This window comes from Indicator indicator, chromosome 2, assembly GCF_027791375.1.
Source record: "Indicator indicator isolate 239-I01 chromosome 2, UM_Iind_1.1, whole genome shotgun sequence".
Lineage (NCBI taxonomy): Eukaryota > Metazoa > Chordata > Aves > Piciformes > Indicatoridae > Indicator > Indicator indicator.
The window spans coordinates 11,376,735-11,439,324 of NC_072011.1; the positions used below are offsets into that span (position 1 = coordinate 11,376,735).

General features: G+C 40.8%; 2 protein-coding genes across 2 annotated transcripts; both read right to left on the reverse strand.

The window, feature by feature from the left end:
• Nucleotides 1-37,260: 37,260 nt before the first annotated feature.
• Nucleotides 37,261-42,887, reverse strand: LOC128976179 (pantetheinase-like). The gene is made up of 7 exons (XM_054393322.1): nt 42,675-42,887; nt 42,440-42,570; nt 41,260-41,452; nt 40,386-40,677; nt 39,050-39,423; nt 38,728-38,898; nt 37,261-37,386 (listed from the first exon to the last, which is right to left on the reverse strand). The coding sequence occupies exons 1-7, from the start codon at nt 42,885-42,887 to the stop codon at nt 37,261-37,263; spliced, it is 1,500 nt and encodes a 499-aa protein (XP_054249297.1).
• A 3,852-nt stretch (nt 42,888-46,739) lies between these two features.
• Nucleotides 46,740-57,545, reverse strand: LOC128976188 (pantetheinase-like). The gene is made up of 7 exons (XM_054393334.1): nt 57,477-57,545; nt 57,242-57,372; nt 54,457-54,649; nt 51,891-52,182; nt 50,397-50,770; nt 47,116-47,286; nt 46,740-46,868 (listed from the first exon to the last, which is right to left on the reverse strand). The coding sequence occupies exons 1-7, from the start codon at nt 57,528-57,530 to the stop codon at nt 46,740-46,742; spliced, it is 1,344 nt and encodes a 447-aa protein (XP_054249309.1). The 5' UTR covers nt 57,531-57,545.
• Nucleotides 57,546-62,590: the final 5,045 nt, after the last annotated feature.

The window sequence follows — 62,590 nt, forward strand, 5'->3', positions numbered from 1 at the left end:
ATTCCTGTTTACTTCTAATTTCAGATTGTTTTCACCTTTTTTTTTCAAACAGCAGGCTACAGTTAATTAAAATAAATCTGAAAGCAGATACATTTAGTATAGGAAACGTTTGTAAATTAATACTATTTTTTTAGCAATGTTTTGAACCTCTATGCTATTAGTATTGTTGCACAAATAATTACCCTAATTCTCATATTCAGGTAATTACAAAAATAAAATGAACAGCTGTTATTACAAATGCATAATGCCAAGTCATAATATGCAGGTTAGGGGTTAACACAAGTAAATTGGACATGGTACATAAACACAAAATAAATTATTATATGGTAGTGTAATTACATTACAATCATTATGTTGATTATAATTTATATCAATCCAGTAATTAAAGAAAACACATTCTGTATTTGGTTTCCTATTCAGATTCTGCTGTGTACAAATTTATTCTGTGTCAGGTAGAGTTGCACTAGAACATAAATCTGACAGCAGTGCATGGTGACATTTTCATATGTAAAAGAAAGCTTAGACTATATGCTAGATGTGAAAGAAATGTTTTGGTAATTACACTGGGTCAAAAGTAAACTATACAGCACATAGAAAATCAACTCCTTGTCTGTCCAAAGAATTAAATTGAACATTTATTACCTTACAGACACTGACCTAAAGTGTTAATTCAGTATGTCTTCATTGCAAAATTAAATCAGAATGGGACATATTCTCTGAGGACAGTCCTAGTAAAAAAACCCAGAAAATTCATCATATGGAGATATGGCTGAAAAGAAATTTTAGAGATGTTTTATGCATTTCCTTTCAGTAAAATGCAAGCCTACTTATGTCTCCTGCATACATAAAGAGAGATTTTTTAGGAACACTTTAGATTCTGACATATATGCAGATATGTAGTCTTCACACTCAGTTAGAAGGTTGATCCTAATATGTAACCTATCTTCTTTCTTCAGATTTAGTCAGTTAACCTTTGTTCTCAATAAGAAGCATTGTCAATGTTGTCAATATAATCCCCTCTCCACTAGGATGGTAAGGAAATGAGGGACAAAGTTTGCAGGGAGACATAATCTCTAGTACAGCTGGAAAAAAAATCAAGTTTGAGGCACTGTTTCTATATCAGATCTGAGGAAAAGCAGAAATATCTAGACCTAGTAGAGAATGGACAGACATCTTGTTGCTTCCTTCAGAAATTTATATTTTATCTGGAACTTCCTTTATATGTGGTAGCAAATCTTTATGGAGTACTTCAATCCAGTCATATCAACACTGAGGAAATCTGAATAAACGGAAATATGTTCTGTATCTTTCCATTTCTTTCCAATATTTGAGCTTTCTCTCTCATGTTTTTCAACAGTAGTACAATGGCAACTTACACTTAGTTTACATTTCAACATTCCTCTCTGTACTTGTCATGTTTTAACCCTACTCAGTGGCCAACAGAGCACCAAGCAGACACCCACTCACTCTTTCCCCCTCTGCTGGGATGGGGAGAAAAAAAAATGCAAGAAAAGGTTCAAGGGTCGAGAAAAAAAGGACAAGGAGAGCACATTCATAATTCCTGTTGACAAAAATTCATTACTGAAAAAAAAAATCTAAATCATTAGCAGCTCAAATCTATGCCTTACAGAAATAAATACTGACATGGTATTTACATTTGGTGTGTAGTTTAAGAACTTTCCCAAATAATGGTTAACACCTTTGTGAGGAAGATAGTACTCGGTATGCCTCAGTCACTGATGTGTTTCTTTTCATACCTCAAAAGCTTTTCTATCAAATGAAAGCTGTAACTGAGCCGTCAATAAAGTATTGTAATCTGATTCAGTCACTAGAGACTCATAAAAGATACACACTATAAAACATCTACATAAAGTGGGTGTCTTTACATTACTCCTTTTCTGAAGTTGGTTCACTGTGTACCTGTCACTATTTACATTTTCTTTGAAAATTGTTTTCTTCTTTAGAAGCTCAAGTATCTTGATAGTCTCTGCATTTTCGTTTTCCTGAATTATTTGCATGAAAAATAAGGATAGTCATTTGCCTAGCAAATGTGTTTGTTTGCAGCACTGTTTTTCTTCTAGTAATATATCCTGGTATACTACTTGTCCTCTCCTCATAGTCCAGCAGAACTCTGGTTTTCCATACATCAGTCCTATGCCAATCCCACCTCTGACTCATATATCCTTAGGCATCTCAAATGGCAAATGTTTATCCAGCTGAATCAAGCCTGAAGCAGAGCAGCCTTTGTTTTGCTGAATCATCCCCTCTGAGACCCCGTCAGGCTGTGCAGCCATCCAAAGTGACCTGGACAGGCTGAGAGCTGGGTGCAGGCAAACCTCATGAAGTTTAACAAGGACAAGTGCAGGGTCCTACATCTGGGAAGAAATAACAACAGGCACCAGGACAGGTTAGGGGCTGCCCTGTTGGAAAGCAGCTCCACAGAGAAAGACCTTGGAGTGCTGGGGGACAGCAAGTTCTCCATGGAACAACAATGTGCTCTTGTGGCCAAGAGAGCCAATGGGATCCTGGGATGTATCAAGAAAGGTGTGTCCAGAAGGTCTAGGGAAGTTCTTCTACCTCTCTACTCTGCCCTGGTGAGACCACACCTGGAATACTGTGTCCAGTTTTGGGCTCCCCAGTTCAAGAGAGACAGAGACCTGCTGGAGAGAATCCAACAGAGAGCCATGAGGATGATTAGGGGACTTGAGCATCTCCCCTGTGAAGAGAGACTGAGAGCCCTGGGGCTGTTTAGTCTTGAGAAGAGAAGGCTGAGAGGGGATCTGATCAATGTCTATAAATATCTGAGGGGTGGGTGTCAGGAGGAGGGGGCCAGGCTCTTTTTGGTGGTTCACAGTGATAGGACAAGGAACAATGGGTTCAAATTTGAACATAGAAGATTTCACCTCACCATGAGGAGAAACTTCTTTCCAGTGAGGGTGACAAAGCCCTGGAACAGGCTCCCCAGGGGGCTTGTGGAGTGTCCTTCTCAGGAAACTTTCAAAACTCATCTGGATGCTTTCCTGTGAAGACTATCCTAGGTGATACTGCTCTGGCAGGGGAGTTGGACCTGATGATCTCTTGAGGTCCCTTCCAACCTCTGACATGCTGTGATACTGTGATTTCTCACAAAATTTTGGACAGACTGGCTCTTATGTTTAGGATCTTATGTTAAAATCTTATGTTTAAGATCCAGTGGCGAAAATGCAGTTAGTATTTCTATTGAAAGATGTCTTCTCACCAATTTCAGTTCCAATTTCAAGATATTTCCCAAGCAGAATGCAAGCTGGCCTCCAGGAAATTAAGCCTCTTCATCAATAACTTTGCCTCACAGTTCAGAGTTGTAATTCAATGAAAGCAGTTCAGTTTCTTCATTTAAGAATATACTTTTTTTTCAGTTTTCTCATCTGAATACAATTGTAGCACAATTCATTGTATTGAAAGATAATAGGTTGCTTGGTCACTCCATTGCAATCTTATGTGCTAGTACCAAAAAAATAGGACATATATCAACTAGTACCAAAAAATTAGGACATATATCAACTTTCTGGATGGCCCTTGGAAAAACATTCACTACTTTGTGGTGACATGAAGAATATTGATATTGTCTGGACTTATATCAAACCCTTTTCCACTTAAAAAATACCAAATCTGTTGAAACATTATCTTTTAACCATCTCATATTTCAATTTGTACAAAAAGGTTGTAAATAGATAAATTGCCAGCTGTCACTGTCAATAATGAAGGCATTAGAAAACTCAAACCAATGGGACCAGAGAAAAACTTGTTTCCTAGAATATGACACAGGACATAAGATGTCATTCCCAACATACTTCCGAACTACTAATATTAAAGGAAGTTCCCACTCTTGAAAATTAAACAGAAAAATGAATAATACGAGGAAAAATCATTCAGCACTTACTATAGTATCACAGAATCAGTCAGGATTGGAAGGGACCACAAGGATCATCTCGTTCCAATCCCCCCTGCCATAGGCAGGGACACCCCACACTGGATCAGGCTGGCCAGAGCCTCATCCAGCCTGGCCTTAAACACTTCCAGGGATGGGGCCTCAACCACCTCCCTGGGCAGTCCATTCCAGGGTCTCACCGCTCTCATGGTGAAGGTTTCTTTTCTGAAATGACCATTCTCTATTTCTGCACTGATATACAGTCATATTTCTATTTTATATTATTCATTTAATCATTGCTTTCTTGAGAGGAAAGACATAGGATTAAACAATGAATTGTAAGCCCTCAGGTAAACACAGAAATCTAAAAGAAATCAGGATGGTTGGGGGTGGGGATTTGTTACATTATCACTAAAGTTAGTGTCATAGAATCATAGAATCAACCAGGTTGGAAGAGACCTCCAAGATCATCCAGCCCAACCCACCACCCAGCCCTATCCAATCAACCAGACCATGGCACTAAGTGCCTCATCCAGTCTTCTCTTGAACATCTCCAGGGACGGCAACTCCACCACCTCCCTGGGCAGCCCATTCCAATGGGCAATCACTGTCTCTGTGAAGAACTTCCTCCTAATCTCCAGCCTATACCTCCCCTGGCACAACTTGAGACTGTCCAATAAGGTTCTGGTCTTACATCCTTTATCATTTATATTTTAGATGCCAGCTGAAAAATGTCTTCAAGTTGTTGTTGTTCCCTGTAGGTACCTTCTATTCAGTTAGCCAGATGGCCTTTGCTGGCCTTTGAGGTCTGACCTGGCTACGTAAGAAACACACCTATTTAAGGGGGGGCTGGCTTACTTAGACTTCATTCCAGCTTAGCTTTTTTTCCTTAGAGCAATTCAAAATACAGCAGAGAGGAAAACCTGCTCCTGATCTTTTGATTACACTGGCAAATAGCTGCATTTTCAATTTTCTCATGTGACATTCCTGTAAAGTCTCTGACAGGAAAAAGACCACAAATCTGATAGCAGATGTCCTCTGACCTTCTCTGTCCACTCCTTCCATCGTAATCACATAGATGTGTCAATTACTACCAAGTCCTTCTTAGATACCAAACAGAGAAGACACCCAAAGCACATTCTCAGAAAAACTTTTAACCAAGGTCTGGCTACTGAGCTGACACTGAGGTAAATGAGGAACTCTAAGTATGGCATCTGAAAAACTGTAATCCCTCTAAAGTAGAGCATAGGAGGCAGATGATGGAGGGCTCTCTCTGCTATAAGAACATGTCAGCAGAGATAACACTGAGCAGATGTGATTGTCCTTTCTGTGTTGTGTTTCCTATCCATATTATCAGAAAAAATAAAGTTCTTTGATGGATATCCCCTAGCAAAGGCATTATCAAAGACTGGTCAGAAGAGAGATACGAAAACAATGTTACACACATCATCTTCCCTGCTTTTGTACCTGGCTTCAGTTGTTTGCTGGAATTTAGACTAGATTCCTTTCCCAAAGCAGTGGTACAGGAAAATAGTGTTCCATACAAGCTGTGAGACTTTCCTGTGTATGTATATGATAATTTCCTCTATGAGGAAAATATCATATAAAGAAGATATTGATGAAGACAGAAATTGCTCCCAGCTAATTTTCAAAGGAAAAAAATTATAAAGCTTCAGAACTGAAAAAGGAGTTAGACACAGAATATTTTAGACATGAATTGCCTTCAAAGTAATGTTATTTTGAAAGGTTGATTTTGGTAGTCTTTTTTAGTAGTTAATCTGTATCATATCAGCGTGGTCCCATAACTAATTGCATTAGTACAACTAAAGTGCTGGAAGATTAACAGTATAGCTTGAACAGGGATGTCCCAAGCAGGTGTGTGGGAACCAAAAGGGATTAGCTAATGGGATGTTTAGCTGGCCTTCACTTCTGCGTGGGGGCCCTGGAGGTTGATAAGTGATGTTGTACCCCAAACTGTGTGAGAAAGGATGGGAGTAAAGATAACAAAATGCTGTATCTTTGAAGCAGATGGGAAAGGCAACTGGGGAGAAAACCACCTGTTAAAATAAAGATAAAACAGTGGGCTTCAGCAGGGTAGGCTGTGGGAATGCAAATTGTACCACGTACAAACTCCTCGATAAAGAGCCATCGGCTTGGCAGATCGCAGCTGTTTGGCCCAACCTGTGGCTGTGGTCACATCTTTGCAGTCTGGTCTATCAGTTTGCATTTTGGCTCTTCATGTTGAGACTGGCAGGCCCAGAATCAACATATCGCCCAATATGGCCCAGAAAACCCACACAAGTGTCAATGATGCAACCTGTGATGGACATAATTAGAGTGTGAATCAGCATATATTCTTATATAAACATTTTTGTTTGCTTGTTAATACATTTGTGTAGCAAGAGTATTTCAACATGATTTCTTGTGTTTTAGCATATAAATACCTTTCTTTGTTTTTTCCTTCAGAAGTAATTTTTAACTGCATAACAACTGTGTGTTATGGGTTCCTCACTGGATAGTATTCATTATTGGCATCCTGTGTCAGTGTGAGTTTTAAACCATCACACATCCCTAGTTCTTGTCTCAAAATAATCCTGAATTTAACTGTCACTGTAACCCCTACTATTCACTGTGGTTGTTAACATACCAGCATTTGAACTTAAGAGTTGATTAGCCATTGGTTGTTATTTTAAATCATAGAATCAGCCAGGTTGGAAGAGATTTCCAAGATCATCCAGTCCAACCTATTGCCCAGTCCTATCCAATCAACTGGATCATGGCACTAAGTGCCTCATCCAGTCTTTTCTCGAACATCTCCAGGGATGGTGACTCCACCACCTCCCTGGGCAGTCCATTCTAATTGCAAATCACTCTCTCAGTGAAGAACTTCCTCCTAATCTCCAGCCTATGCCTCCCCTGGCACAACTTGAGACTGTGTTCCCTCATTCTGTTGCTGCTTGCCTGGGAGAAGAGACCATGCATGTACATACAGTACCATTATGTGCCTGTCACTGTCAATATTGGCTGACACTCTTCCACCATGGAGCCCACCACACCACTGAAATTATTCATTAAAATAAATTTATTTTCAATTTATATTGGCATATTCAAAAACTGGAGTGAGCATCGTCTCCAAATGCTGATGTTTGCAGAGAAAACACATTTAATAATGACCATACACTGAATGTCTCAGGCAAAAACTTGCATTGTTTACACCACTATGCAGTTGTGTAAAGGTGGAACTAAAATACAGATCATCTTCCCATCTCTGGGCCAACACAAATGCCATAATGTAAGGTATGTCGGCTACGTTATTCTGCAGCAATATACTTTTATTTTTAGTACACGAAATTTCAGCATTGCAATACTCTCCCTTTGGTCCACAGTCTATATGCTATGAGAAAAACAATTCAAATCTTTATGCTGAATGCCCTGGCAATTTCTTGTTTCATCATCCAAATATTGCAGAAAGATGGGATTCCAGACTTACAGAACTTTAAAATCCCATCAAAATAATTTCAAGTCCATACTATATGAAAAAAGAATGAAAAATAACTTTTCTTGAAACAAACTTACAAAGAGGGATAGCAGTAACATGCACTAGAAGTTATTAGCCATGCACTTCTTTTGATTTGTGGTGTGCAATATTAACCAGGGTGACCCCTTTCATGTGTTACTTCATCGTTGACAGCTGAATTAATTTACCTTATTCATTTTCCTCTTTAAAGAAACACAGTGAGTGTAATTTGGGATGTTTTTCACCAGATCATTTAGAGCTTGATAAAATGGTGTTAACCCATCATAAGAAGTCGTTTATATAACATATTAAGTCTGACAGGATTAGTCAATGGATAACAGTTTCATTAGTTACTTTGGTTTAATTGTACACAAGTGAAATCTTTCCTTGCAGAAGCACAGTGACTTAAGAAACATGTTAAAAAGAAACACTTTTTAACAAAAGCAAAATCATTCCTATTGGTGGCTGGATGCACAAGAGAGAATGGGGGGGAGTAGAGGACACAGGAAGGCTGTCTGGAAATCTTAGTTTGATGTATTGGCTGTGTCCAAACTAAGAAATGGGTATGTTCATTTTTCACAGTCGTTACCCCCTCATGCCAGGCAGAATCTTTCACAGAGAACACTTAGATTCATTTCTATACACACACACACACTTCCTTTCAGAAGAAATGGAGTTCATAAGGAAAGATCAAGCATATCAAGACTGAGAGCCGGAAATCACTTTCTGATCATCCAGCTCAGATATTTCAGTGAAATTTTCTCATCAGAACGTGCTGAAAGGATGAGGATTAAACAAATTGGTTTTCCTGCTTACAGAAAAAAATAGGTTCTAGGCCTGCATGGATGAAAAAGTGAAAATTAGATCTTAGCCTGAATCACCTGCTAGAGGGCTTGTTTTGAAATTATTCAGAGCAGTGCCCTGTATCTTGGTAATCAAATCTGCTCCCTGAAGCAGTGTCTCCCTCACCAACTACAGAGGAAGCCTAGCATCCATGGTTGACTTCACTCCTTTACCTGGGGCCCATCTTTATTTTGCATCTCTTCATTGATGACTCCAGGTGTCATGGGCTCATAGGGTTATAACTAGTTCACTCCTATGTTGTCAGTCCAAATGCACTTGAGTCACTTCAATCTGAGCATCCTGATCCATCCACTGTTCTTCAGCAGGCCAACACTTAGGTACACCAGGTTCTGTACCCAGCCAACAGCATCATGCCATAATTCAGCAGCCCAGATGGATTTACCTCTGTTCTGCCAGTTGCCTTGCTTCTATTGCTGTGACCACCTCCAAAGAGCATTTGCCACCATCCATGAATCAATATAGAGACAGAGCACTAACCACCTTTCCCACTCAGCAATATCTAAAACCAATTGGATGGCTTTCACCTCTGAAAACTGACTCAGTTCACGTTTCTTCCATCAATTTCAGCAATTTGTGTAGGACTCCACACAGCAGGATTTTGCCTCCATATTAGGAGGTGATTCTTTTCCTGGTATTTCATCAGCTTCTCATTATCGGGCAGTTTGTCATGTGGTGGGGCTTCTTTAGCAAAGAAGCCTTCTCTTACCTTCTCTTCTGGTGACATCCCAAAATCTTTACCCTCTGGCCAGTTTGTGATCCTTGCTAAGATTCCTAGGCAGCCAGGGCTCCCTATTCAAGCCCATTGTGCTATGAGTGCAGCCCTCAGGTGGCATCAGCTGCATGGGGGCTGCACTGAACATCCAGCTCAGCGTTAGCAGTCGTGGTGCCAGGAGGAGCTGTGCTTCAGTACCAACCTCTTCCAAGGCAGCTCTAACTCCTCCATATGCTGCCAGTATCTCTTTTTCAGTTTGAGTATGTTTGACCTTGGATCCTTTGCATCCCCAGCACCAAAATTCTAGGGGTCAGCCTTGGGTTTCATCCTTGGGTTTCCCCAGATGCTTTCTGCCAGAGGCTCCAGGTAGGACCATTCTTCCCAGCTGTGGTGTACAGACCATTTTTAACACCTTGTCCCACCTGGACTAGCCTGAGGGTTACTGCATGCACAATCTCCTGTTTAATTTGTTCAAAGGCTTGTCGCTGCTCAGGGCTTACTTTCCAGGGTCCTACTGCCAATGAGCTGGCAGATGGTGGTGCACTTCATAAGAGCTTCCGCCATGAGTGGTGCTCACTGGACTTCATCTGGATCTGTAGGTGACTGCTCATCATTCTGATCACTGTAAACTGCCTCCAGCATAGTTAATTCCCTCAAGTACTGGATACCTGGTCCACTGCCCTAGATGACATGCAGTATCTTCCTTGAAAAGGTACTTTTCCTTCACACCTGACAGAACCTGTCTCCAGAGGCTGAAGACCCATGTTGGTTTCCCAACCACTTTGTCATTGCTCCCCTCCCCAGACAGGAATCCCAGATGCTTGGGTTTCCCTACCCTCCAGTTCCAAGCTATTGGCCCTATTATCCCAGCATCAGAGCTGCCAGGTGATAATATGCTTGCCTGGATGGCAGCCAAAATCCTTTTGCACAACTCTCAGATCACTCGGGGATGGGATGAGGTGATTAACTCTGCTTCTTCTTCCTATTCTCTTGATAACCCTGGTTCATCATCATCATCCCTCATGAGGCAAACTGGTTTTCTCATGTATTTTTTTCTGCATGGGGTGACTGATTCCAGAACAGGTTGGGTCTCTGGTGTAGCTGTAGCACCTGCTGCTGGGGTTTTAGTAGCCACAGTACCTGTTGGTCTGCCATTAGGACCAGAGACCTTCTCTTCCCTTTGAGGGCACTGAGTAGTATTGAAAAGGACTCAGTAGGCATGTGCAAGGCCCCAGCACATTTCCAAGAGACACAAATCACTGCAATTGCAGGGCTGACATCATGCTTTTTCCAAATATTTTGCTTGTTTATCAGGCTTTTGCACTTGCTCAGAGGTGGAATTTTAAAATATGGGAGGTCACTGCTGTCCTAGGCACTTGCCCACACTCTCCCACACATCCTGCCACTCACAACTACCCAGCCTCAGGGCAGATCTCTGGGTGGTATTCTTGGGGGGGGAAAAAATGTGTAACCCTGAACAAGACATAGGACATGTTCAGGAGGCACAGCAACAAAAGCTGACTTGGATGTCCTGAGGATATTCAGTGCTTTCAAAAGCTAAGAAAGTCTCCTCCCCTGTCTCATCCATAAAATGGGTATTACTAATAAGTGACCATGGCCCATACAAACTCCAGCTAAACCTCACTGCTTGTGTTATAATCATACCCTAAGTCAACAATATCCACTACAGCAATATGATAGACCTGAGCCATTTCCCTGAGATGATAAACATCACCAGAGGGAATACACAGAGTACGTCAGGATTTATATAATACCATCATGCAAACCAAATAGACCCACACTGGACTGTCCAACTAATGTAAAAAGTGCATATAACAAAATTTTAACAGACTTTGATCAAGTGTTTCATTATTTCAACCCTCTGGACCCCAAACTGATTGCCAAAAAGGACTGTCGTGGGTTATGCCCAGCTGCAGCTGAGACCCACGTGGCCTCCCACAACTGACCTCACACCATTGCCTCCCCTCATTGGAATGGGAAGAAGAAATCAGAAGCAAAATTATCTCAACCCTGAGAGCTGAGCTAAGGAGAGTTTAACAGAACAATACGAAGAATGAAGGAACAACAGGAATAATCATAATAATGAAGTAAAATATAAAAAGTGTGATATAAAATGTGAACAGCTCACCTGATGCCTGCACCAAAACTAACCACCATGCTAGAAACCCATTGGTCTGTGCAAGCCAGCCCTGCCCTTATACAGCAAACATAATGTTCTATTGTACTGAGTACTTCACTGGCTGGTTCAGCTGGCTGTAGCTGTAGAAAATCAATCCAATCCCAGCTAAACCCAGCATAAACACTTATTAATTTTTCCCTTACCTCCCCCATCACAGATATAACAACCCACCACTGGGGAGAGGAAGAGAACAGAGGATGAGAGGGAGCTTTCCTCAAGCATTACTATTATTATGCTTTTATAGGTTATCAGTATTATGAGAAATGCCATTGTAAAGCAAACCAACGTGTCATGGCAATTGTGCCATTAAGGTCTCTAGTGGAACATTAATTATTGATCTTTACCTCAAAAGCATCAGAATGTTGTGTTAGAGCTGCAATGAACTATTCACCTTACAAGCATTCAGCTGAACTATGTCATTCAAAGGTGACAAGGTTTAGCTCTGCTACTATATTCAGAGCACTCTGAGGACTGCAATGAAATTGCAAACACAGCCAAACTTGCCTAACAGAAATAGGGTATCTGACACATATAACCTTTTTGTTGAATGGGACATTTTAAAACTCATTCTCAGTTTCTTATTCCTCCTTCTCCTTCTGAGTTCCCATGCTTTCTGCAAACCATGCTTTCAGTGATAAGGCACAGAGGGTTTATCACTCTCAAGTGAGTGGCACTGCAGTCAGTTCTGTTGATATTCAGGGATGAGAGAGTCTTGCAGGTAAACTCTCAGATTTGCAAGCCAGTAGCCCTCCCTGGTAGATGTTCTACCACAAGTAAATATTGGTCTCCCTGCTGTGATATGAGCTAAGTACACATGGCAGAATGTTACTCAAAATAAGATTTCCAATCACTGGTAGAAAGCAAGACCTTTTCCTGCTGCAGTGCCACCAGCAAAGCCTCTTTTCTTGGTTTTGCAGGAATTTTGAAGTCTGCTTCATTCATTTGAGCTACTGAAGAGTTACAGCCCTAATGACAGAGAAACTCTCTTGTGTGTTGTTATCTCATGGTGTCACACAGCACAGTCATACTCCTCTAGTTTCTGATATTCATAAGAGTATGCTTTACTTTCAGCATTACTGACTGACACCTGATAGGACTAAAAAAATATTTCAGGTAGATAACTTTTAATCACTTGTGACTATACAAAATTTTGCTTGATGCCTTTTCCTCTGTCTCACTCATTTCTAACAGATTGCTGACCAACTTTTCTCTTACACAAAGCATAGACTGATCAGTTCTACCTCCTTTTAAGTTTGTGCTGACTTCAGGAGAACATCTTTCTACTTCTTAAACCTAACAGACTATAGGCTGCTCTTTTCACATTCACAGAATCATAGAGTAGAAAGGTCATTTTTCAAACACACTTTTTTACTGTAATTGCCTTTTGTCTGTCATTTTTCTCCTTGTTGATGGCCATTAAAAGAGTACTGACTGACTGATGTGGTGAAGTTGGTCAAACCTGGCCCTACAGATGACAGCTTGAGCCTGAGCAGGTGAGGTATCAGTCCATGGAGCTGGCAGATTAATTCTCTTAAAGTTAGCATCCTCAAATCATAACTGTTCTGTCCTGAGACAGTGCTATTTCTGCAGAGCCTGGTGAGTTTTCAGGCAAACCATAATAACCCACACTAGCAGACTATCTAGTTCTGACAGCGTGCCAGGATGAAAACATCTGGATTAGACTGAGGCATCCTGAGGGAAACTACATGACAGACATATTAATCTATAAAAAGATAATCCTTGTCCCTAAAAGAAATTCCCAATTCTATGTCACCTGCACAACCAAGGTTAAAGGTTTCAGATTCTGTTGTGCTGTGGGTTTTTTCCTTTCAGGGTTATCATGATTGCTGAGTAACAATTAGATAACTCTTTGTTCCAGAGGCTCTCCAAGAGAGTAAGAAATGAACACATGGAAGGAATGCAAGACCCATATATCCTGAACTATGAATAAACTGTATGAGGTGTCAGCTATAGATCACAAGCTATCTGAATCAACTGCATCATGACAGAACAGATGCACTCCTTAGGTGAGATTACAGTGTTCTGCCAACATAGCTGCACTGGGGAAAAAAAAATGTCCATGGTTACAAAAATCACACTGATACAAACTGGCAAAATCTCTGGAATGGATACTGTTATGCCAGCAAACAAAAGATTTTTCTCAGTTTAGCCAATAACCTGACAAAGGTAAGTGGCTTTATGAGGAAAGCTCTCTTTTTGCCACGTGTAAAGCATCACAGCCAGAGCACTCTGTCAACATGTGTAAAGATGATATATAGTGAGCAAATCTGAGATCTAGATATGAGTAGGTTATACAGCTTACTAACAACCACACAGAAGGCATACATGCAGAGCATGGGGAAAACAAACAAACAAAACAAAACCAAAAACAATTCATTAGACACTGGAAAGGAAACCTAACAGATTAAGAGGGACAATCCAGCTACTCTGAGGCTTGTCCTATATTTAATGGTGGTCTCTGGTATTATCCACACACCTAATACAATGGAGAAAACCAAAATAAGCTCACTAGTGCTTTCTTTCTAAATTCTGCTGTTTTAACTCTGTGAAATATCATGATAACTTGAATGCAGTTTCACCGAAGTTACTTCAAAATTAAAAGTACTCACTACCTACCACACAGAAATTATATCAGAATTCATTTGCAAGGATTTAAATCTTCCATCTCTAAACTGACAGTTAAATCCAGCTTGAGCTGAAAGCAGCCAGGAGTCATTTGATGACTGTTCAATGCACTGTATAAAATCACTTTAATTCAGTGTTGGACAATACCCAAATAAAAATATGCATCTTCCCCAAATCAGTGAATAGCATTTTTACTAATAGCAAACTATTCACTGTTATATCTTGTGTCCCCTTAGACAGCTCCTCCAGCAACCAGCCTTTTGCCTAGTGAACTGACTGGCACCAAAGTTGTACCAATTCAGCCATGTCCCCATTATTCTCTGCATTGGTGGCTGTATTGAGCCTCACTGCCTTTATTGGAGCCCTGCAAATTTAAGCCTTGCCCACATGGAACATGTTGAGTGGGCAAGCATCATTTTGTATTTTAAGTCTTGTCTAACATGTCCAGTTTCCAGCCAAATTCCAAGGGAAACAACCATTCAAATGAGGATGATGCATTTAAAAAGAAGTGTATTTAATTACTGGGCAGTCTGCCATGCATTGAACAAATTTCCACTCTTGTAATTGTTCCCCCTAGCTGTGCTTGGAAATTGGGAGTTGTACTATCAAATGACTGTAAGCAACGGAAAATAAGCAAACCGTGTGTTTTACAAGCCTAGAAAAATCCCTGAGACTTCCTTAATTTTACCAGTGTTTAGTGCTTAGAATAAATCATAGCTAATATTTTGATTTCCATGCAAGCATCAAAACCAAGGCCTAAATAACATCTCAGTGTAAACTTGAGCATGTATCTGTGCATTTAGTAGCCTAATCTTTATTAATGATGCTTTGCTCCTTTGCAAGACTTTATACTATCAGAATATAAAATAAAATAAAACACTCATTCCACTGTCTCATGTCCACTAGTGGGATCTGAACCAGTATTAACTGGAATAAGGGCCAAAACTACAGCATACAGGTAGAAACAATACTGCCAACTTCCCTGCCTTTGCAGTCAGTGCCAGGTATATTCTCCAAAATTCAAACCAGGGAGGTGTGAGATGATTTCTTTTAAAAAAAAAATTAAAGACACATCCTAATATCAAAGTCTCTTAAAGAAAATAACACTCCTCAATACTCCAAAACAAAAAGGTTTATACTAATGAACCCCTCCCTTGTGCAGTACTTAGAATCATAGAATCAGTCAGGGTTGGAAGGGACCACAAGGCTCATCCAGTTCCAACCTCCCTGCCATGGGCAGGGACACCTCACACTACATCAGGCTGGCCAGAGCCTCATCCAGCCTGGCCTTAAACACCTCCAGGGATGGGGCCTCAACCACCTCTCTGCACAACCCATTCCAGGCTCTCACCACTCTCATGGTGAAGAACTTCTTCCCCATGTCCAGCCTGAATCTCTCCACTTCCAGCTTTGTTCCATTCCCCCTAGTCCTGTCACTACCTGAGAGCCTAAAAAGTCCCTCCCCAGCTTTCTTGTAGCCCCCTTCAGATACTGGAAGGCCACAAGAAGGTCACCTCAGAGCCTTCTCTTCTCCAGACTGAACAGCCCCAACTCTTTCAGTCTGGCCTCATAGGAGAGGTGCTCCAGCCTTCTGATCATCCTGGTGGCCCTTCTCTGGACACCTTCCAGCATGTCCATATCCCTCTTGCAATAGGGGCTCCAGACCTGGACACAGTACTCCAGGTGGGGTCTCACCAGAGCTGAGTAGAGGGAGAGAATCACCTCCCTTGACCTGCTGGCCACACTTCTCTTGATGCAGCCCAGGGTCTGGTTGGCTTTCTTTCTACTTCCTAAATTTATAATCTAGTTTAAAAATAATCTTCACAGAATCACAGAATTAACCAGGTTGGAAAAGACCTTCAAGATCATCAAGTCCAACATATCACCCAACACCATCTAATCAACTAAACCATGGCACTAAGTGCCTCTCCCAGTCTTATTTTAAACACTTCCAGGGACAGTGACTCCACCACCTCCCTAGGCAGCCTACTGGATTTAATCTACTTTAAAGAAAACTATTTATTATCATCAATGCATATTTATTTAGTGTTTTAATAGATTTTTTAAAAATAAAGGTAAACCTTACCTGGAAACCCCTACTTGTTCTTTTCCAGGAATCAGTAGTTTGTAGCTTTAGGTTGTGACTTGTGGAGCCATGGTGACCTCTGCTGCTGGCGTGCTAGAATAACATGTAGCGAGAGCCTGGTAAACAAACGACCCTTAAAAATTTGCATTCTTTCAAAATACTTTATAATAGCCCTTGTAAATCAGCCCATCCCCATGGATCCAATTTACAGACAAATTTAAAGACATTCCTGTGATAATTACATCCTCATGCATCCATCTAACGTCAGATAGTCACAGACATGCTACGCCTGCTTGTCCAGTGAAATCAGATTGTGCTTTGAAAATCTACAAAGAGTGTGAGGCCCTCAAACTTTCTCAAAAGTGTTAGGATGACCAGAAATTACACAGAAACTAGAAGCAGTTGTTACTTCTTTCAATCAACTTATTGCTTCTGTAAAGAGGAATTTGGAATTGCATGCAACTTTAGCCATCAACAAACGTTGCTTAGTTCTTAAGCTTACACTTGAAGATTTTCCAGTGCTATAAAGACCTCCATTAATAGAAAAATTGATGTTTTTTCCAACTACAGTTTAACCAAATTTAAAATATACAGAGTAAATCTGCTATCCACAATCCCAGGCAGTTCCTTTAGATGATGTATCTAGTTTTTAGAATAATAAAGTTAAGCAAGATGAAGGGTACTCTAACAGATGAAATCTGAGGCTGGTTTACAGAAAACAAGCATAAAAAAATGATCACATCATAAAAGTGCCCAAATGCTCTTTATATCAATGCTTTATATATCAGAATGAGGTTTTCATCGTTGAAAGTTTGGCTGGTATCTAACCAATATCAGGCTTTGTCTGACATGATCAGGAGAAAATTGAAATGATCCACTGAATTTCAGTTCTAGGAAGTATTGAAGTTGCCTCTTCCTCTCAGGTAGCATGAATGATCTTCTTAATTCTCCCTACTACAAAGTGATTTCTATTCCTTGTGATTAACATCATGTTTTCTTTCCCAATTTTTGAGCCAAAACAATCCCCACTATTATATTGTTGAACCTATAGGAAAAATCAACAGTCTTTTGTGTAAAGAATGGGCCTAACTGTTTAAGATTTCATATTTTAGAGCATTGTATTTTATTAGTATTCTGGGGGAAAAGGATAGGAAGTAATATAATAAATAAATCATGTCTGTGATAAAGTGAGCATGTATTTGTTGATTACATTTGAAAAACAAAACAAAAACCTTGTTGATATTTTAAGCTTCAAAAATTAGTGCAGTGGACTTTTTTCATCAATAGCCAAGGGCATGATGAATGAACCCTGGGTAACATGGACATAGAAAGGAGGCAAGCATAGCACGAAGTAATCAAAGATGTTGAGAGATCACTGCTCTCACATTTCACTGCCTCTGCAGCAAATGGATATGGTACATGCACTGTAAACAGGTAACTTGATTCATGAACTGAGCAGATCACTCTGTCAATCTCATATTTTATATGGCTGCAAGGCTGCCAATTTTACATTAACTTCGGACTGTGAGCTTTTCAAGTTGCTACTTCCTTGACATCTCTTCATCAGCAAAAAATAGCAACAATCAGCCAAGAGGCAGAAAGAGAGAAAAACAGACATACATGTATGAGGCACTTCCCTTTGACAAATCTTTGTTCCCTTTCAGGTATTAATGAAGAAAAAAAAATAAAGGAGCTTCTAGTGGCAAGATTAACTCAAAGAGCAAGTCAGTAGCAGTGTTTTATATGTGTCAAGGTATATGTTTGCCTCCTGTCAATACCCTGAAGCAGGATGGTGTTAGGTAGGTAGGTAGGTAGATAATTCAGTAGAAATACTGAAGTTAATAAACAATTACCACTATTTAAATAAGCACTGGGGTTGTCTCCTAAAAAGTTATTTTCCTTGTCTTTCAAAGAGCAGATTTAGTAGATGTGACAGAACCACAGAACAGCCCAAACTGAAAAGGACCTCAAAATATCATTTGGTTCAACATTTTCACAGTCACAGAATCAACCAGGTTGGAAGAGATGTCCAAGATCATCAAGTCCAACCAATCACCCAACCCTATCTAATCAACTAGACCATGGCATTAAGTGCCTCATCCAGTCTTTTCTTAAACACCTCCAGGGATGCTGACCTCACCACCTCCCTGGGCAGCCCATTCCAATGGGCAATCACTCTGTGAAGAACTTCTTTCTAAGATCAAGCCCAGAGAAAGGCACCTAAATGAGACTATCTATCTGCCTGTCCAACTGCATCTTGAAAACCTCCAACAAAGGGGACTCTACCATGACCCTGGAGACACTGTTCCATTGAAAAACTGTTTTCACTATTAAAAAAATTATTATACCATGATGAAACCTTTCCTGGTATCCATTGCCCTGTGTCTTCTCCGTATGGATCCTTATGAAAAGAAAGCCTCCATCCTCTTTGCAATTGCTCTTTAAATACTGAAATATTGTGATAAGGTACCCAGTAAGCCTGCCTTCCTTGAAGGCAAAAGGACCCACTGCCTTCAGTCTCTCCCCATAGGGCTGGTTCTCCAGCCCTTTGATCATGTTCACAGCCCTGCTTTGGACTCTCTCCAGTCTGCATCTTTCTTGATCTGTGAGGACCAGAACTGGACACACTTGTGACAGCTTGACAGCCTGAGTGAAAAACATTGATCACCATGAAGCCAGCAAGAAATATTACTCTATTACAAACTGAAAATAGGTAATAAGTGATGGGGAAAATATAAGTCTGTAGGTTAGATAGCACGTTACAAGAAAGGTTAATTTACAGGAACCTCTATCTTTAAAATGTCTGTAGGGCATGTTGAGCAAACAATAGTGGTTTTTTTCTTTGCTGTAGCACTAAGAGGTGCTAAAGTGGAGATGGTGTGATGACCTGATTTTAGATATGTAGTTCTAACTTTCTTTAATTAAGTTGAAACAGAACTTTTGAAGACAGAATTTTTTAGGTGATTTTTTTTGTTTGTTTTTGTTTTTGTTTTTTTCTGAAACTGGTCAGATTCACAAGCCTGGTGGTGTAATTTTCATTTAAAAGAGTTAAGTCAACTTTTTTGCTTTTTAATCCATCTTCAGACTTCTTGCAAGTCTGTCTTATTCAACACTAAGCATCTACACAGCTCTCATTTCCCTGGGGTCTTCATTTGGAGGAGGAAGGCAGGGATAACTACACTTAGCCTGTACCTGGGGATAAACTATAGCAGTTATGCTATCACCTGAGAAGAGGAATCAGAAAAAGACTCAAAAGTTGAAATAAAAATGTATTTAATGAAATACCAATATCACATAAATGCCAATGTCAACACAAGATATATAAAGTTAGACTCAGCCTAGCAAAAGTGCAGTAGTCACAATATCCAGGAAGGCAGAGCTCAGAGCAGAAGAAGGAAGAAAAGCAAGGTGGGGAGGAGCTAAGAAGGAGGCTCCCCTCACCAAACTTCTTCCTTTTTACTGAGGGTGTTGCTCATGGTATGGGATACACCTTGTGAGCCAGCTCAGGTCCGCTGCCCTGGCTGACTCAGGACTGCTGATGCCTTGCAGCCTATGGCTAGCTTAAGACTCTGCTCCAGCAAAACCAGGACAAGGCCTAAGTTCAGATGCAGCACTGTGCCTTCAATATTCAAAGGCTGCTAGAGGTTGCTCACCATTCTCAGATACTCTTAGCATCCTTGAGGTTCTGTTTGCCATTCTAAATCAGAATTAAGGTGAGACAGATGGTAAAAGAGAGAAATAGAGCTGGAAGCAGATGTTATGAAATCTGCTTCAAGAATACAATTGCTCATATAGACTTATTCAGACAAAGGCATATTTTTCACCCTGGCACACCAGCTGGTGTCACTGTTTTAGTCAATGTAACTGTAATGCTTAGAAAAATATATATTAGACATTGCATCATCAATAACAACAGGGGAAAAGTCAGAAGTACAAAGTAATATAAAAGTCTTACTCATTCTGCCATAAATCTTGAAGCAACTGGATTTATGTAAATGAAACAATGTAGTTATAGAAATAAGGTTGAACTCTTGAGCATTCATTGGTATGCTATCTTACAATGCTGCAGGGGACAGCTGGTGAGAGCACTGATTAAATCAATGTGAAAGTGGTGATCAAAAAAGAAATTTAAAAAAAAAAATGTGTGTTTTCTGTATCAGACAAAGACACATTTCCAAACCCCTGTCCCACAGTGAACCAACTTCTTTTCTGCTTTGTGTCACATACCAGCAGAATGATGGATCTGTCCCAATATGCAGTAATGCTGTTAGTGTTATCTCATTCAGACAAGTCCTTCAACATGCACAGATGCAATAGAATAAAGTCATAGAACCTTGCCCAGGGGTGAGATCTGGCTTGTCCAGTGACTGGGCCACTATGATTTCACTAGGCATTACCAAAACGTCCATTCCATGACCTGATCAGCAATAAGAAACTTCATGCAGTCAGTTACATCACAGGCATGACTGGGAACTGAGATGGTGGGGTTGAGATTCAGTTGTCTAAACAGAACAGCATGATTTGTCATGTCCCAGCATATCCTGCTTGGGTTCCCACTGCTACTCCAGACAAGCACAGGTCTTCCATCAGTTCTATGTTGTATCAGCCAGCACCATGCAGCTGGCTCGGACAGCCAAGAGTGACTAAAATGACAGTTTTCAGGGAACTATGTGCTAAATGATGCTTCCTTAACTAATATTGAGTGTCAGGTGCTGCTAGAAAATCTCTAAGGCTATCTCTAATAAATTAAATTTGGCCAGGAAGAGTCCTGGGTAGGAATGCTAACAAGTATGGAATGATTTCCATCCGTTCTAGCATCTAACTATCCTGGCCCTCAAAACTAGGATTGTCACAAGTAAGCTACTTGTTAGCTTTTTTGCAGCACTTTTGGGAAGGTAGTTAGGCTAAAAGCACGTAAGGAGCATTCAGGGCATATAATAGCCTAGATGATCATATTTCATTTCCCAGAACTGAAGTTTATTATGTACTTATTTGTGAGCTACTGATTTACTCTCTTTCTAAAGCAGGTAGGTGGGGAGAGTAAAATATCTCTTACAACACTTCCACTGGTGCCCATGAAGAGTTTAGTATTTTATTCCCTAGTAACTGGGGAAAAGTCCCAAATCCTTGACTCATATAAAGCAGGGTGATCATTAGAGATTGTGAGCATCAAACTATCTGACTGAAAGAAACCAAATCACAGTGCAAGGGTAAGCAGAAGGTGTCTCCTTCGTTACAGTTATCTAACAAGGATCTTTTCAAGCACAAAAAAAAAAAAAAAAAAAAAAAAAAAGATGACAAGTAAAGGAGCAAGCAATAAATGGGTACTCACAGAGGGAAACAGAATGTCAATGACCAGAATTCTCCAGTCACTAACAGCTGGGCTGGTAGCAAACTGCAGGGATATCTTTGAGAGGGCTGACATGGACTTTGTAACTGACAAGAAGTGGGAAACAAGAGGAATGTGTGGATTTGGGATATTATGTGGACTATGCAAAACTTACAAAAGAAAATGCAGGGGAAGGAGGTGGAGGAGGAAACAGGAGGTATCTGTGTATTCACTAGCAACCACTAAGCTGGACCATCTGGCATCAGGGAAGAGCCCTGACATGGGTATCAGGCAGGCAGAGGGTCACAGAATCACAGAATTAACCAAGTTGGAAGAGACCTTTGAGATCATCAAGTCCAACCTATCACCCAGCACCATCTGTTCCTCTGCACTTGGCACTGCTGTGGCTGCACCTTGAATATTGTGTTCAATTCTGGGATTCTCACTATAAGAAGGACATAGAAGCGTCGGTGTGTATCCAGAGAAGGGCAATGAATTTTGTATAGGGCTTAGAGCATATGTCCTGTGAGGAGCAGCCAAAGGAGCTGGGGTTGTTCAGTCTGGGGGAAAGGAGGCTGAGGGAGACCTTGCCACTCTCTACCACTACCTGAAAGGAGGTTGGAGCAAGGAGGGGGCAGCCTCTTCTCCCCGGTGGCAAGAGACAGGATTAGAGGAAATGGATATAAGCTGCACCAGAAGAGGTTTAGGTTGGATGTTAGGAAATGCTTCTTAAGAGAAAGGGTTATCAAATATAGAAATGGTCAGCTCAGGACAGTGGTAGGGTCACCATAGAATCATTGAACAGCTTAGGCTGGAAGAGACCTTAGAGATCATCTACTCCAACCTCCATGCCATGGGCAGGAGTGCCTCTCAACTAGATCAGTTTACTCAAGGCCCCATCCCACCTGGCCTTGAACAGCTCCAGGGAGCGGGCATTTATATGACCTCTTCGGACAATCCATTCCACAGTCTTGCCACCCTCATAGTGAAGAATTTCTTCCTAAAATCCAATCTAAACCTATTCTCCTTCAATTTAAATCCTTTCCCCCCGTCCTGTTGGTGGACACTCTTGTGAAAAATCCCTTTCCAGCCTTCCTGTAGGTTCCCTTCAGGTGTTGGAAGGCATTGGCAGAAATATTTAAGCAGCATGTAGACCTGGGGCTTAGGGACGTGCTTCAGTGTTGACCCTGCAGTGCTGGGTCAAAGGGTAGACTAGATGATCTTGAAGGTCTCTTCCAACCAAAGATATTCTGTGATTCTATGGTCCTAGTGAGCTAATGTGCATGCTGTCACTAGTGAGCTACAGTACCAGTGAGTCCCCCACACTGGTGCTGTTTAAGGAAGCACCTTGTCTGTGGCAGTCAGTGTAGCCAGCCTTGTCACTTTCCTGTCTGTGTGCCTGTATGTCTGGGATACACACTTACCTTCCCTGCTGGTTGAACTGGCAAACAGTTCAGCCTGGGACTGGTCCCCTAGGTCTCTGAGTATTCAGGTCTCTGAGCCCCCAGGCTGGGCTCCAGCAGCTGCTTATAACATCCCTTAAGATACACAGTCCCAGCAATCTCTTTTGTGATATGAAAGATCTTGAAGCATCTAACTTGAACCGCTGGCTCCCGTGGTGTAAGATCTGCAGGAACAAGCTGCACAGCCTGTTACTGAGCTGCAAAACCTCTTAGAAACAAACAGTAGAGGGAGTCAGGTGGTTAATGCAGTAGATCAGTTTCTCAGTTACACTCATTAGAAAATGAGACCTCCTGGCAATTTAAAAGCTTTAGATATTTTTTTTTCCTTTGGATGTGTACTGAAATAGAGACTAAAGCCAGAGCTTGATAGATCATCCTGAATACAATCTCTTCCATAAACTGAGCTAGCTGCATGTTTCCTGCTCTCAAGGAACTACAGATTCAAGCCTAATGCAAGTAATTTTTTTTTTCATGAAAATATTGCCCATAGTCCAATAAATACTCCTGTAACCTTTTGTCATACTGTTGTAAGGTATTTACAGACAACAAGTATGTCCTACCTCAGCCTGCCTCACAAATTAATTTCTTCTGCTGCCCTGTTATTTATTGTCTAATCTCGTGGGAGATTTGTCAATCCTGTCTGGAAGTCAGAGGTTCAGTTTATCTTTCTTGAGCATAACTGGCTAGATAATATCATACAAGTATAGGCTTTCTCCTTCTCTAATGTAAATATTTCTCCTGACACACAGTTTAGATTTTAATTGGTCATTTTTATGGTTGGATCACAGCAGACAGTCTCAGTTACTAATCTGCAAATTTGTTCCATTCTTTGTACTCCTCTTTTGTTTTCTCTTTTGAGGGGCTTAGTGCACAAATGTTGTTATTAATGCTGAAGTGCATCACTTCACACTCTGTCGTACAGCTTTTCATCTCAAATCCTTCAAACAGGTTTTGAAGTTAACGTTCAAGATGGTGTGTGACACAGTATCAGAGTCCTTTTTGGCTGAGAAGGACATCAGATGAGATTTTTCGACTGCCTGGGAAAACCTACTAATTATCTTCTAATCATTAAAGGGAGAAACAATCCACAACAGTTCACCTTTTCCTGAGGCCCTGTCTTTGGGGCTGCAGCTTGGGTAGGTGAAGGTACATGCTTGAAGACTTGGCTCAGATACTTTACCTTCAGAGAGGGAAAGGACATCAGAAACACTGGGTTTGGCATTTCCCATCTTCACAAGTACACCTTACTGTTAGGATCTAGGATTCAAGTTCTCTCTGGAGATCAGAGAATGTGAGCTCAGTCTTGCATCATTTGCAGGTAATCTTTATTGAATCTAAAGAATTAAAGCAAGAACTACGGTGTCTTGGTATCTTCAGCAGTCATTAACCTCAGAGGAGGAGGAAGATGTCAGGTGCATGAACACAGCAACACAAAATCATTGCAGACTCCTGTCAGGGCCTATGAAGGCTCACAAGTTTAATGACTTAAAACTTTTGAAGACATTGGTTTTGCAATTAATCTTAGTCTGAGTTTAGAATGATGTCAGAACTGGAACCATAGAGTGTGGTGTACTAGATGCAGGTGAAATGAAGAGAAAAGGTTTTCTTCAGAAATAACTGCACTCTGGTTCTAAAAAAAAAACAACTTTAGATAGGTTGAAATTCCTGCAATGACATAAGAAAGTCACATGGGGATTCCATTTTTCCTAACACCACTGACAGTACAGCAAAAATGTTGGCATAGCAAACTGGAAGAAAACTCTCCCAAAACATGATGGATTGTTGTGTTTGGGTGTTTCTCAGAAGCTGCTTATCCTTGATCTAGATATTGATGTGACACAGATATGTAACTTTGAAATATAATTTTAGTCTTTATTAATCTACAGGAAATATTCCCCAGGGAACATTTTAATGCTGTAGCATAATTTATTAGAAAAATGTCATTATTGTCACTGAGTTGGATTTTCCTATGAATCACAATACCACAGAACATTAGGGGTTGAAAAGGACCTCGAAAGGTCATCTAGTCCAGACTCTGCCAGAGCAGGACTACCTAGAGTAGGTCACAGAGGAACACATCCAGGAGGGTTTTGAACATCTCCAGAGAAGGAGACTCCACAACCTCTCTGGGCAGCCTGTTGCAGTGTTCTGTCACCTCAGTGGAAAAGTTTTTCCTTATGTTTACACGGAACCTCCTATGTCTCAACTTGTACCTGTTGCTCCTTGTCCTATCATTGGACATCACTGAGAAAAGCCTGGCTTCACCTTTCACATATTTCTAAACATGAATGAGGTCAGCCCTCAGTTTCCTCTTTACCAAGCTAAAGAGACCCAGCTCTGTCAGCATTCCTCTTAAGGAAGATTAAAAATGTCAATGTTTCATAAAGCTGGAGGGTTTGGTGTAACACATGCTTCTGTATTTTAGAGTAGATGAAAAGGGCTTAGTAAATATTAAAAAAACCCAACATTTTGTAAGTACAAATAGAGCACTGGAAAGAATAGTTTGACATTTTCATTAATTGCAAAGTCTTAAAAGCAGAGATGAAAGGCACTTCTCTTTTTTTTTTTTTCATAATAGTTTTTCAATGGATATTTGCTTGGTTCTGAGGTAAGAAAGAGTGAGGTTATAGTTTAGTTACACTTTTTCAAGCATCATCATAGAATCATAGAATTGTTAGGGCTGGAAAGGACCTCAAGGATCATCCAGTTCCAACCCCCCTGCCATGGGCAGGGACACCTCACACTACATCAGGCTGGCCAGAACCTCATCCAGCCTGGCCTTAAACACCTCCAGGGATGGGGCCTCGACCACCTCCCTGGACAACCCATTCCAGGCTCTCACCACTCTCATGGTGAAGAACTTCTTCCTAACATCCAACCTGTATCTACCTATTTCTATTTTTTTTCCATTCCCCCTAGTCCTATCACTACCTGACACCCCAAAAAGTCCCTCCCCAGCTTTCTTGTAGGCCCCCTTCAGATACTGGAAGGCCACAAGAAGGTCACCTCAGAGCCTTCTCTTCTCCAGACTGAACAGCCCCAACTCTTTCAGTCTGGCCTCATAGGAGAGGTGCTCCAGCCCTCTGATCATCCTCGAGGCCCTTCTCTGGACATGCCCCAGCATGTCCAGATCCTTCCTGTAATAGGGGCTCCAGAACTGGACACAGTACTCCAGGTGGGGTCTCCTCCAGGTTTATTGCAATCCTGTCATTCTAATACCATTGGGTATCATCAATCCATTTGTGGTTCGTTTTGGGGATTAGTTAAACATTTTGGCAAGCATGTAGCAGAGAATTAGAAAAGCATGAATCTATTAACTTCTCTTGTTGCAATCAGGAAACACTTGAATGCACAGATGCAATGAAACTTGGTGCTGAGGTTACATGTCTCCTTAATGTTTATTTTTAGCTTCTCTTGAACAGAAACAATCCTGAGCAGCATGTATCTTTAATCTCACTGGGTGCTGTGTTGTGTTAATTAGGACTCTTCCTTCAGAAGAATGTTACATATTTTATGTAGTACTATTCCTTCTTGGTACAGCTCCAAATAAATGGGGGTAGGGAGGAAGGGGGTAAACTGCTGTTTCAGCAAAACTTTGTATAATTAAAAAAAAAAAAATGCATATAAATATTGCAAAAGAAAACCAATATGCTAGAGTCTCAAGAATTAAAATATAATTCATTGCCATGCTCCCAGAGCACCAAAACAATGACTCTGGTTTTTAGAATAAACCCAAAATCAACAATTTATGATCCAAATAAGCATAACTGCCTCATTGTTAAGGAATCAAAGAAGATGTCTGCAGTAGATATATGCTGCCCTATTGAGTATATTGCAGACCCAGACTTCTGCATTTTGTTTGGTTAAATAAAGCAACAAGTAACATTATTCATAATGGCCAAAAAGTGTCCCTGTTTTAAAGTAAAACTGCACTTAAAAGCAAAGTCTTTGCTAACTAACTCCTTTGATACTACTTTCAAATTAAAATACAGTGACATTTAATTGCCTACCAACAATCTGTATGAGTAACATCCATCCCAGACTGAAGAACACCAAAACCAAAAGCAGAGTCTTGAAGGTGCATCAGTGTATGTAGAGACAAAAAATCCCACCGTTTTCAAAATAACCTTAAAAATGATTGCTCTGCAACTTCACATTAGAAGCTAAGTAGAGTCTAAAGAATTTCAGTGCAAAATGTAAAAAATTAAAATCAAATTCAAATATTCCTTGGTAATGAAAGAGGTTTTCCCAGGAACGTTTTGTAACCGAGAGAAACCACTAGAGGGCAAAATGTCCACTGCTAAAAACGTGAGACAAACACCTTTATATGAAGGAGAAAAACAGTAAAGGAGAATAATTCCCCCCAGTTTATTTATTTATTTATTTTAGTGACTCCCTCCTGATTTAACCAGAAGCTTGCAATATCAGTTAATAGTACTCTCCCTTAACCTCTGCCTCTGAGAGGAGATCATTAAATGACATTTCACACGAGGTCAAATCTATGCTGTGGCAGCTTCTTGTTTCTACAAATAGCTACTTTCCACAGACATTTAGGTGCCCTCAGAACTAAAAAGTTTGGCTTGGGATATGTGTAAAGAACAGAAACTTGAACTTAGGCCTACAAATGTACAAAATGGGGGGGGGGGGCGGGGGAACAGGGGGAAAGAAGTGACACCTTCATTTCACAGAGTCACAGAATGATAGGGGCTAGAAGGGACCTCTGGGAGACCATCTAGTCCAACCCCTCTGCCAGAGCAGGTTCACCTAGAGCAGGTTGCCTAGGATGATGTCCAGCAGGGTTTTGACACATGATGGTAGACGTAGCCAACAAAAGAAAGAAAACATTGTTATTCTTATGTCCCAAACTTGCACATAAACTTGATTGTCTGCAACTCACCATTGGCCTCTGTATCAAAGTACCAACAGTGAAAGAATGACTTGGGCTTAAGGGTGGTTTCAGGCTTTAAGATCAGTAAGATCTTAAAATATATGTGTAACTAATGACATTGAGGTGTTTACTTCATACCAGATTGTGTTGGTATACATTTACCATCCATAACACAGCACATCCTGTTGGTGAATCTGTTTTAAGAAACACATTAGTCAGCTGAAAAGGACTAAGGTAGTACAACAAGGTGTAACTGCCTGAAAAGGGTGCTCCACAAGCTTCAAAGCCCTCTATTTGTGTTATGAATGAACATCCTTAGGAATATTTGAATTTGTTTCTACTTAAGACACTACACTTTGGTTATCATGTTCCTAAATTTCTGTTTTCTGCAAGTCTGGCAATCTTTTGCCATGCAGGGCTCAGTGTATAAGTATCTTGTAATAAATGTACAGTCATTATTAGGTTTTTCATAGCATGTGTGATTTTACTACCTTTAAAAAGACTAAAAGCTATTTTGCGTAAAATCATTCTTAAATAATTCTCTCACAAACTACATGCTGAAAAGGATATACACAAGTAATTTAAAGTAGTAAGAGACAGTGTGACAGTATATATGTCAAACACAAAGTATAATTTTGTTTCTCTTTATTTACTACCCATCCTGCAAACAAGCAAAAAAAACCCCATTGCCTCACTTACTGTATTAAACTACAAATGAATTCTTACACAAAACATCCTGAGAGCTTCAATAGGAGCTGGTACCTCCATGTCCAGACTACTACTGAAAACAATAACCTGAGGAATTCAAATCATCCAAATTAGTGCCCTTACCCACAATTAAAAGTTTCCTTTCTCATATGCTCAAACCCTTTTAAAGCTAAAAATTCAGAGCTATATTTTATGTTCTTTGGAGTGGATTCTCTAACTCATAGAGGCATACTAAGATTTTCTTCTATGTTGGGGAAAACACCAAGCATTTTCTGAAATGTAAATGCTCTTGTCAACCTTGCTTGCCTTTGCTCAATCCCAGAACAAAGAACCTTTCATTATAAATTCTGAACTTGACAGCCAAGTCAAGAAATGACAGGCAAGGCAGGGCTGTGGGGAACTGGAGACCAGCCATTCTGCACACATCTGGGACAGCCCTGGGGTGCTGAAATTGGGTCCTGGGCCATGGACAGTGTGGGACAAAGCTCCAGGGCATCTGAATGGGGACAGAAGGATCCTTAGTGCCCTCAAGTCCCTAACGGAACATATCAGAAGTGTGGTTCAGAGCAAGTTCCAACACAGAAAATATTTTGCAACCTGTGTTCCACTCAGAATTTTTCTGCCTCCTCCCAGAGTAATCTTCTTTGGAAAAAAGCCACCAAGTTTCATGAATTCCATCATTCAAGCTCCAATACTGTATTTCAGGTTTTTTCCTACTGAAGATCAAAATGAGCATGGGACATCAGGCACTTAGCAATGTGTGTTCCAAAGGTGTGAAGTCTTTAGAGTATTACAAGTTCTTATCAGCAGCACCACATGCTATAAGGCAGAATGCACATGAACCTGCCAAAACATGTAATTCTTATTTTCTGATTGAAGAATGCCTTCCAGAAAAACCACACATATTTGTTTTCTCCAGCATCCTGTTTAAGGGTTTACAAATGCAATTAATCTGCCAAAGACAATAACAAACCAAATATATGCATGAAGCAATGTATCTGAAATAGGGAGGACTTGATTTGCCAGTGAACTATTTCAAGTCAATGTAATTGCAGTGTCAGATGTGTGGAAACATTTCCATCCAATCATACATAAGTAGGTTCAGTAACAGGATATTAAAGAACTCTAACTCTACTTTTGCAAATTTCTAGTGTTTTTATTTTGGAGGTGGGTTTTTTTATGTGATTATGGAAACAAAATCTTTCTGGATTTTCAATAATAAGTTTATCCTCAGCCCCAACAAGGGATCTTCCAATAACAGCAAAAAAATCCAGTTGTTTACCACGTGTGACAAAAAAAGTACATTTCCCAAACAGCATATATCTTGTGTCTGGGAAAAACAAAACAAAACAAAACAAAAAAATCCAAACTAAAACCAACAACAAACAAAACAAAACAAAAATTACAAAATATCACAAACAACCAAAAAACCCACAAGAACTGCAACAAAACAGTCATTTATACATCATTTTAAAATTTCAAATGTTGTTTTCTTTCAGCTGAGCAGGCATAAAAACTGTGAGTTGTAAACTCCAATGTTAGCTAGAATTGGGATTTTTTCATAAGGCAAAGTTGTTATTCTAGTGTGAGGTGTCCCTGCCCATGGCAGGGGAGTTGTAACTAGATGATCCTTGTGGTCCCTTCCAACCCTGACTGATTCTATGATTCTGTTGTTATTGCAGTTTGATGTTTTGAGAACATCAAGAAAAATTAGTATCTTCTGTCTAAGAAGATGATCCTGAGCTCCCAAGGCTATACACAGTTCACCAGTCATCATTCAAGGAAATGCAGACTTCAGAGGAGGGCAAAAACTGTTGTAGGAATAAGGAGAAAACCTCCAAAACAAAGAACAAATATCTCGTACATAAAGGGTACATATTGCAAGTGGAGACAGAACATAGAGTTGCAGACCAGTGCAGAAAAATCAAGATGTAAAGCATGTTAGAAAGCATCAGAATAGCCCAAAGCAGAAATTACTATGAGAAAAGTTTAAAAAAAATAAAAGGAAGAAAAGTAAAAAAAAAAAATATTAAAAGGGCGAAAAGGAAACAATGGAAACAAAGTAAATATACTCATGCTAGCAAAGAGGAGCTTCACACTCCTTCCTGTCAGGAATTCAGGATCCTGACAACTCACTGCAACTCCACCTTAGCACCCTTAGGAGCAGAAATGCAGTAAAATGGTGACTATAACACCAGAGGTGGGTGGTGGTGGGGAAAGGGTCTGTTAGGAAGTTTTGATATTACAATTTCAACTGCATTGCTAATGAAATGTATTTGTTATTTGTTTAGGCTGTTAGTATAATTTTACCTGGACTGGTCATAATAACTGTCTTTTATTTTAGTAAAGTCTGTTAGGATTTTAAAGTGATTAACAATCAATTCTTTCTTCCACATGCAAGGTAACTCCCCTTTTTTTGTACATAACAAATTTTTGAGTATAACAACTCAGCCAGGTATGTTAAACACAAGAACTGAATCTTAAATGCTGCATAATGCTGCAACGTGGAAAAGAGTCTACAACTCAAAAACCAGAAAAGATGCAAATGTCCAGCCTTAAGGACTCTGTAGTGGTTTTCCACTCATCAGTTACTTGGTAGTCATGCAACAATATTTTGTAGCTTCATTTCCTGAATTGCAGTTATAATGCCAAGTTGCAGTGTGTGGGTTTTCCCTAGGGGAACATTTCTGCATTCAAGACGAAACAGCTCCTGACATGGTAGGTACATGTTTCAGCAACAAGCAAATCAGGCAGGAGATTAATTAGGTGTTAGTGAAGCAATTAAAAAAAAAAAAAAAAAAAAGGAATATGGTAATTTAACAAGATTGTATACAGGCAGAATGACAAAGATGTCTGAAGTAAGATAACACCTTTCAATGAGATATCATTGCTTGACAGTAAAACCTTAAATTATTATGCAAATAATATTTGCTTGCATGGCATTTGCCAAAATTTTGTTTGACCTGTATTTTCCTTCCTCAGCCCTAGAATAAAAGCTATTTTCAGCACCTAAGGGCAAATTAACATATTCACACTTTCTGCTACTGTTGTCCTTAAAATCACCTTTGGGTAATCTCTGTATTGACACCTTTCCTTCCTTTTATAACTTTAAGCTTACCTGACCCTTAAGGATTTGATTTATCATTGGTAAGCTACTAATAATAAAGATGGGAGTTGTAGTGGCTGGTTTACAGTGCACAAACCAGCAACCTTGTCATGGGTTGAGCTGAATCTGCTGATGAATATTCAATACCATGCTGACATCATGCCAGCTTCAGAATGAAAATTCTGGCTGGAGCAAAGTGTCACGGGGCTTGAAGTTTGGATCATAACCTGAGAGGCTTTCTGTTTCTAGTTGCTGCTTCCAGTTTCCAGTTTTGGGGTGCTGGTCTTTTCTCCTGGGCTGGCTGCATGTTAAGGGGTGAGGGATCGATTTATCACTGGCTTCTGCTGCTGCTTCTGCTTTTGCTGTGCTTTTATGTGAAATAGGCTAATTGTACATTATACCATCTCATTAAACTCCTTATCTCAATCCAGAGATTTGTTGGTGTCACTTTCCCTCCCATGTGGGGAGGGGGGTGGGGAAGAGGCGCAGATGTGTTTGTGGGAGCAGCCTGTGTTAACCCCGGACAAGCTCCAGACCAGGATTTAGAGGAAGATGTTGCTTTTTGTCCCAGGAATTCAAGAAGTTAAAGCTAAATGCATTTGCATGACAGTCCAAGTTAAAAGAACAAGTAATGTCACCAGTAACACATTAATACTGGTGTAACTGGTTTAACTGCAGTCTGCCCACACCATCTCAATACCAGATTTACTACAATAAGTTATTCTAAAGGTCTTCTTATCTTAATTGCCCATTGATTATTCACCATTCTTTACAGTGGTAAACCTCTGAGTTTAATTGTAATCAATGCTGACAAATGGTATACAGTCCCAAACCCTTATTACTGACTTCTTTGGAGAGATACACTCTTCCAGATTTACTCATAACATTTTACCTCTTCTGTTTTGGTATTGTGCTTTACAGCCATGCTCAGTTCTTTGTTGTTTTGCTTGGTATTTCAGAATGCTCCAAACTGCATTACTTCAAAATATTTTATTTGCTCTTTAATACAGAAATGTTGTCAGGAGAGTTGTTCTTAGAAGTGTTCAAGGACCCACCTGCCTGAGAAGGTCCTTATGCTGCGTTTCAGATACACTTTTCAAGTTTAATATCAAAGCAAACTGGCTGATATTTTCAGTGTTCAGCAAAAACAGTGAGCCTCATCCAAACCAGTAGAAACAGGCTTCCATCACACACATCTGAACTGCCTTCTAGTTTAGGAAAAGTTAACATAAAATATAGTGCAGTTTAACCTTCAGGATATCCAATTATAAGGAACAAATAGATCAATTGGATACATCCATGCACGCCACTGAAGGCAAATACAGTTTTATACAGGTGTGCACTGAAGCAATTATATCCTAACTGCAACATTTTCTTTCACATTTATTTATATATATATGATGTAATTCATTACACAGAAATACAGTTATTAGAATTTTAGTGCTGTGCTTCTACTATGAAATAAGAAGTACTTCTGTGGGGAATTTATACGTGATTTGAATGTTAGTTTACACTCATGGAGGAAAAGTAGAAGGTAACTCTTAAAAGGGTCGATTGTATGAAGCAAAATAATGCTAGCTAAAATCTCCAGGTTCCCAAATTATGTCAAGAACTTGAAAATCTAGCTTTTTTTAATCATAATGAATGATAATGTGATAGGTCAAAAATTCCCCCCAACATAAAATTGCCATTTATTTACATTCTACTACTTTCTGTTCAAGATCTGTGGAAAATTTTCTAGACACAGCCTAAAACTACCACAATTATATACTTATGAATTTAAGTTATATCTGACAAGTATCTCCTTGGAAAGCAAAGCCAAATGAAATAAACATAACTGAAACAAAAGAGAGAACTAACAAACAGCAGTTCTTTAGCTTAATAAACACAATGATGTTGAAGGACTCTTCTCAGCTTAATAGTTCATTTCTATCAATTATGCCAAGATTTTCTTCTTAGCCCCTTTAATTCAGATAGTAAACAACATTTTGGGTGTTGCAGTTCACTGTTTTGAGTTATTCAAGTAAAGGAGTACAAGGGCAGATGGATCAGGTCTTTTTGTTCTTGTTATAAGTAACTGATTATATTGTCTCACCCTCACTCCCTTTCTTTCTTCCCCTCCAGTTTCCATTTTGTTTCTTTTTAATTGATCATATTCTGATTTTAATATTTAGTTTCTTTTTCTGAAGTCCTATAAAGCAGAATTTCCAGTCTAGCTGTGGATGCCTGCATTAGTTGAGTCCTGGTTCTTTACAATGCAGCATCTCACAGCTAAGAAAGCTGCAGGTTTGTAATTTGGTTGCACAGGACAAAGTAAATCATAAAAATACAACAGCTACTTCTAATATGTCGTTATCACTTATTTACCATACCAAAAGTTTACATGAGTAAGAAATTCTAGGTTTAATTTAAAATACTTAGTTTAGGCATAGGATAAATACAGACACTACTCTTCCTGACTGACTATTATGCATTAGAAGAAACTTCCAAATTAATAATGAATATGTCTAAACTCCTGAATTATCATTTTAGAAGAATTTTTTTTATGTATCTACATCATGATACTTACAAGTGGCAGCCAGGGTATATCTATACCTGTCAAACAAATAGTAGTCTTGCTCATTACTTTATTTGTTCTGATAATGGAGTTAAAAAATCTCTGCGCACCTTTGAACAACATTCCCAAGTGGAGCCTAGGTTAGCACAGCACTAGGTTGAAGAACTGTGGCAGAAATAAGGAATTTCTTTTACATAAGGATGTTTAGATGATCCATTTGATTGAATAAAGCTTGTTACCATTTCACCTCATGAAAGTGCCATCCTGTCTTCAGTGCATCTTTTCCTGGGGCACATAGGATACTTAGTGTCTGCAAAATTGCATAAGAACAAAATGTTACCTCTCTTTCACTTCAGCCACTTTAATTCTTTTCTGTAAGCATTTTTAGATACAGATACAGATTACTACTCTAATTACTGATGTCACTTCTAATGAGGGAATTTCTCATTCTCAATTTCAGATGACATTTAAATGTTGAGGCTTGTGGTTGGTATTCTGGAATCTACTACCTGCATCAACACACAGTTGAGTATGGGGCAAATAATGTGGAAACTTGACTTCTAATCACCTCATGCTAGAAAAGGTTATACAGTGTAACAGGGCTTTATGGGAGTTATATTCAAACCTTATGGAATTCAATAGTAAGCCAGATACTTGCAGTAGACTTGGAATGTTTAACTCTGTAGAGTGTCTCCATTACCTTGAAAAGTCACATAGAAGCTTAAACAAGCCAGAATAGAACTGGAAGGAGAAAACAAAGTGTGTAGAGGGACTGAAGTCAGATTATGGGGTAAAACAAGGGAATGTGATAAAAGCATAAAGTGAGAAAGAACCACAGGACAGGGGAGAAAGCAAGAATGACATGGCAAGTATCCTGGGATAATGTCTGTAGACTACTTGTTTAGCCTCTAAACATGTACCATACTGTTCAGTCTACGTCTCCCAATTGTATTCCCCTTCAGATTTTTATGAATTCTACATCCCTTTGAGGTTCATGAACTACTCGAGATTTAGAGTACCAGCAACCTGCAAAGTATTTCTTTCAGTGGGGTTCCCTCTTCCCTCCAATCTAAGCCAAGGAATGAGCTGACTCAGGGAGCAACAAAACTCGAACATAAAGGGACAATAGGTACTTCCTCTGGGGTAATCAGGGAAGAAACAGGGGCTGGGGCAGCAGAGAACATTACATTTTCAAGTTCTACATCTAGGACCTTTTTAGTCCTGAAGTTCACAAGTCAAAGTAACTCTTGCTTTTCTCAAACTGTTTCCTTGAGCTCTCCCAGGGCAGACGGCTGAGTGAGCAGCACTGAGGGCGGATGGAGAAGCTTCACCATGGGGACCAGCCCCAGGACAAAGCTCCTGGTTGTTCTGCTGCAGAGATCTTTCCACTATATGTATGTGCCTCACTGTGCTGACCCCAGTGGAAACCAACAGACCTGCAAGGTCAACAGGATGACACTGCAAACCTTCACAACCAGCATGCTCAGTCTTGTTTGTCCTTTCCGTACAGTTGTCCATCCTGAGCAAGACAATGGACTCCAGAGGTGTATCAGGCTGGCTTGAGGAGCAAGGTCACCTCCAACCCTTCAGCATGGCCATCTGCATTTTGAAAATCTGGACCCAGTATGCAATAAACAACTAACACTCATTTGGGATTGGTACAGCCAAATGTCAGTCATAACTTCTCTTGACCAAAATCTCCATTGTTTGGTGAAAGACTAGTGTGGGTTACAACCACAAGTCAGGGGAGAAAAGGCCCTGCCTTTTTTTTAATAGCTTGCTCCCAAGCAGCACAGTCCCTCCTCTGAGGACAAGATTCCAGGGTGAAACAAGCCCTGCAAGAAGCCTCCTAGGTTGCGTGCTAAGAAACAGCAGCATACAGGAAAACAAATCATGTGATCTCAACAGCTTGTGGGTAACTGCCCCCACTGTGGGTAATGTTGGTGTGCATGGGGTGGGAAAACACAGAGTTTCTTATGTGCCACATTTAGTGCAGCTCAGTGATAAACATGATGCAAGCTGTAAGCCAGCAAAGGGAAGGGCAGTCGATGCAAAAGAGCATGGGATAAGTATTGAGGCAGGGATAACTCCAAGGCATATGCAGTGCAAATGATGTTTTGTTTGTTTGTTTGTTTGTTTTTACTGAATCAATAAGGTTGGAAAAGACATCAAGGATCATCAAAGTCCAACCTGTCACCAAAGACCTCATGACCACTAAACCATGTCACCAAGTGCCACATCCAATCCCCTCTTGAACACCTCCAGGGATGGTGACTCCCCCACCTCCCTGGGCAGCACATTCCAACGTCTAACAACTTTCTCCATGAAGAACTTTCTCCTCAGAAAGTTTGTTTGCTGCAGAACATGACAGGCAGAAATCAGGCCCAAGATTGCCAAGTTCAAATGTATCTCTGCCAGAAACCCCAAATAATGCCCATTTCACACATTATATTGTAAAACATGTTTCAGGTACTAAAACATTGCCTATTTATAAACTTCTGCTTTCAGGGGTTTGAAGAAATTTTCCATATACCCAGGAGAAGGCATTGGCAAACTATGTTTATTTGATAAATCTGATCTGAAGAGCATTGGACCCAGCACACCGCCACAATGCACAAAGCAGTGCAAATTCAGAGGGATTGCCAAACTGAAGATGCTTATGGAGCTCAGCCACGCTTGGCACCTGTATGGGTTGTAGGCAATCACTTTCTCTCTTGAACACTGCACCTAAAAATGTTTCATATCTGATTTTCTCTTCATTCTACAGTCTCTTGGTCGAAACGGGGCTGAGGCCCAGATCATTTTGCAAGGCTGAGAAACATAAACAATACTATCTGAAAATTACTTGCACAATCTGAAAAAAAACAGGAAAGGGCAAAAGGGACAGAAAGACTTCTCTGTATTAAGATTTTTTTCTACAGCAAACTGGCAAACTTTACATTTCACACTCTTCAGTATCAGTCTTCTTTCTAATGTGATCCTTGCAATCCACATGGTATCTTTGAGAAAAAAAAATAGCTTTAATTAGAATTAAAGATTTCATGTCACAGAGCATTCATACCATTAAAAAAATGACTGCACTGGCTATTAAAAAGATATACACAACAGAATGATCACACCACTTTCTCCTGAATAAATCCATCTGCCATGGCTGCTGAACAGAAGTGGAAGACTGCAGAACAGGAATGATACAGGATAACTGCTGCAGCTCATGAGGAGGTGAATCACTGTAGGAAATTCCCCTCCTGTCAGTGGTGACTGTGTAACACTTAAGGAGTTAATGTTGCATGGATGTTCGCAGAGGATGTGGCAGGTCCTTTTCATAAAGCCTTCCAAACAGTGTTGCTGTTATGAGTGGCTTCGATGTGCCATGCTTACTCTTCAACCGTCCGTCTTGTAGCACCTAATTGAAAAGAGGAAGAATGATACCAGTAGTCCACTAACAGAGCAGTAGTATCACAGAAAGGATAGACCTTAATGCTGAATATTTTGATGGAGCAGTTCTAAAAGACAATCATGAGAAGGAAGGAAAACAGAATTTTTTCTGACTCTGCCACTGCCTTCCCACGTTTCCTCGGACATGAAGGTCTTTAAAACTTCCTCTGGCTCTTTGGGAAAAAAAAAAAAAAAAAAAAAAAACAACAAACCAAAACCAAACAAAACAAACCAAACCAACCAGCCAAACAAACAAAAGAACGTTTTCTCTTTCTTATAACAAGTTGACTGCAAGAAAATCTCACAGTCTCACTGGTTAGTCATACACAGCAATGAAGGTTATATACATATCAAGGACAATACTGTGAAATCTTCTTTTTGATTTGTAGACTCCAGAAAAATCTCCAATTGCAAGTAGAGAATTTCAAGCCATATATTGTTTTTCTTAGATTTTGCAGATCAGTTTGTTCACAGACTGTGAACACCTGCATATTTTTAAGAGCCTTTGTAACAACTAATAAGTAGTCACTTGTTAAGAAAATACAAAATACTTTTTTTTTTAATTAGACCATGATATTTTAGCACAGCAATAAATCCTTTAATGTGTATGTTCTGACAGATGTCCCACTCAAAGTAAATATGTAGGATAAACACTGTTTTTCCATTATCTACCTTGTAAAAACTACCCTTTTCCCCCCTGAAAGTTTTCAAGTCCTTTCCACTGTCTTCATTATGTCTTGCCAGCTATTAAATACCACTTCCAAATCAATTAAGATTTCGTCTAGCCTCTTGCATACATGTAATCTAAGATCTATGAATGAAAAATGGCAAAAATATATGATACTATTTTGGCAAAAATATATGATACTGTTTCAAGTTTAAAAAATAAACCCTACAAGCCCCTCAAAAATCTCTTTTAACATTTTTAACTGCATAGGCTTTCTACTCTTATGCATGATACTCATTTGCAATTTTTCTTGCTTGGACAATTTCTCAGTGTATTTGATTTCCTTGTTTCCTAAAATTCCTGTCAGCAGAAATCTGTAGAAAAATAGCTCCTTGACAACTGCTATTTATAGCTTTGGGACCTGAAGTGGGAAGGTCTATTTGCTGGAGAAAACACTAGAGATTATTAGTTTAAGCTTTTCTATGTTCTTAATACTAAGGATTAATTTAATCCATCTTGTCCTCTTGAATTATGGTCTGCAGAACCAGAGAAAGTGGTTCTTGGATGAGACTTTGCTGCCACATCAGTTTCCAGCACCACAGCCTGGCAAACCTCTCAAACAGCTCCAGAGTGCCCCATTACCTCAAACTCCCCAGGTGCCAGCTGCACCCCGCTGTACAAGACTTCTGGAAAGACATAGTTGGTGCCAAACGTGCCACTGAGGGAGAACATCTCAAACTTGGTCTGAGCTGTCTCCACTGGCTGTCCACATGTGTTCAGGTCTGTGCTCTTGCACTTGAGCAGCGTGCATATCTGTGGGGAGGAGGATGCACAACAAAATACCGTTAAGCTTTCCATAATTAACAGCTGGATTTGGTAGCAATGAAGTTGTCACAATGTAGTACCGGACAAGTGTTTTGGGGTCATCTAGAGGTAAGTATATGCAACCCACAGATCCAGTTACCTGCCAATGATATTTAATGACAGAACCGTGAAGTCCATCAAATGCACCCAGGACATAAACTTCATCTTTGCTCTGGTTTGACATCCGATAAATCAAATGGCAGCAGAGGTCTCCTTGGCAAACTGTGTAATTCCCATCTTTGAATTTCAGGTCACTGAAAGTGAATATATCCCGCCGGACAGCTCCAGGAAAAGTGTCATTTCCTCCTGGAAATTTCCCAATGCTTGTGGCATACAAGCTCCAGTTGACAGCAGGAGGGTAGGTAGGAGAAAGACGAGGGTGTGCATTCATCTCTGCTACCAGGAGTTGCCCCTCCTCAGTCTCATTGTTGTAGTGGTAGGTGGCAGGTCCCTCTGGTGTGAACAGCCCACTGCCTGCCAAGGACAGCCACCAGCCCTCTGTCAGCTTGCACCCTGGAGTACAGCTTGACAGAGGAGTCAGATGCCCCCTGAACCACAGTGGTAGGCTTTTGTGGTGATGTTGTTTTCTGTTATGGAGAATTTTGAAAGAATTTTGAAGCACAGAACTGCTACAATCCCCATCGTTGTAAAAACATGACTTGAACTTCACAAGTTTTGTGCTTTGCTGGATCTTAAATCTGGGCCTTAAATGGCAATGTAACACTTGACCACCCCTTTAAGAACTCAGGTTCGTTTAGATGTAAATCAGAGCTCTAAGAGTGGCACATTTGCCAAGGAAGGAAACTATGGGGGTAATTACATTTCACAGAAGGAAACCCAGAGCTGTTTTCAGTTTTCAGGCCTAACCTCAGTTCAGTATATTTCAGAGAGGCAACAGTGTTCCATTATAGCTTTCACTTTGGCTTCATGGAAGTTACAGATGTAGCTACTCCAATGTTTTCTCAGTTTAAAATGAAAAAAAAAAATGACAATAAATAAGTATTCAGAGCAAACCAAAACATAAATATCTCTAATTCTTTAGCAGCCACAAAATCCTGATTTTTTTTATTCAATATTTGACTTTAGGTTATTAAATTCTGTTTAAAACTTTTTTTCCATTTTAGTGTTGAATGAATTTTAGACAAAAAATTCTGCTTCTAAAACAGAGGCTGAAGATGTAAGTGAAACTGTGGGGTTTTTTTAATAAAATTTCACATTTAAATTACCAAAATTTAATGTTGTGAACTTTCCAGTTTTATCTTTCCTAGAACACTTTCTTGCCTGAAGCTGTTTACTACATTCAATACAGCATCAGGAAGATTTTTAGTCTGACAGAAACACTGTTTTCCAGAGATTTCACTACATGTAAAACATTTCTGCCTGCTTGTGAGCTCAGTGCTTTGAAGACAATTTCCCTTTTCCCAAATGCAACTCACCTGTCATTGCTGTGCCAATGTTGTGAGTATTTGCTGAAAGTAAATTGACACCCATGCCCATAGCCCAGGCAGAGTGGAACTCAACTGCAGTCAGAAATGGTAGGACATTCATCCAAGCTGTTGGGAAGACCATGGTGTCCACCTGCAACTTGTTCACCAGGACCATGGTAGGCTCATGGAAAAGGATGTCAAAGCAAGTGAAAACACCAAACTTTCCAAAGGGAGTCTCAAAGGTGACAGCTTCTGGCTCTTTGGGGTAATTAAACTGAGTTTCTCCTCTAAACAGGTTGTACTGTGGGTGAAAAAAATGACATATCAGAAACTGAAAACAAGGCAAGATTATGAACAGCTACTCATGCATCTGAGATAGGCCTTAAGGCAAAACTAGGACTTGAGGTACCTGAGCTGTCCAGCACAGAGGGTTTGCAACCATCTAGCTGACCCTCTCACTCTGGGGATGGCTCTGCCCCAGCTGCTTCCTGGAAGCAATACCTGGCCAATATTGACTGCTAAACCCTGCCAAGAGTGCTCTCTGGCTTGGTTAAAACTATACCGAGGACCAGCTGACATTTATTGAGTATGGAAAACTCTGTCAGCGTTTGCTTTCCAATTTGGTATCATAAATGTAGCCCTTGGGTGTTTGCTATCTTGCATATACTCTGCAGCTGGGATGCTTTTGGGAATAACGCCTGATCCATCAAGCCCTTTACTGCTTTTCCCTCTGGCCAATAAGATCCTTGCATCTAATCAGTCTGGATTGGTTGTCACTTTACAATAATCTAAAATTATTATAAAACTCAGATTAAATTAATGCCAGAAGTACCAAAAATATACCAATAAACAATTACAGGGTGATGCTGAAGTGCCTCCTTACCTTGTGGTAACGAGCCACCAGTTTCCCCTCTGGATCAAAGACAACATCGGTATTGTATTGATAGCGCCCATCGCTGGGGCAGCTGGGATCACTGGAGTTACACAGCTTCTTGTCCCCAATGTTTGCAACCACATAGATGGAGTTATGCCTGGCCATGCAGCTGAGCCGTTCCTGCACTGGAGCAGGAGCAAATCTGATGTATTTTTGGGGAAAGAAAAAATAAAAACAAAAAAATGTACAAGTTTTAGTTTGGGTGTGGAAGAAATGCATTCAAAATTAATATTCCACTGAGTGTACAGTGCCAGGAGCTGAAAAAGTTATGTTAAATCATAGTTTCTGTTAATTTTATTCTCTATTGATAGCATCATTTTAAATTTCAGCTTTGAAAAATAGTCTCCCTGTGTTCTCCTTTCCTGTACTCTTAGCAATGCTATTTTGTGTGTGGTTATAATTCCCAGCTAACACACATGCAAATACATGGACAGGTTCAGAAAACAAAGAGGACAATAAATCAGTATGTAGGCAAACTTAGAATAACTTTTAAAAAAACTTTTCAGGCATATCTAAGCCCTGATTTCAAAAGATTACTGTAGCTCATTTTTAAGATTTTTCACTCAGTTTAAGGCAGCTGCCTGTAAGCCTTTAGTAAAAAGTGGCCACAGCATTTACATGAACTTGGTCCTCTTGGCATTCCCTGCAGACACAGAGCAGCCCTGTGTAATGCATCAGTCTGTGCAAGTGGTTGGATTTCTAAACAGCACTTCTTTTTGGATCTAGATAAATACTTTGTGAAATGTGATTTAGAAATCACCCTGCCACATAAACTGAGGAGTGGTTGTCTAATCTAATATGAACTAGCTTACACTTGCACAAAATTTTCACAGTTAATCTGAAGTGATAGTTCTATATGTTTAAAAAAAAATATTTTGCCTAAAATGGCCTCATTTTCCTCCTTTTCAGTGCTTAAATCGAGGCTGTTTCAATGCTTTTTACCTTGTATATTCCCACTACCATTTAATTAAGAGTTCTTTAAGATGCATCCCATTTCTACAACATTTAGGGTTTTCAATAGAATTTAGGGGCGGAAAAAAAAGCAGTTCTTAGGCATTTACTGCAAGCATCTCATGACTCCATGACACACTAGTTTGAAACCACATAAATCACTGCAGAAAACAACCACCTTGTAGGGTCAGTGCAGGGAATCCAGTTCACTGCTGGATCAGGGATATCCTCCAGGTAGGGGTAGATGGTTTCTCTTGTGAAACGCCAGCCATAGATTCCATCTTCAGGAGTCACAATGATGTGGGCACCCTGACAAAACAGATTCCCTTAAGAATTCATCCACCAACAGATAACCAGGATGGTCCCCCACAGAAGAAAACACCAATTAACAATGCTCACAATACACCTTGTACCTGTTGAGCAGCTTCCTTGATGGCCCCTTCCAAGACATCCATGTTTTTGTTCATCAGGGACAAAGCCTTCTCGGGAGAAACAGGCTTGTCAGTGGCATCTGGCAGGATGACTGCATGCTCATAGACAGCTGCAATGAAGGTGTTGGAGGCAAGGGCCTGAAGGATTGTGAGTCCCAACACTGCAGCATGCAGGAGAGGCTGGGAAGTGAGCATGGCTGGTGTCTGGCAGCTCCTGGGTTGGACACGGAGAATATAAAGCAGACAGAAAGAGGAGGGTAAAGACTAATGAGTTTGCTTTGGACATAAACTTCTATTGAGTAATCTGGGAAGGCACAGTGTAGTCCTGCCAGGAACCATGATGTTTCTTTATATGAAACATTTCTAGGAACAGGGTCCCTTTTCAGAATTGAAATGATGTAAGTAAAAGGTGAACATAAAGTCAAGAGAGAATCTCAGAAGCTAGGTTGACCCTATACGCAGCCCCATGCAAAGACACCTGCACACTCCATTTGTACATCTCTCTCCAGGCTTCCAAATTCATCTCAGGTGAGCCCAAACTCCCTTGAGTTCTATTCCCTATAAACCCTACTGTGTGTGGCTGTTACCAGCTACAAATTCTGCCGGTGCTGAAGGCAGGCCTCCTGCATGAAGTATGCTCAGATTGTAACATGATTATGAGACATGTGGTCCTGTCATGCCTCTTGCCCTTGGGCTTATCACAGTTGCAGCGGGCACCCTGAGAAAGTCCTCCCTCCTAGGTTCATTCTGCAGTGTAAACTAAACCTTGAATTGTGATGATGTCTTTCTCAGGCTAAGCTGGCACATTTGCTTGCTTTGTGAGAAATAATTGAGCAACATGATATTCTTTTTAAATACTCCACTAAAAAAGGCATTTTTTTGTACAATAAGCATTCAGAAAATGCTCATACAAAGCAAGTTGTGTTTTTCCTCACTGAAAGAAAATTTTGCATAACTATTTTAGAAACTGCATATTACTACTGTAGTTTCATGTCCTTCAAAAAACAAAACCCTTTACTGGTATCTGTGGTACATCTGGATGGGTAAAGGAACAGAGCTTGGACAATCATTCAGCAAGGAACCAAGGAAAATATCCTTCATCCTGACAACATCTTCCTCTTTGCTATGTAGTTTCAACCAGAAGTCTTGCTTTTGTCCATCAGCACCAGGGCCTTTCCAAGTATCACCAGCACTTCAGTGTCCTCTGACAAGATCACACGGTGCTCATAGACAGCTGTGACATAGCTGTCCTGGGCACAGGCCTTCAGAGCAGACAGTATCAAAAGCACAGCAGAGGCATGAGCTTTAGGAAGCCCCATGTCTATTCTCTGGAAGTCACCCAAGAGAAAGCAAGGGACAAGCAAAGAAAGACAAGAAGCTTTAAAAGGCAAAGTCTTGCACAAAACCTGGGAATTCCACAGCATGGAGCAATTCTGCCTTACACCACTGGCAGAGATGTCACAGAGAAGTCACCACTGTGCTGCAGCCGAAGAAACATCTCACTTGCTATATTCACTAACTATTCAGGCATTGCATTACTGTAGCAGTGTAGCTCAAGCCAAGCCCAGGTCACAGCAGGAAAACAAGCCTGTGTTTGGGAAATCTCAGCAAAGACCAGCACAAACATGTTCCTGGCCAAACATGAGGGCACAGGTGCAGGCAGAGCTGCAGCAGCAGGTGCCTGGCCCCGAGCTTGCTGCTGCCACACAGGCATTGCTTTTGACACCCCAGCTCAGCAGAGCACCAGCTCAGAGCTGTGGCACCTTTAGAGGGTGCTCCATATCACAGGGGGCATGCCTGGCAGGCTGTTTGTCTGAGCAAACCCATCAGCACACTACTCACTGACTTGAGCTCTGAAGATCTCTGGTCCCCAAAGATGTCTGTTGGAAAATCCAAGGGAGCCACAATTGCAGGTGCCACAGTTTCAAAGTTTTGCCTATTGTAACCTGCTTTCTTACATCTACAGATCGCTCCATCAGAAATCTTGGAGCTAAGGCTGCACATGAACAAAAATCCCTTGTATCTAGTTGCCCAAGTTTCTTACCTTTTTTGGTTCTGAGTTAGCTGCCAGGTAACGAAACACTTTTCTGCTGCACTTCCCTCAGAGAGGTGTTTATTGGTATCGGTGGTTACACACAGCCTCATCTTTATACAGACTGAGTTGGTATGTGGCTAATGGGTAGATTTGCGTAGGGTTACTTTCTATATGCTTGACTCACTCCACACAATAGCACATTTCACAATAATCAATGTTATGCAATCTTCTTTGCAAAAATAATTTAGTGCCATGATGGCTTACGCCAGCCTTCTGTAAGAAAATACTCAACCTACAAATATGCCTAAATGAAACCACAATGGCCTTGAACCAAATCCTGAATTCAAGATACTCACAATACTCACCCTGTGTAACGGTGGAATCATTTACTACTTACAGACACATTCCCTTAGCTAGAGTAGCAGCAGTGTACAAACCTGAAGGAGCTGCCCGTCAGCTCTGAAACTGGCCACATGCTCCTGTGTAATCCCTTCCACATTCCATGATGTGATCTTCTCATGTGCCATAGTCTCCCTTAAATCTAGATCCTTGCCCAAGGAGAGAGTTGCAGTTGCAGAACAGGCGGCCCAGGGAGGTTGTGGAGTCTCCCTCTCTGGAGATATTCAAAAGTCACCTGGATGCGTTCCTGTGTAATCTGGTGTAGGTGATCCTGCTCTGGCAGGGGGTTTGGACTAGACGATCTTTTGAGGTCCTTTCCATCCCCTGAAATTCTGTGATTCTGTGATCATCTGCTATGTTCCTAGGGGACAAGTACAGCATCTGCACTGAGTTTCTGCCTATGGGAAGAAGATCACACTGGATAATCCCACACCCACACTGAGATCAGTCTGTGGTCAGACAGTAACTGACTCCAACAGTGAATGAGGTAGCAGCAGAGATGTTGATCTTCCATGAATCAGGGTACATTGTCTAAGGCTTTTGACAAACACGTCACAGTGTTAGACAAGACACTATGTTATGCAACATGTGAGTGGCTATTTATACCTGAAGTTCCAGCAGCAGTAACAATGTACAGGTCATGGAGTGAGGAGAGGAAGCAATGATGTGAACAGTGCCTTCTCAGCAGTAGCAGCTGACCTTAAGTAGAAATCTAAACAATCTAATCCCTACAGCAAATTCATCTGCAGGGCAACACCAGCTAGTGTTATCATGAAAGAGTAAAGGGCAAGGCTTATTTCACAAACGTTGGTTTTGTCAAACCAGAAAGAAAGAAAGAAGATGGGAGGGAGGAGCTGCTATATCATACCAGGTCACTCGATGACTTCTTTACTGCATGGAAACAGTTCCAGCACTGAATAGCATCAGCCAGCAGGTGTCAACAAGCTGATGTTCAGAACTGGTAAGCAGAATACTTAGAGATTTCAATTCCAATTGTTTTTCAACAGAGATTTCAAAGAAATGATGATACGTTGCGAGTTCTGACCAAGAAGCAGCAATAGATTTTCTTTCAGGTTTGGCTCTTTGATTGGAGCCCTTCTCAGCCTCCATGATGGACTATTCTGTGCTGCCATGTGCCACACAACATGCATCAATGGCATAAAAGCAATAGTACCAAAGCAACACCAATAGGGGAAAAAAAAAAAGTTTAAGTAGTATATCAGAGGCAAAGCCATAAAGCAGCTTTCAGTGTTTTTATTTACTGGTCTCGTAATAATCTGCAATTACAAAATAGGCAATGTTATTTCAGTAAGAATGTATCCTCTGGCTCACAACACAGCTTTTTTCAGTGCTAGGAAAACAAAAGTCCAACAAACACAGAAATACAACTGCCATTTTGCACTCATAAAAGATTAGTAATCTTATGAAACAGAATAGGTACTTCCCAACAAGTAGTAGCAATAAAATATTATGGCTGCATAATTACTAAACAAAGAATACTGATAAGTTCGAGCAACTCTAAATAAGAAACATAACTGGGATTGCTGTAGTAGAGGATGCTATATCTCGTTTAGACATAAGATTAACAGTGCAGAGCTTCAGTTATGGTAATGTTATGGAAAGTTGGCTGTTGTGGGGTTTGTTTCAAGATGATCCTTTTCATACCATCGTCCAAAAAGTGTCACAGTGACAACTGGTTTTGTTGGTCTTGTCTTGCTTACCAAGCGCCCATCATTCAACACCTGATTGAAAACAGTAAGAGGACATGATTACAGTAGCCATATGGACATGCTAACAGCTCAGAAAGATGTGACAAAACAGGAAGAAGGCATGTCAGACCACATCTCTTACTAATTACTTCATTAAAAGGCATTTAATCCATCTAATTATTCACTATGAGCAAGTTCACTTTGGCTGTTTCGAGACAGTTTATTTCATTACTGTTCCACAGAGAACCCAGAAAGACACAGCTCCAGAGTGCCCCATTACCTCAAACTCCCCAGGTGCCAGCTGCACCCCGCTGTACAAGACTTCTGGAAAAACATAGTCGGTGCCAAACGTGCCACTGAGGGAGAACATCTCAAATTCGGTCTGAGCTGTCTCCACTGGCTGCCCACATGTCTTCAGGTCTGTGCTCTTGCACTTGAGCAGCGTGCATATCTGTGGGGAGGGGAAGACAATAATGTATTTAGCAAGATCAAAACACTTTGGTAGGAAAGCCTGGTGTCATCAAAGCTAGTGTGTGTTGAGCAGGTGACCATCTCAGGATCTCTTTCATAATCTTTAAGCAATTTCTTTTCAGTTGTAGCTTACTTTTTTTACCCCGTGATCCAACTGGGGGTATGCCAGATCTGCATTGCTTTAGTAAGAAATAACCAGTTTCTGATGTTAATTGCTGTCACAACACTTTATTTCATCCCTGAAACCCAATCCTGTCACTTCAACTGATTCTTCCAATTGCCAGTTCTCTTGTTTGAAGGTTCCTTTCCCACATCTTAGTAAAATGAGTTTGTGAGTGGAAATTTTAGGCAAATTTTAAAAGCCCTTCTCATGGGTGTCATGGTAGGGCCAAAAGAGCCCAGTGCAAAACCCAGACAGACCCTGATGTGTCTAGACATGGTCCCCCTCTCCCCGCTCCCTCCTGCGGAAAGCTGGGGTAACGCGGGAAAAGGAACAAAGGGGACAGGACCACGCGTGTCTGGGTAAACAAGTCTGCTTTTGGGGTAAGACCACATGTACTGGCTACTGCTCCTCCCTGACCAGGCCTATGTTTCTGCCTTTTATGGCCACAGCCTGGCAGAACCACTTTTCATTGGGTAACTATGTGCTGGCTTTAGTTGCCCTATTGACCCAATTGAATCTCAGGCAAGATATAGAATCATAGAATCAGTCAGGGTTGGAAGGGACCACAAGGATCATCTAGTTCCAAGCCCCTGCCATGGGCAGGGACACCTCACACTAGATCAGGCTGGCCAGAGCCTCATCCAGCCTGGCCTTAAACACCTCCAGGGATGGGGCCTCAACCACCTCCCTGGACAACCCATTCCAGGCTCTCACCACTCTCATGGTGAACAACTTCTTCCTCACATCCAGCCTGAATCTCCCCACTTCCAGCTTTATTCCATTCCCCCTAGTCCTGTCACTACCTGATATCCTAAAAAGTCCCTCCCCAGCTTTCTTGTAGGCCCCCTTCAGATACTGGAAAGCCACAATAAGGTCACCTCGGAGCCTTCTCTTCTCCAGGCTGAACAGCCCCAACTCCTTCAGTCTATCAAATACACATACAGGCTGATTTCTAGTCACCTTGCCTTGCTTGAATTGCCTTCTTGGATCTGCCTTGCTTGAAGCTGCCTCGAGTGGCCTTGCCCTGCCTTGAGTTGCCCGGTCCAGAGCCTGGGATAAAAGCCACGAGCCTACCCACTGCAAGCTAGAGAAGCCACGAGCTTAGGAGCCAGAGCCAAGCCTGTTCCCCTCACAACCAGAATTTTGTCATGCCTCAGTTTACCCAGGACAAAGCAAGAGCCCATTGCAGTAGAAGCATCGCACAGCCTGCCATCCAGCTGAAGCCAGACCAGCCCTGAGACCGCGTGGCACTTCCTGCCGGCAACCTGCCGAGCCTGGCGCACGAGAGCGCCCCAAAAGCCTCAACGGCTGACAGACAGCAGCAGCACTCCCTGCTTGGGTGGAATCAGCTGTGAGTAATTAATTCATTGCCTCTTTGGCTTAATGGTTCTTAATGAGTCTCCCCCCACCCCCGCTGTGGTTGAGTGCCACTTCGCTCCTGGGGATTCTAGAATCTCTTTCCCTGTTATTTCCTCCCAGTTTGCATTAAATTGTTAAAACAGTTATTATTTGCCTAAACACTGTACATTCCCACTGTAAATATATATTCTAACCGTACATTGAACCTATTTAATACGTTTTGGCGTTTTTTTCATATTAATAAGTAGTCATTAATATTAATAAATGTTAATATTTATAAATAACTATTACTATTTAATAGTTATTAATATTCCAATTTGACATTGTTGTTTATAAATTAAATAATTTTGCTAACAACAGGTATGTTGTGCAACTGTACACACAGGTCCTCTTACTTCTATTAGTACATTGCTAATGACAATTCATTACACAGCCTCGTAGTCCATGGGACACCTGAATTTGGTATATGAAGGTGATGAAGTTAGTATCCTCTGTTGCAGTTTTGTTACTAGTTGCAGCACACAGAGGGAAGTAGGAATGGCCATGTTTTCCTTTTGTCCTTAGCATTAACTGTCCAGCTGATAAATGTTTATGGACATCACAAAGAAATACAAAGTAGGGCTATTAGTTCTGTGAAGATTCAAAGGATGCAGGTTGGTTTTGCTGACAGGTGACTGGGTGTCTCTATTTGTATCAGATATTGGGGGATGGAAGTGGTGTGTCTGCAAACATCATCAGTATTATTCATCAGAAAATACGGATTTTTTTTTTAATGAAATGAAAATAGCAGAGAAATAAAGCTCTGAGGAAATAAAAAAAATACTGAGTGGAAAAAGGAAAAGTGAAAAATTCTGTCTTCTCTAGGAAATTTAGCTCTGGTAGAGAATACCTGGCAGCTTCCACAGTCACTGACTTATTCAAGCTATCTTCTTTAAACCTATTAGCTGAACTAAGAATTCCACCCCATATCCTGTAGCAGCTGATATGTAAATACCATATTGACTGACAGAAGTAACTAAAGAATAATCTTCAGGCACAGAATCTTAAGTATGAAGGTAAGGAAGGTTTTAAGTAAATTCAGCCAGGATGTAACTCACTTTCTTCCCAAACAGCTGATTAAAAGAGACAAGGAATAGACATTTCCACTAGAAGTCACATGCCATTTGAGTAAATTACAAAAAATTAACATCTCTGACTTCAAATCATCAGTGTATTTAATAGAGATAGATATGATTTTTTAACACCATTTGATGAAGATTAGAAATGATTTATAACACTTATTTCAGATAGTCACAAAAACAGGACCTAAATTTAGCCAATATGGCATGCCTAAAAAAAAAAGAAAAAATCAGTGAGGAACTTAATAGGTTTAGTGACCTCCACTGCTTTTGTTGGATTTAAAGGTAAGCAGGCTTGGATATTTTAGCAGCTGCCTCCCATTGCTAACAAACATGACATCAGGACTCCATCATACAAGAAAGTCATTGCCTTTTTCCCCTACAGAGCTGAAGGTTTCTCCTGTATAGAAGATTCCTAAAATAAGTAATCACTGTCCAAAGTGTCATTACCTGCAAATAGTATTGTCCTTCAACGACATGAAGCCCATCAAAAGCACCCAGCACATAAACTTCATCTTCTCTTTTCCCTGCCATCTTGTAGCTCAAGTGACAGCAGAGGTCCTTCTGGCAGACAGTGCGATTCCCCTCAGGCTTAGTGATCTCAGTGAAAGTGAACTCATCATGGAAGATGATTCCTTCAAATTCACGGTCATTGAGTGAAAATCTTTCAACGCTTGAAGCATGTGAGTTCCACTTGACATCAGGTGAGGAGGCAGGAGAAAGGCGAGGGTGTGAATCTAGTTCGGCAACGAGGAGGTGACCATCCTCAGTTTTCATATTGTAGTAGTATGTTCTGGCTCCATCTGGTGCATAAATACCACTCCCTGAGGAGAACATAATGGTCAGTCTAAAAAGAATGAAGAATTTCATCGTGGTCTTTCAACTGTGCCTCCTGCCAGCTTGTCCACTATTATATAACAAAAATTGTGGTCTCACCTAAGGTGACCATTAGAAGCCCAGCACAAAGAGTTCATGCTTTGGCAAAGAATAGCATTTCTCTGGATGCAGTCAGAGACAGAGTATGTTACATTTATGGTTATGATTATGGCCTCCCTAGTCCTCTTTTCAGCTGCATGCTACAGTGCTGCTTGAGAATTTTTTTATTCTCAGCTAATTGATGTAAAAGGACCATATATGATTGAGACAATACAAAACTCAACACAGGCAAATATCATAGGCCTGTCTTGGTGAACACAGAAGGAAATAGGAGCTGTCTATCCCCACTTACACTAGCAGAAGACTCATCTACACATGGGGAATTCACACCTGAGCAGTGTCAAGTGACAAGAGAAATCAAAGAACATTTGTCATACCCATCACTGCTGAAGAGCCACATAAAATGGACAAGAAGTAGCCTGTCAGGCATTTCAAATGAGAAGCCCCAAGCCATTACTGTGGTTTCACAGATCAATGAAGATACTAGTCTAGCTGAAATAATCCTATAAAGTAAGACCTAGAAAATCAATGCTAGATTCTTAAAAAGAAATGCAGGCTTTTGGCACTGTTACTGCAACAGGTCTGAAAATTTTTTTTTAGTGGTTTTCCATGACTATGTTAAACACAGCTACAAATAAGTCTTTCATTTGGCCAGAATAAAAGGAGCCATATATGTAGTTTATAAGTGTAGTTTGGCATTCAGTCCCAGACTTAGAGGTGGAGAGGGAAAGAGCCTAAGTTTTAGAAGTTTTTCCAGAGGTAGAAGGGGCAGTAACTTATTATCTGGTTAGAGGCACTAAAACAAAGAAAGGAAAATCCTAAGAAGCTAGGGAGAAGAAAATATCAGAGTCTTTGCTGTGTGCTACATGGCACCAGTAAACACAGAATTTGCCAGGCTTAAAATTTGGTGACCAGACTCTTCACAGTCCAACTAAAATTACCTTGTAGAAGAGGGATTAAAGAATTCAGGGTTATAAATGTTTTTCAAACAGAGTGAGAATTGATTACCTGTCATAGACATCTTGGTGTAGTGTGTATTGGCAGCTAAGAGATTGACACCCATGCCCATAGCCCAGGCAGAGTGGAACTCAACTGCAGTCAGAAATGGCAGGACATTCATCCAAGCCGTCGGGAAGAGCACGGTGTCCACCTGCAACTTGCTCACCAGGACCACAGCAGGCTCATAGAAAAGGATGTCAAAGCAAGTGAAAATGCCAAACTTCCCAAAAGGAGTCTCAAAGGTGACAGCTTCTGGCTCTTTTGGGTAATCAAACTGAGTTTCTGGCATGAAGAGATTATACTGCAGGGGAAGAAAAATAGACACTGGTTAAAAGCACTTATTGCAATATCCTGGAGTCATTTCCTAAAACTGTTCAGAACAACCAGAGAAATTTTTTGACCTATGTTTGAAGCTTTCACATATAGGAAGTCAAGATAAAATTCTGTGTTGACCACAGGGCACAAAAGGTGGATATGGGCAAATATATTGCCATGGCATCTAGCTAGGAAAGCAGGTAGCTATCTGCATGTCTGTTGGTGTTAGCCACCTGCAACTCCTGTAAAAATAATCTTTCCATTCTCCCCACCTAGTTTATAAATCTGGTGACCTGAAAGATGCACATAAAAGAAAAAATAATGGAAGAGAAGCATGAAGGATCTAGCATCCAAAGACAGAATTGATGACCCTGGTGTAGAGATGCACAGAAGTACAGAGACTGGAAGCACACAGCACCAGCAGAAAGCCTGACAGCACTGGGAGACTGCAGAGCAGAGAAGAAAAAAAGACAGCAGTTATGGGGGAAAACTAGATCATCTTAGCCAACATAAAAATACAAGTTGGCAACATTCTCAGCTTTCCAACATTTTCTTTCTTCCTTCACATTCATGTTTACTAAAAGAGTCTTTAAACTCCACGTGGTGTTAAGAATAAAGATATGTACAGAGCTAGAAAAGAGGTTTGAGTTTATTGAACTTGCAGCTTAGTGCCTGGGTCATGCCACGCTGGCACACAGGGGAAGAGACTCACATTACCAGGGTCCCCCTCACCCAGTTTGCTCACAAATAAATGTCTTCACATAGTCCCTGAAGGACCAGGTAAAATATTGCCTGTAGCATATTAAATAAACAACTGACTTCAGTTTAGCCACACTGGCACGCTGTCTCGCAGATGACCCCTAAACAACATTGATGAACCCTGCAGGCAAGCACATAAACCTGGAAGTAGATAAATTTATTGAATGAAAATGTTTCAATGCCCTCATCTGTCTTCACTCAGCTTATGTCTGTGGTTTTGCCAAGATAATTCCTGCTTTGTAAAAGCCGTGCTGAAACATCATTAGTTAAAAAGAAAAAAAAAAAGAAATTTAGGAAGGAGTCCATCTTCCTTAAATCAAACTGCTCATCTAAGACAAGATGCAGATGAACCTTCTAAAATCCTGGAACATTAAGAGGTAGTCTGGTGAAAACCTGCCACTGAAAACTAAACATATTTAATAGGCAGGATTTCCAGTAATAGAGAGTTCATGAACTGAAGACAAACAAAACCATATGCCACTAAATTGGACTTGAGAAATCATTTTTCATTCTAGTCTCTTTTGAGAAATATGACAGCAAACGTAAATCCGGAGCCAACACTTCACAGCAAGAGAGAAATTCTTTTAAATTATAAAACAGAAGCAAAAATCTACCATGAAAGAGTAACTGTGTAGTGGGTTGAAATTACCCCCCAACTAATTTGGAGAACCACCCCCCAAAATAAAATTGCCAGACCAGTTCAGTTCAGGATGGAAGCAAATGAAGCTGTATTTACAAGCAAACTAAAATCTAGAAATATCAAATGCAACGAATATGTACAAAATATACAATATTTACAAGTATTTACAATTTATAAACAACACAAGGACTCCCTGGACAAAACCCAGGGGCTAACAATAGCTCCCAGCTCTCCACCCTTTCCCCCCTGTACAAGGGAAAGGAGAAAAGACAAAAGCAGAGAGTAGCTTATTAGTTACTTAGCCACAGCAAGAAGGCACCCAAGCTCAGCAACAGCCAAGCAAAAGCCACCAGCTAGAATCAGCTAGAGCGAAGAGCCGAGCAAAAGAGAAAGAAAAGGTTATGCAACTAACTTTATGTTAGTTATCACAGAATCACAGAATTAATCAGGTTGGAAAAGACCTTTGAGATCATCGAGTCCAACCTATCACCCAACACCATCTAATCAACTAAACCATGGCACTAACTTCCCCATCCAGTCTTATTTTAATCCCTTCCAGGGACAGTGACTCCGCCACCTCCCCTGGCAACCCATTCCAATTGCCAATCACTTTTTCTGACCAATAGGATTACTGGCCAATCACTCTTATCAGACCAATGGGATTATTTAGACCTTAAAACTACTTTCCCTTTCCATCCAGTGGTAAGTTATCTACCTTTTACCACTTTCTAATCAAGATCTGTGGAAAATTTCCTAGGCATCAGCCTAAAACTGCCACAAACTGGCATTTAATTGTCATGCCAAATGGAGACATTTTGGAAGCAGTGGAAAAATAGCTCCTGATTTCCAGGGCCCCTTTACCTTGTGGTAACGAGCCACCAGTTTCCCCTCTGGATCAAAGACAACATCGGTATTGTATTGATAGCGCCCATCGCTGGGGCAGCTGGGATCACTGGAGTTACACAGCTTCTTGTCCCCAATGTTTGCAACCACATAGATGGAGTTCTTCCTGGCCATGCAGCTGAGTCTTTCCTGAACTGGAGCAGGAGCAAATCTAATGTATTTTAGGGAAAAGAAAAAATAAAAATAATTTTAAATACCTGTCTGTGGTGCCCATCACTGGAATACTGAGGGCATGCAGGAAGGACCTTCTATCCTGCTGTCATGGCAGGGCAGGCAGATACACAGGGTTGCTGCAGCACTCTCTCAGGTTGCTTCCTGCACCTTGGGAAGCAACCCTGGAGCCCTCCCACTGGTGTCCAGAAGGACATGCCACCCCTGGGCTGCCTGTCAGCACCCCTTGACACCTGGAATGTGCTGTTCAGCAAGCAAATAATCCTAAGGCTGGGAAAGAGTAAGAGAGGAATTGCTGGGCAGAGGAAGAGGCAAACGTGGTATTTAGCACAGTGGCACCTGAGGACTAAAGCTCTGGGCCTATGACACACCAAGCAGAGTTGAGCTGTGGAATATTGTGGTCACAGAAATTCATTTCCTCCCCCAGCTGGGAGCACACGATCCTCTAGTTATGGCATAAAGAGCAGTTTGACATTCATGAGCCATGTGCTGTAAACTGGCACCATCTCTGAAGTAACCATACCAAGCCAGAAAGAGCAGACATCCATCTGAAGTTGGTAATGCATATGGCTTTGCAAGGTGTGCCTGGGCCACACAGGACAACCACCAGGCAGGACACATACATAGCACCAAAGAACAGGGCATGGCAGACTGTGATGGCAGGTGTTATACTCCCACAAGCCACTAATGAAAATGCCAATTAAGGGCAGTGAAGGGACACCACAGATCACATTCACAAAAACTAACCATGCCAACAACTGGAATAAAGATCTGCTTAGACACACAGTACCCCACAGATCACTTTCAGTGAGTGTATTTTAGCTACTTATGTCTCAGCTACTTATGCACTTCTGCCCACTGTGAGTCTTCATCTCTAGACCACTGAGGAATCACAACCTCACAAATGTAATAAGATGCTCTAAGTACATCATCATTGAGCAGCTGCAGAAAGCCATGGTGAAAAAGGCAGACCACAGCTATAGTTCCATTGCTGAGTACTTATTGCATGTTGTATGGATATGAAGTCCAGCACTCAACTACAGGTTATCCTGTTCCTGATGGAATACGATGCTTGGAGGACAGATCATGTTCTACAATACAGAGACTCTAGCAATGTGGTCTTTATCTGATCTTAAATATGAAAAACTACAATTAAAAGCTTCTGGGTTTGTAGTCCAAACTTCTGAGTTTGGACTTTTGACTACTGAACTCATCAACTGTTGCCGGCGATCTGTCATGCCCGCGCTGTAAGAGAGAGCCCCAAAGATAACACAGCAGCAGCAGCATGTGGGTAAAATCAGCTGTGAGTAATTGATTCATTGCCCTTTGGATTTAAAGGTTCTTATTGAGCCTCCCCCCGTTGTAATGGAGCACTTTCTGCTCTCGGGGACTTTCTCTTTCCAAGTTATTGCCTCCTAGTTTGCGTTGAATTGTTTGCATTTTGCCCTAAGCCTGCATACTCCCATTATAAATATATATTCCTACCGTACAACGATCCTATTCAATGAGTTTTGGCAATTTTCATTAATAAAGGGGTAACATTTTTATTAATACCCATTTGCCATATTGTTTATTATTGTTGTGAGGGTAATTAATTAATAATTCTCCCCTTGACCACTGTTATTAGCTGCTCAGAAACTAATTCTTGGCTGTTCACAGAAATGGCACGCGTGCTTTTGTTTGAACACAGCACTTGTAAAAAAGTAAACAAACCAGCAAACCAAATAAACACTGGAGTATGTTAAGAACATACAATCAGTTCTATTCAAAATAACATGAAAAAAAACTGAAAGCAGAGTGAGAAGCAGCATGTTCTGGCGTAAAAGCTTTTCCCAGATCCAAAACCCAAGATGCTTCCTGTACATCCAGTAACCTAAAGTCTGCATATTGGTCGAATTTCCAATTCAAGAAAAAAAGGGAATTTTTAATGTACCCTCATCGATTAGTCTTGGACATGTTATATTTTGCCATGTAACTTACCTTTGTATAAAATTTTGAGGGAAACCTACCCTCGTGTCAAAAGCATTAGCAGTTCTTAGGTATTTTTTGCAAGCAGCTCATGACTCTATGACATGCATGGAGTCACACTGTTACAGTTTGAAGGGGGAACTTCAGCCTAGTCCCTGACTGCAAAGACTGAAAGGAAAATAAATTACCATTGAATGCAAAAGGAAAATAATGATAAGGTCTATAAAAATCATTGGATTGTATAGTATATGGACACATAAAGCAGAGGCATAAACAGTTCCCTCCTTTTTTCTGTGACTTCTGCTTGCAACTTCCCTCTCTATCCTATGGCCTTGCCAGGGTATCTCTCTTTTGACTACTGTGTGAGGTAACAGGGAGCAGGGAGGGAGTAGGGAAGGATCCAGGAGCCCCTGGGGGTTCCCAGGGATCCATCCAAGGGGATCTGAGGAGTTCTGGTATTGTTTATAAACTGTGTGTATATATATATATATATATATATATGTATATAAACTGTAAAATTTTTTTTTTTCCTCCAAATTAGTTGGGGGATAATTTCAACCCTCCACACACATAAATCACTGCAGAACAAAAAAAATAAAATCACCTTGTAGGGTCAGTGCAGGGAATCCAGTTCACTGCTGGATCAGGGATATCCTCCAGGTAGGGGTAGATGGTTTCTCTTGTGAAACGCCAGCCATAGATGCCATCTTCAGGAGTCACAATGATGTGGGCACCCTGACAAAACAGATTCCCTTAAGAATTCATCCACCAACAGATAACCAGGATGGTCCCCCACAGAAGAAAACACCAATTAACAATGCTCACAATACACCTTGTACCTGTTGAGCAGCTTCCTTGATGGCCCCTTCCAAGACATCCATGTTTTTGTTCATCAGGGACAAAGCCTTCTCAGGAGAAACAGGCTTGTCAGTGGCATCTGGCCGGATGACTGCATGCTCATAGACAGCTGCAATGAAGGTGTTGGAGGCAAGGGCCTGAAGGATTGTGAGTCCCAACACTGCAGCATGCAGGAGAGGCTGGGAAGTGAGCATGGCTGGTGTCTGGCAGCTCCTGAGTTGGACACGGAGAATATAAAGCAGACAGAAAGAGAAGGGTAAAGACTAATGAGTTTGCTTTGGACATAAACATCTATTGAGTAATCTGGGAAGGTACAGTGTAGTCCTGCCAGGAACCAAGAATCAACTGCTACTGCTGACACACTGGAAAGAATAAAAGTACACAGTAAGGATGTCGCAATGCTGAGCAATGCCAAGACTAATTGTGCCAATATAAAACCAATTCGTTAAACATATAGCCAGAAAGCGCAGTTCAAGTTTTGTTGTTACACTTTTCTCTGTCGTTGATTGCAATCAACTTTTGCTATCTATGTTGGCTCAACCACAGTTGAGGTGAAAAGTGGGTATGTCACTCCTGGAGTGACATAGTGTGAAGTTTGAGGAGCAAACCTGAGGGTCTCAGAAATGGGTTTACTCTAATGTCTTCAGATTCCCTAATTCCTGGGCTATGTGTCAGTATGTGCAGCTTGCTTCCCTGAGTTTCTTTATATCAAAGTCCTCACATTACAATCTCACTGTCATTAGTTGCAACATACTTAACGTGCCAGCAACACAACCACAACTGTCCCTTGCACTTATCCCAGTGGCTTTCCTAATCACTTCTGTCACTTCTATACATCACTTTCCAACAGCCATCTATCAGAAAAATATGCATCTAGAGAGAATGTTTTCCCCTGTAATCAGGCAGGTAAGTACCTCATTGCCTGGCTGCCACTAGTCTAGCAGAAGAGCAGGCTAATCCACCAGACACTCACCTTCCCCGTTCCTAGGCACATGCTGTGTTTTGAGAGGCCCTAAATTTTAATCTCCAGTTCAGTTCAAATGCAATTTTTGTATATTTTCTGGGTTTGTTTTTTTGTTGCTGTTATGGTGTTTTTAGTTTGGTTTGGGTTTTCTTCTGTTTGTTTGTTTTTGTTTTGTTGGGGGTTTTTTGTAGTTGTTTTGGTTTGTTTTGGGGTTTTGTTTTTTGTTTTTTTTTTTTTTTTTTTTACTTTCCAGCTGCAGTATTCTCATTTGGAAAAGTCTTTCTGAGTAATGAGAAGCAGAACAGGCTGTCTGCCTTCAACTACAGAAAACTGTCATTGTAGAGCCATCTCAGAAAAGACAGAAATTAGGGTGAATGCAAGCCTTAAAGAGTTCCTTAAGGTAGAGTGGGAGGTTGAAATCCACTGATTAAGGGTTTCAACCATTAGAAACATTGATTTGCATCTGGTAATGTTTACCACTTTGGTACTTTACAGTAGACTTCCATTTCTAGATACAGCATGCTCATTCAGAAGCCTTAAATATGAGCCTTTAAAAGGCTGCAAAAGAGATTTCAGTGGTAACTGAAGTAATGTAGCACTGGAGTATTTTTCCCTCACTCTATTTTTCTTACCAGATGAAATATGGAATGAGTCACATTAAATACAAGCAAACATAAGTCTGAAGGAGGAAGCAGCAAATGCTCCCTTATTTAAAAACTGCTAGAACAACAGCCCAGAAAGGTGACTGCCCTAGTAGGGCTGAGCAGAAAAAGTTGCAAGCACAGGGACCAGGCTAATGCCTTATAAAGTTCATGTCACACCACCATGTAATAAAAATGTATATTTTTATCTATTTTATAATTTAATGTCTTGGGTGGTGGTATCTTCAAACACCACTGTAACTTACTTGCAAAATGTATTCACAGGTTCAGTTATTTGGTTGTGAGTTTTACACTCCACATATAAAGACAGTTAAATGATTTAAGCATAGATCTAACATTTCCAATACAGCAATTCAAACTGGAAATACAGGTGCTGTGATCTGTGGTTTTCCCATAAATGGGATTCTGTGGCAGATTGGCTGGGTACTCACGACGCTCCTCTGGTATCTTCCCAGATGTTGTGGCTATGATTCAAGCAGCCCTTGGCTCAGAGAGGGCTAGGGTGTCCTCTCTCTCCTGTGCTCTGTCACTGTGCTGTAGCCTCTTCTGGGATTCAGTTCAATCCTTGGATCTTTTCTGCCTTGGTCCAGGTTCAAAGCCTGGGTAAAGTTGTTGGTCTGACAGAGCAGGTTCTTCAGCTGCTACTCGGGCAGCATTTGGCTCTAGTTGCTGTCTGGGTGAGAACAAAGCAAGTTGACTGCCTTCTTGGCTGGTTTAAATACTCTCCCAAGACAATTAATGCCCTTTGGTAACACAGAACCCTGATAACTGGACCTATGGGATGGCCAGGGGCACACCCAGTTCACAGCTGTGTTACAAAGTTAATTACACGTGGTACTTGTTTATCTGGACCCCAGGAACTGTCCAGGTTAGCACATTTGCAGGTGCTTAGCCCATTGTCTGGGCTAGGGCATGCTTGGGGGTTTGACCCTTCAGGACACACCACAACAAGGGTTTCTGTAGTACAGTGGGATAGAGGCCTTCCTGTACCAGAAGGCACCATCACATACTGCCTGCAGAGCTGGGAGCTCACCCAGGATCAAGGAATTAATGCCACTTAAACAAACCAACCTACTGAACCCCCTGAATAAAACTTGGGATCTGCAGCAGTCCAGGCTCTGCACGGTTGTGGGCAATGTAAAAGGAAGCTTACCCTAGAGCTCCCTCTGCTTTCCACACCTCCACCCTCCTCATCCATTCTCCCCACACCTGTACTGCCCTTTCCCCTGTCTCTGCTACTGCCTGGGGATGCCAGTTATCTGAGGATTTATTTCTGTGAAACCAGCTGATGTAGCATCAAATTGCATCCTAGCAAGCAGAGGCAGTCTGTCTTCAGACTGTGGTTGTGCTCCTTGTTTTGTGCTAAGAGAGACTGCATGGATAACTACTCCTTATTCGAAGGGTTAATCTGCTGTAAAGACTGTGTGAAAGGTCACATCTGCAACCATGCAATCACTGCATAGCAGTGAGGACATGTGGGCAGGGGTGAGTAAACTAACTCAGTGAGGAAATCAGAAACTGCTCCGTTTTATCAAGAGCACACAGTTATGTTGCTTAGCTGTAATTGGACACCACGTCCTAGGCCACAGATACATATGCAGAGATACATTACTTTTTCTCCACAAACAAGTAGAGTGTTTTTCATTACATCTAGTACATGAATTGTACAGGGTTACAATCCAATACATTGCCAGACTAAAATCTTGGTTTTACAACATTCACTTTGTTCAAAACCAATGCAAAACCAACGTATTTTATATTCTGCAAATTACATATATATATATTTTTTTTTTTTTTTAAGACAGTGGCCAGACTAAATTTGAAAAAATGTTATTTCAAAACAAACTTGCAGAACAAACAAAAGAACTAACCACACAAAGAAAACTTAGCCAAGTAATCCAGTCCACTTGCTTTGAAAGTGCAGTTGGCAGGGCCTAGACCAGGACAGCTGCCAGCACATTCAATCTGTTCCCTAGCCTTTCCCTATACCTGCCTCCCCCTTACACCACTATGAGCAACCCTTTCAAAGGAAGACACATGAGGGTCTTTTCCAACCTGACTGTTTCTGTGATAAAACAAAACAAAACAAAACAAACAGATATGCAGCTGCAAAATTGCTCATTTTGAAAATTTTTTGTATGGACCCACCTGACCACTTGAAAAAGGTTGCAAGTAGATTTTCCACACCCTCAAGCTGTGGCCAGAAAGACTCTAGTAGACTCCTCTGCCACAGCTGAGTGTTTAAATTACCTAAATAATCACAGTCAAAAGAATTTGCAGAAGTGATTTTAATATGAATTTGTTAAAGTGTGCCTTAAGACAGTGCCGTGGTGAAATTTACTCTATTACCTATTACACAGATCCTACACAACTTTGTAGTAGCAGCAATTTAAGATTTACTGTTAAGAGTAAATCACAAGAATGTTTTTTAACAATACTTAATCATCAGCAATTATCAGAGTAATTTAATAAAATTTACAGTGACTTAATTGGCAGGGGGGTGGGAAATAGATGATCTTTAAGGCCCCTTCCAAACCGAACCATTCTATGATCAAAGATTTGAAAATAGCAAGGTTCACCTGAGAATTAACAACAAAGTTCCCTGGACTAAATCCCACATACACAGACACAAAGAGGCTAATACACATACACAGAGGTAGAGGTTAACCCACTCATTTTTTGCACTGTAATAAATTATCAGTGCCAAAAGAGCCTTGAAACCTCACAAAATCCAGCTGTAGTGAATTACTCACTGTTCTCCTTTGTCAGTATCTGTCAGCAGACAATCTTTGTACCCTTTCTCTTTCTCAGCATCTCTTGGTAGATGATCTTGAAAATCTTTGTGAAATCTACTCTTCTAAATCCTCACCAAATCTGTCCTCTGAAGTTTTTGTGGAATCTGTCCTGAGAGGCTCATGGGGAATCACAGAATGCTAGGGGTTGGAAGGGATCTCCAGGGACTTAGTCCAACCCCCCTGCTAAAGCAGGTTCACCTAGATCAGGTTGTGCAGGAACGTGTCCAGGCACGTTTTGAAATTCCACCACCTCTCTGGGAAGCCTGTTCCAGTGCTCAGTCACTCCCAAAGTAAAGGAGATTTTCTTTACATTTAAGTGAAGCCTTATGTATTCTGGTTTGTGCCCATTGCCCCTTGTCCTATTGCTAGGCACCAATACAAACAGCCCAGCCCTATCTTCATGACCTCCACCCTTTAGATATCTATATGCATTCATAAGATCTCCTCTCATTCTTCTCTTCTTCAGGCTAAAGAGTACCAGGTCTCTTAGCCTCTCCTCATGAAAGAGAGACTCCAGTCCCCTAATCATCTTTATGGTAGTCCATTGGACTCTCCAGGTTCCCTCTCTTGAACTGAGGAGCCCAGAACTGGACACATAACTCCAGGTGTGGCCTCACCAGAGCAGAGTAGAGGGGAAGGAGAACCTCCCTCAACCTGCTGGTCACACTCTCATT

Excerpts from the sequence above, each read along its gene's own strand:
- LOC128976188 (XM_054393334.1), bottom strand. The coding sequence starts at position 57,530 with ATGAACAAAAACATGGATGTCTTGGAAGGGGCCATCAAGGAAGCTGCT. Across the intron at positions 52,183-54,456 it reads TGGTGGCTCGTTACCACAAG|TATAATCTCTTCATGCCAGA; the intron begins GTAAAGGGGCCC and ends CTTCCCCTGCAG. Across the intron at positions 47,287-50,396 it reads AAGGACAATACTATTTGCAG|ATATGCACGCTGCTCAAGTG; the intron begins GTAATGACACTT and ends CCCTCCCCACAG.
- LOC128976179 (XM_054393322.1), bottom strand. The coding sequence starts at position 42,887 with ATGCTCACTTCCCAGCCTCTCCTGCATGCTGCAGTGTTGGGACTCACA. Across the intron at positions 41,453-42,439 it reads CCCTGCACTGACCCTACAAG|ATTTGCTCCTGCTCCAGTGC; the intron begins GTGGTTGTTTTC and ends AAAATACATCAG. Across the intron at positions 37,387-38,727 it reads TGGCACCTGGGGAGTTTGAG|GTGCTACAAGACGGACGGTT; the intron begins GTAATGGGGCAC and ends CTTTTCAATTAG.